The sequence below is a fragment of the Pseudophryne corroboree genome, chromosome 5 (assembly GCF_028390025.1).
Source record: "Pseudophryne corroboree isolate aPseCor3 chromosome 5, aPseCor3.hap2, whole genome shotgun sequence".
In the NCBI taxonomy this organism is placed as follows: Eukaryota; Metazoa; Chordata; class Amphibia; order Anura; family Myobatrachidae; genus Pseudophryne; species Pseudophryne corroboree.
In genome coordinates, this window is record NC_086448.1 from 354,752,318 (window position 1) to 354,824,406 (window position 72,089).

The window sequence follows — 72,089 nt, forward strand, 5'->3', positions numbered from 1 at the left end:
CAAGTCAAGCGGAACGCGACCTGTCAACATCTCCTCCTTCACATTCTCCCGCAACTGGGGGTGCGAGGAAAAGGCTCAGAATTCCGAGCCCACCCGCTGGCGGTGATGCAGGGCAGTCTGGAGCGACTGCTGATGCTGACATCTGGTCCGGACTGAAGGACCTGACAACGATTACGGACATGTCGTCTACTGTCACTGCATATGATTCTCTCAACATTGATAGAATGGTGGAGGATTATATGAGTGACCGCATCCAAGTAGGCACGTCACACAGTCCGTACTTATACTGGCAGGAAAAAGAGGCAATTTGGAGGCCCTTGCACAAACTGGCTTTATTCTACCTAAGTTGCCCTCCCACAAGTGTGTACTCCGAAAGAGTGTTTAGTGCCGCCGCTCACCTTGTCAGCAATCGGCGTACGAGGTTACATCCAGAAAATGTGGAGAAGATGATGTTCATTAAAATGAATTATAATCAATTCCTCCGCGGAGACATTGACCAGCAGCAATTGCCTCCACAAAGTACACAGGGAGCTGAGATGGTGGATTCCAGTGGGGACGAATTGATAATCTGTGAGGAGGGGGATGTACACGGTGATATATCGGAGGGTGAAGATGAGGTGGACATCTTGCCTCTGTAGAGCCAGTTTGTGCAAGGAGAGATTAATTGCTTCTTTTTTGGGGGGGGTCCAAACCAACCCGTCATATCAGTCACAGTCGTGTGGCAGACCCTGTCACTGAAATGATGGGTTGGTTAAAGTGTGCATGTCCTGTTTTGTTTATACAACATAAGGGTGGGTGGGAGGGCCCAAGGATAATTCCATCTTGCACCTCTTTTTTCTTTTCTTTTTCTTTGCATCATGTGCTGATTGGGGAGGGTTTTTTGGAAGGGACATCCTGCGTGACACTGCAGTGCCACTCCTAGATGGGCCCGGTGTTTGTGTCGGCCACTAGGGTCGCTTATCTTTCTCACACAGTCAGCTACCTCATTGCGCCTCTTTTTTTCTTTGCGTCATGTGCTGTTTGGGGAGGGTTTTTTGGAAGGGACATCCTGCGTGACACTGCAGTGCCACTCCTAGATGGGCCCGGTGTTTGTGTCGGCCACTAGGGTCGCTTATCTTACTCACACAGCGACCTCGGTGCAAATTTTAGGACTAAAAATAATATTGTGAGGTGTGATGTGTTCAGAATAGGCTGAAAATGAGTGTAAATTATGTTTTTTGAGGTTAATAATACTTTGGGATCAAAATTACCCCCAAATTCTATGATTTAAGCTGTTTTTTAGGGTTTTTTGAAAAAAACACCCGAATCCAAAACACACCCGAATCCGACAAAAAAAATTCGGTGAGGTTTTGCCAAAACGCGGTCGAACCCAAAACACGGCCGCGGAACCGAACCCAAAACCAAAACACAAAACCCGAAAAATTTCAGGCGCTCATCTCTAATTGATATATTACTGGCATATAATTCCACACATCAAAAAATGGAGAACAAAAATGTGGAGGGTAAAATCGGGAAAGATCAAGATCCACTTCCACCTCGTGCTGAAGCTGCTGCCACTAGTCATGGCCGAAACGATTAAATGCCATCAACGTCGTCTGCCAAGGCCGATGCCCAATGTCATAGTAGAGAGAATGTAAAATCCAAAAAACAAAAGTTCAGTAAAATGACCCAAAAATCAAAATTAAAAGCGTCTCATGAGAAGCGTAAACTTGCCAATATGCCATTTACGACACAGAGTGGCAAGGAACGGCTGAGGCCCTGTCCTATGTTCATGGCTAGTGGTTCAGCTTCACATGAGGATGGAAGCACTCATCCTTCTGCTAGAAAAATGAAAAGACTTAAGCTGGCAAAAGCACAGCAAAGAACTGTACGTTCTTCGAAAGCACAAATCCCCAAGGAGAGTCCAATTGTGTCGGTTGCGATGCCTGACCTTCCCAACACTGGACGGGAAGAGGTGGCACCTTCCACCATTTGCACGCCCCCTGTAAGTGCTGGAAGGAGCACCTGCAGTCCAGTTCCTGATAGTCAAATTGAAGATGTCACTGTTGAAGTACACCAGGATGAGGATATGGGTGTTGCTGGCGCTGAGGAGGAAATTGACAAGGAGGATTCTGATGGTGAGGTGAATTGTTTAAGTCAGGCACCCGGGGAGACACCTGTAGTCCGTGGGACGAATATGGCCATTGACATGCCTGGTAAAATTACAAAAAAAAAATCACCTCTTCGGTGTGGAATTATTTCAACAGAAATGCGGACAACAGGTGTCAAGCCATGTGTTGCCTTTGTCAAGCTGTAATAAGTAGGGGTAAGGACGTTAACCACCTAGGAACATCCTGCCTTATACGTCACCTGGAGTGCATTCATCAGAAGTCATTGACAAGTACAAAAACTTTGGGTGACAGCGGAGGCAGTCCACTGACAACCAAATCCCTTCCTCTTGTATCCAAGCTCCTGCAAACCATACCACCAACTCCCTCAGTGTCAATTTCCTCCTTAGACAGGAACGCCAATAGTCCTGCAGGCCATGTCACTTGCATGTCTGATGAGTCCTTTCCTAACTGGGATTCCTCTGATGGATCCTTGAGTGTAACGCCTACTGCTGCTGGTGCTGCTGTTGTTGCTGCTGGGAGTCAATCGTCATCCCAGAGGGGAAGTCAAAAGACCAATTGTACTACTTCCATTAAGCAATTGACTGTCCAACAGTCCTTTGCGAGGAAGATGATATATCACAGCAGTCATCCTGCTGCAAAGTGGATAACTCAGGTCTTGGCAGTTGCGGTGGTGTTAAACGTGTGTCTGGTATCCACCATTAATTCACAGGGAATTAGAGAATTGCTTGAGGTACTGTGTCCCCGGTACCAAATACCATCTAAGTTCCATTTCTCTAGGCGGCGATACAGAGAATATACACAGACGTCAGAAAAAGAGTCACCAGTGTCCTAAAAAATGCAGTTGTACCCAATGTCCTCTTAACCACGGACATGTGGACAAGTGGAGCAGGGCAGACTCAGGACTATATGACTGTAACAGCCCACTGGGTAGATGTATTGCCTCCCGCAGCAAGAACAGCAGCGGCAGCACCAGTCGCAGCATCTCGCAAACAGCAACTCGTTCCTAGGCAGGCTACGCTTTGTATCACCGCTTTCCATAAGAGGCACACAGCTGACAGCCTCTTAAGGAAACCGAGGAACATCATCGCAGAATGGCTTACCCCAACTGGACTCTCCTGGGGATTTGTGACATCGGACAATGCCACCAATATTGTGCGTGCATTACATCTGGGAAAATTCCAGCACATCCCATGTTTTGCACATACATTGAATTTGGTGGTGCAGAATTTTTTTAAAAACGACAGGGGCGTGCAAGAGATGCTGTCGGTGGCCCGAAATATTGCAGGCCACTTTCGGCATTCAGTCACCGTGTGCCGAAGACTGGAGCACCAGCAAACACTCCTGAACCTGCCCCGCCATCAGCTGAAGCAAGAGGTGGTAACAAGGTGGAATTCAACCCTCTATATGCTTCAGAGGATGGAGGAGCAGTGAAAGTCCATTCAAGCCTATACATCTGCCTACGATATAGGCAAAGGAGAGGGAATGCACCTGACTCAAGCACAGTGGAGAATGATTCTGCTAGGCATGTGGGACTTGTGGATGGAGCCCTTAATTCGCTTAACCAGGATTCACGGGTGGTCAATCTGTTGAAATCAGAGCACTGCATTTTGGCCACCGTGCTCGATCCTAGGTTTAAAGCCTACATTGTACCTCTCTTTCCGGCAGACACAAGTCTGCAGACGTGCAAAGACCTGCTGGTGAGACACTTGTCAAGTCAAGCGGAACGTGACCCATCAACATCTCCTCCTTCACATTCTCCCGCAACTGGGGCTGCGAGGAAAAGGCTTAGAATTCCGAGCCCACCTGCTGGCGGTGATGCAGGGCATTCTGGAGCGAGTGCTGACATCTGGTCCATACTGAAGGACCCGCCAACGATTACTGACATGTCATCTACTGTCACTGCTTATGATTCTGTCACCATTGAAAGAATGGTGGAGGATTATATGAGTGACCGCATCCAAGTAGGCACGTCAGACAGTCCGTACGTATACTGGCAGGAAAAAGAGGCAATTTGGAGGCCCTTGCACAAACTGGCTTTATTTTACCTAAGTTGCCCCCCCTCCAGTGTGTACTCCGAAAGAGTGTTTAGTGCAGCCGCTCACCTTGTCAGCAATCGGCGTACAAGGTTACTTCCAGGAAATGTGAAGAAGATGATGTTCATCAAAATGAATTATAATCAATTCCTCCGTGGAGACATTCACCAGCAATTGCCTCCAGAAAGTACACAGGGACAGTGGGGACGAATTAATAATCTGTGAGGAGGGGGATGTACACAGTGAAAGGGCTGAGGAATCGGACGATGAGGAGGAGGTGGACATCTTGCCTCGTTAGAGCCAGTTTGTGCAAGGAGAGATTGATTGCTTCTTTTTTTGGTGTGGGCCCAAACTAACCAGTCATTTCAGCCACAGTCGTTTGTCAGACCCTGTCACTGAAATGATGGGTTTGTTAAAGTGTGCATGTCCTGTTTATACAACTTAAGGGTGGGTGGGAGGGCCCAAGGACCCCCAAATTCTATGATGTAAGCTGTTTTTGAGGGGTTTTTTTTAAAAAAAACACCCGAATCCAAAACACACCCAAATCCGACAAAAAAATTTCAGGGAGGTTTTGCCAAAACACATCCGAATCCAAAACAAGGCCACGGAACCGAATCCAAAACCAAAACACAAAACCTGAAAAATGTCCGGTGCACATCTCTAGTTGAGACAGCCGTTTACGATTAATGTTGCGACAGCAGATGTCAATGATGAGTACCTCGACGAAATCATAGAACTTCAGCAGAGCCAGGTTCAACAGCAACTCTTCAGAACAACAATGCTCTCAACGTTTTGGTGTCACCAAATCGTACCGTACCCTCCTATTGCTAAGAAAGCTCTTGAGCTACTCATACCATTTGTTACAACGTACAGTATCTTTGCAAGCAATCCTTTTCGAGGATGGTATACATAAAAACGAAGAAAAGGAACAGACTGTGTTGCGAAAATGATATGAGAGTGGCAATTGTCAAGGTAAAGCCGCGCATTTCTGAACTTGTCTCTAAAAGGCAACAGCAAAAGTCACATTGATTTGCAGTAAATATTCATTGAGTTATGTTTTTGTGTGACATTCATGTTTTGTTGGTTTTGTTCTTTGAACACAGTGATTTTATGTGCAACTGATGCATCGTTCATTTTGTGCACTATTAAAATATATATCTCTATGTTTTGAATTTGAAAAAATAATAATATATTTTTCAAACTATGAAGAGTTCAGTGCACGTATGAAACTTACAGGGTTCAGTACCTCCAACAAGGTTAAGAACCACTGTCCTAGACACTGAAGAGTTTTGTATGATGCTGACTTCTGATCCAAGTCAATCTCTGGAACTCTAGGACATGCGGTTAGGCTACTTGGGTTCCAGAAGTTCCTTGATGGATGGTGACAGAAGAGACCAGAGAGACTGATGTGAAGAAACTGTACTATAGTTAAGACCTGTTGCACCTTTCATGAAGCCCCTCTAGCAGTAGTACATACAGATGTGTGTGGTCCAATGGAATAAAAAATGATAAGCTGGTACAGATACTTACTAATATGTAATGACTTCACAAGAATGACAGAAGTTTACTTCATTAAAGCAAAAAGCAAAGTAATAGATAAGATTGCAGATTACAAAAGATCAGATTACTGTGAGATCTTCTCTCCAGTAATACAATACCTTACATTACCTTTAGTCATTGTGATATCTGTCATGTATGACATATTGCCCTCATTCAGGTGTGGTTGTAGGTACTATCGCTGCTGCTTCCTTGGCAGCGATACCACTAATATGGTAATGCAGCATCATGCCTACTGCTGCACTACTGATTTGAACTGCATCTAAGGATGCAATATCAGATATCCTCCAGGACTATAGGACAGCTTGTGGCTCCCCATGGAGACGTGCAAGCAGTCTGTCGCAGAAGCCAGGTACACTCTGTGCAATGACAGAGATCCATGGCCTCTTCCCTCCCCTAAACGGTGGCGACACACACAAGAAGATTGGGCAAAAAGACCTGTAAATTGCTTAATGCAAGTGGCAATTTTTCAGAAGGCAAGTTCCACTAACACCCCTATGTCTTTTCAGTGAGTATATGCACAAGTAAATTATTTACAAAATTTCAATGCATTATTGGTTGAAAACGTTAATTTAGCTACAATAGTTACAAAATATTTTTCATGTTTGGAAATGAAAAATAGCATAACTAAAAGCAGATTTCCCAGCACTGATATGACCCAAATGGCAATTTTTCAGCAAGGGAATTTCTCAGCAAGAAAATTAAACAATCTCCAAAAGGGTTTACGAAAATAAATTATACAACAAAATGTAAAACATTTGTTTCTAAAAAAATAAAGGCAAGTTAACAAATATGTAAGTTTATGAGTTTATTCTAAAGTTCATTATTTGATTGGTTTTTCACAACATTCTATGTGAATATGTTTTTGCTTTAGATAAAATAGATAATTTATTACTAAGCTCTAAAACACATTTGCAGCCAAGTCTAACTAGCTTGCATCTCCAGGGGTCTTGCTATATTTACTGTGCTCAACATGTACTTGCACTCACTCAATACTCTTCTCCAGGCAATACTGTAAGTTGCTGCCAGTTCAAGTAATGAACCCTAGGGAGGGTGTGACTGTGTGAGGTATGTCATTTACACTGTAAGTTCGAATGAGTAGGAACTGATGTGTTTTATTATTAAATATTGTCTGTACGGCACAGTATAATATGACTCTATATTCATGAATTATAATATATGTATTGCTCTGATCTTTTTTGTTTTATCTATTTGACTGTAAGAGCAGTAGCACTACAGTAGCACAGTAGCACTACAATCCCCTTACTCTTTTTTAACTACAGTAGTCTTAGTTCTCTTTGCTGACATTTAGGTTACTAAAATATTAGCAGGTCGGCCTGTGCATCTAATACAGTAGCTGTAGTGCAGTGTTCAGTCTTATGTTCCCAAAGCGGCAGTCCAATTCAATTCCTGCAAACAACATGAAATCTATGGTGTCTATTGCACCCACAAAGTTTTTCCATCACTGATTAAATTTCAAAGTAAAAGGTGGTACCATTGTGATTTTTGTAAAAATGTACAAAGCCTGGGAGCACCGAGAGGCAGGGCCGTAACTAGGTGTGTGCCAGCGGTGCCTGGCACACAGTGCATATGTACTGTGGGCACTGTACCGCTGGCAACACCCGTAGTTCTACACCACAGTGTGTGTCCGCAGTAGTACCCAAACTGTGTTACAGTGCAACCGTGGGCAGCAATGCCGGATCCCACCCCTCACCACCACGTGCACTGCAGAAACCCACACAACACCACACCCCCACGGTGTTTACAGTGCTGTGGGCAGTCATGCCCGACACTCCCGCCCTAACAGCAGGTGTAGTACAGTGCAGCCTGCCCAGCAAGCGACCACCCCCTCCCCCTGACAGGAGGTTACAGTGAGCCGCGGGCAATGCTGCCCGATCCCCCCTTCCCGCTGCTGCCAGTGCCACCGCCGGTGTTTAAAGTGATCCACGGGCAATACTGCCTGCGCCGTGCCCAGAGCCGGCCCTAACCAATATGATGCCCTAGGCAAGATTTTGGCTGGTGCCCCCTAGCACCGCCGCTAGTTCTGCAGGAGATGCCTGGCATGAGTCAGCTGGCAGCTCTGCTAACGTTGGGTGCCTTTTGTTTATGAAAATGCATCTTATTTGCATTACTATGTGGTTAGGATACACAAGCAGCTTCTGCTGATTAAAATAATATGCAGCATGCCTATATTCTGTGTGAGACTGCGGCTGTATCTGCATACGAAATGCTACATTACAGTGATTTCCAGGAATACACTGCAACGTAGCATTTTGTATGCAGATACAGCAGCAGTCACAAACAGAATATAGGCATGCCGCATATCATTTTAATCAGCAGAAGCTGCTGGTGCCCCTAAGCATACCAAATGCCCTAGGCATTTGCCTAGTTTGCCTATGCCTAAGGCCGGCTCTGTCCGTGCCCCACTATTTAGTGAGCTGCAGGCAGTGCTGCCCGATCCCACCTTCCCGCTGCTGCCGCCGCTGGAGGTTATAGTGAGCCACGGGCACGGCTGCTTAATCCCCCCACTGCTGCTGCCGCGCCACAGCGGCCAATTCTGCTTGACCCGCCCCCCCTGTTTAGTGAGCTGTGGGCAATGCTGCCAGATCCCCACTCCACCATACACTGAGCTGTGAGCATTCATGTCCTCCACACCCTCCCTGTGCAGGTTACAGTGAACTGTAGGCTATAATGCCTGACTACCCCCCTCAGATTTCTGTGCTGTCCCGCAAAGCCCCCCAGATACACTGAGCAGCGGGCATTCATGTCCTCCAAAATCTCCCCATGGAGGTTACAGTGAGCCATGGACTGTAATGCTAGATCACCCCCCCCCCCCCCCCTCAGATTTACAGTGCAGCCTGACAACCCCCCCAGGATACACTGAGCCGCAGGCATTCATGTCCTCCACCAGGGCCATAACTAGGTGTGGCCGGATGGTACTTAGCGCACAGCACATTTGTGCTGTGGGCGCACCATCCTCCCCAACTGACCACTGCCAGCTGCAGCGCTGCCTCCTATAAAATACTGTATAATAGTAATGTTGTGCCTGACTCCTCTGCCAGATGCACAGATGCTGATCATGTACATTATAGCCAGCAGCGCTGCTCGGTCTCCCTCTGTGCTGCTCCCTACTTCTCCACCCTGCTCCTCAGCTCATGCAGCAGCACACCTTTCCTTACAGCCCAGGCCGGAGATGCACCACCTCCCGGAAGGGAGCCGCGCAGGGGATGCCGTAATGTGTAAAAGGGGACTCTACATGCTGTAATGTGTAAAAGGGTACTCTTCCTTCCATACTGTGCAAAAGGGGACTCTACCTGCTGTAATGTGTAAAAGGGGCTCTACCTGCTGTACTGTGTAAAATAGGGCTCTACCTGCCGTACTGTGTAAAAGGAGACTCTACCTGCTGTAATGTGTAAAAGGGAGCTCTGTCTGTTGTAATGTGTAAAACGGAACTCTGCCTGCCATAATGTGTAAAAGGGAGCTCTGTGGCCACGCCCCTTCTCCACGAAACTACACCCTGTTTTGTAAATGGGGGGTTGCTGATGCTGTTTCTTGCACACAGCACTAAAATGTCTAGTTACGGCACTGCGAGAGGCATGGTTTTTCAGGCAATTGCTCTATTTGCCCTCCTATGTGCCCAAACAAATAACAATGATGGTTGATTTTGCAAAAATGCTATGAGCACAGTGAAGCAGAATTTGTACAAGTTTAGGCCCTACACATGGGTATTAAAAAATATTTCAACAATAATTTTACTTTGTTCTTGCTTCTAACAGAAGTTATAAAATGCAATCTCAAAGCCTCCCTGCAGTAGCCTACTGTTTACTGTACATACAGTACTGGGTAGTCCCATAGAAATACTATATATTGTACCAAGTGTTAATTCTTCAAAACTCCGAAGACAACATAAAAGTTTGAGGAAAACACTGTCAATGTGTGTGTACAGATTAAGGGGGGTAATTCCAAGTTGATCGCAGCAGGAAATTTTTTAGCAGTTGGGCAAAACCATGTGCACTGCAGGGGAGGCAGATATAACATGTGCAGAGAGAGTTAGATTTGGGTGGGTTATTTTGTTTCTGTGCAGGGTAAATACTGGCTGCTTTATTTTTACACTGCAATTTAGATTGCAGATTGAACTCACCACACACAAATCTAACTCTCTCTGCACATGTTATATCTTCCCCGACCTGCACTGCACATGGTTTTGCCCAACTGCTAAAAAATTTCCTGCTGCGATCAACTTGGAATTACCCCCAATGTTTTTTGTTTTTATTTTGAGTATCTGCTTGTGTTTAACAAGCTTAAAGAATGTTCAATGATAGAATGATTTCAGTAGCTATGTGTATAGGGGGTCATTCCGAGTTGAGCGCACGCTGACGATTTTCACAGCGCAGCGATCAGGTTACTACTGCGCATGCGTATGCACTGCAATGTGCACGCGCTTCATACGAGTACAAACAATATTGTTGCTGTGCAATGCTTCTAGCAATGATTCCATTCACAACGCCGTTCGCAAGGAGATTGACAGGAAGAGGTCGTTTATGGGTGTCAACTTTCTGGGAGTGTTTGGGAAAACGCAAGCGTGTCCAGGCGTTTGCAGGGCGGGTGTCTGACATCAATTCCTGTACCGAACAGGCTGAAGTGATTGCAAGGGCTGAGTAAGTTCAGACCTACTCTGAAACTGCAAAAAACATTTTCGTCCCGCTCGGCTGTACATGCAATCGCACACTTGCATATCGAAAATACACTCCCCCGTGGGCGGCAACTATGTGTTTGCACGGCTGCAAAAAGTAGCTAGCGAGCGATCAACTCGGAATGAGGGTCATGAGCTCTAGGATCTATTTTGGGTACAGATGACAAATATATTCTTTCAAAGCCAGTCAGCTACCTTTGATCAGCTGTACTCATTATACACAATAGCTGCAATTATGTATCCACTTAATTCATTGCTTAACTTCTGAACATCTCCATATATGTAATGTTTCTCTGAACTTGATCATCATTTACAATTAGGCATATCTGTATTGGCCATAAGGATTTTTTTAATTTCTATTTGTCTTTTATTTTTATTTTTATCCTTAATCTTGGATTGAACAGTTGTGCCTGACCTATTAATTGCCAAACATAACATTGGACCTGGTAGCTGGTTCCTCTCCAGGGAGTCATATTATTTCATGTGCATTCAGATTAGCCTATTTTTTCTCTCTCTAGGCCTGATGTTGCTCCTGCTTCTACAATTCACAGGTGACTGCAGGTGATCACTAGGGGTCCCACATGCACTTAGTGCCAAAACAGGGGATTATTGCTCCCTTAGCCAGACCTATGCCCCAACCCCACACATGTCACAATGATGAGGAAGAAAGGACCAGGAAGCTTAGTGCTGAGCAAATCTTAAGGACACCGTCCAAATTGACTCTCAGGTGGCTCTACAGGTTGTAGGATGAAGAACTTCAGGTGTGGGGAGCTCGTGTGTGCCTAGAGAGATATTTATACAGCTTACAATGGCAGCAGGCTGTACTGGGATACTTCAGCTAAATAGCCCCTGAAAAACCTAGTGCCTAGCCATTTCATGGATTGGGGATAATGTATATTCACAATTGATCACATTCATAGTGTGGTATATTGGTCACTAGGATACTTTTTGTCAGGTATTTTGGTCTCTCAGATACTTTCTGTGCTGTACTTTATGGTGATTAGTGTGCTCTGCATTGCATGGAGGTAACTAGGATTATCTTTGTGTTTCATTGTAATCAGTAAGGTGCTCTCAGTATTGTATGGCAGTAAACTGTATACTCTCTGTGTCTCTTTAATTATCAGACTGAAGTCTAGTGGCAGAGTGTCCCAAAAAGAATATAAGTTGAGAGCAAATTAAAGCAATTGTGACTCTCAACTGCTCAGAAGGCTACAGGATAGCGGGACTAGAGTAAAGGAAGCTGATAGACACCTGACGCATGAGGTTAGATACAGTTCATACAGTATATCAGGAGTAGAAATCCAACAATCTATGGGTTTATTAATAGCAAGTTGAAAAGACCTATGGGGGTCGTCCCAAGTTGATCGCACGCTGCTGATTGTCGCAGCGCAGCGATCAGGTTAAAAAATGGCAAAACTGCGCATACGTATACACCGCAATGTGCATGCGCGTCGTACGGGTACAAACAGCATTGTTGCTGTGCAATGCTTCTAGCGACGATTCCATTCGCACAGACGATCGCAAGGAGATTGTCAGGAAGAGGGCGATTATGGGTGTCAACTGACCTTTTTCTGGGAGTGGTAGGAAAAACGCAGGCGTGACCAGGCGTTTGCAGGACGGGTATATGACGTCAATTCCGGGACCTCCATCGCTAGGATCATCGCACAGGGTAAGTAACTTCAGGGCTGGTCTTGTTTTGCACAAAATGTTTTTGTACCGCTCGGCTGCACATGCGATCGCACACTTGCAAAGGGAAAATACACTCCCCATGGGCGGCGACTATGCGTTTGCACGGCTGCAAAAAGTAGCTAGTGAGCGATCAACTCGGAATGAGGGCCAAAGTCTGGTAACAGCCAGGTAGAAAATGGCAAAGGCAATAATTATTGCTGGGAAAATTCCAACCTCTGGAAACAGCTACAGTATGCGAAGAGAGAGTGCACAGGTAATAATCAGGCCTAAGGGCAAATCCAATTCTTGAATCAGGTATCCAAAGTAGAAAGCACTAGTGTCTGAGACACTAGAGTCAGGAAGCGAGGTGTGTGCAAAAATATATAATCATCTAACACCTGTTGTTATGTAAAACATCCTTAAATAGGCTGGAGGGGAAGACCCTTGCATGATAGTCTGTTCAGCCCCTGCTATGCAAGCACCCAAACCTCTGACTCTTGTGTTCCAGCAGCAAAAGTCATCAATGCTTCTGCTCACTTTATTCCAAATTACTCATACGGTTGTGTGTAGCTCCTGAACCACTGGAACCAGTTTTGAACTGCTGCATAAAGGGCCCACCAAGAAAAGGCAATGTAAAAGCCTGTGCTTAGGGTTGTTGCAAACCTCCCTACACTTGGCTAACCATTAGAGAGAGCCTGTTCTGGGTCCCTTTCTAAATATATCTATAGTTATTACTACTAGTGCATGCATGATAATGAAAAGATTAATAACAGCAATGCACTATAGAAAATACACCCTAGTCCTCTTTAGTATAATGTAACATATGTATAATGTATAATTCAAGTGCACAGTCTACAAAATGATCCCCAGAGGATGGTGTGGGCCCTCAGGCAGTGGAGTCCTTCAGGGTTTCTCCTGTACCCCTGTGGGTCAGTCCGACCCTGGCTGGATCCTTTCCTAGAATATTGCAAAGTTGAAATGACTGAGGGTTGTAGGCATAATTGGTAAAGAATGGAAGGTAGAAAGTTGACAAATGTATAGTAAATTGCTAAAACTATCACATTGACAGAGACAATAGCAGATTTACTGCTATGCAACCAAAGTGCTGCTGTTACTGGCGACGGCTGGGGAAACCAATCCCAAGATACGGCAAAATGTAAACAACCATGAAAATACACATTAAAGTGACAAACACAGTTATAAAAAAAAACTCAAGTTCACCTCACATAGTTGAAATGATTAGCAGCTACTGTATATTGAAAGAATATCCCTGTATATTCATATATCGTCAGAGTTTTCTGTGTGGTTTAGCAGTAGACAGGCATACAGAGTTAATAAAGCTTTTTCTGAATTCTGCGTCCCTTCATTTGCTGGTGCATAGAATGTGGGGTTATGCCAGTCCTTGGAAAATATTTTTTTTTACCAAAGGTCTTTGGAACCTTCCGTTTCTGCTTTTGGCTGTTAGGCCTCATGGCTTAGAACAGCCAAAGAGAAAATGACTTGTTTTGCAATGTCTCTGGTATGAGGGATACAGGTAAAGTGTTGCAGTAAGGATGTAACTGTATGGTAACAGTGATGGTTGGTTGTCAAATTAGTAGAGATGTGCGGCTGGCACTTTTTGTGTTTTGTGTTTTGGCTTGGTTTTGCCAAAACCACCCTTTCGTGTTTTGGTTTTGGATCTGGATGATTTTTTAAAAATCATAAAAACAGTTAAACTCACAGAATTTGGGGGTAATTTTGCTCCTATGGTATTATTAACCTCAATAACATTCATTTCCACTCATTTCCAGTCTATTCTAAACACCTCACACCTAACAATATTGTTTTTAGGCCTAAAAGTTGCACTGAGGTGGCTGTATGACTAGACTAAGCTAAGCGACACAAGTGTGCGACACAAACACCTGGCCCATCTAGGAGTGGCACTGCAGTTGCAGACAAGATGTCACTATTCAAAAACTAGTCCCCAAACAGCAAATGATGCAAAGAAGAAAAAGAGATGCCATTAGGTAGCTGGATGGCCAAACTAAGCGACACAAGTGTGCGGCACAAACACCTGGCCCATCTAGGAGTGGCACTGCAGTTGCAGACAAGATGGCACTATTCAAATACTAGTCCCCAAACAGCAAATGATGCAAAGAAGAAAAAGAGATGCCATTAGGTTGCTGGATGGCCAAGCTAAGCGACGCAAGTGTGAGGCACAAACACCTGGCCCATCTTGGAGTGGCACTGCAGTTACAAACAGGATGGAACTTAAAAAAATTAGTCCCCAAACAGCACATGATGCAAAGAAGAAAAAGAGGTGCAATGAGGTAGCTGTATGACTAAACTAAGCGACACAAGTGTGCGGCACAAACACCTGGCCCATCTAGAAGTGGCATACAGGATGGCAGATTTATAAAATAGGCCCCAAACAGCACATGATGCAAAGAAGAAAAAGAGGTGCAATGAGGTAGCTGGATGACCAAGCTAAGTGACACAAGTGTGCGGCACAAACACCTGGCCCATCTAGGAGTGGCACTGCAGTTACAGACAGGATGGCACTTAAAAAACTAGTCCCCAAACAGCACATGATGCAAAGAAGAAAAAGAGGTGCAAGATGGAATTGTACATGGGCCCTCCCACCCACCCTTATGTTGTAAAAACAGGGCATGCACACTTTAACAAACAAATCATTTCAGCGACAGGGTCTGCCACACGACTGTGGCTAAAAAGACTGGTTTGTTTGAGCCCCCACCAAAAAAGAAGCAATCAATCTCTCATTGCACAAACTGGCTCTACAAGATGTCGACCTCATCCTCATCCTCCAATTCCTCACCCCTTTCACTGTGTACATCCTCCTCCTCACAGAGTATTAATTCGTCCCCACTGGAATCCACCATCACAGGTTCCTGTGTACTTTCTGGAGGCAATTGCTGGTAAAGGTCTTCCCAGAGGAATTTATAATTCATTTTGATGAACATCATCTTCTCCACATTTAGTGGATGTAACCTCCTACGCTGATTGCTTACAAGGTTTCCGGCTGCAATAACCACTTTTTCGGAGTACACCCTGGAGGAGGGGCAACTTAGGTAAAATAAAGCCAGTTTGTGCAAGGTCATCCAAATTGCCTCTTTTTCCTGCCAGTATACATACGGACTGTCTGACATGCTTACTTGGATGCTGTCACTCATATAATCCACCACCATTCTTTGAATGGTGACAGAATCATATGCAGTGACAGTAGACGACATGTCAGTAATCGTTGGCAGGTCCTTCAGTCCAGACCAGATGTCTGCTTTCGCTCCTGACTGCCCTGCATCACCGCCAGCGGGTGGGCTAGGAAATATTATCCTTTTCCTTGCAGCCCCAGTGGCGGGAGAAATTGAAGGATGAGTTGTTGAGGGTCACATTTCCGCTTGAGTTGACAATTTACTAACCAGCAGGCCTTTGCACCTCTGCACACTTGTATCTGCTGGAAAGAGAGATACAACGTAGGCTTTAAACCTAGGATCGAGCACGGTGGCCAAAATGTAGTGCTCTGATTTCAAAATATTGACCACCCTTGAATCCTGGCAATGCGAATGATGGGCTCCATCCACTATTCCCACATACTTTGCGGAATCGCTCCATCTTAGCTCCTCCTTCAATTTCTACAGCTGCTTCTGCAAAAGCCTGATGAGGGAAATGACCTGACGCAAGCTGGCAGTGTCTTGAGTCAGGTGCATTACCCCTCCTTTGCCTATATCGTAGGTGGATGTATAGGCTTGAATGGCCTTTTGCTGCTCCTCCATCCTCTGAAGCATATAGAGTGTTGAATTCCACCTTGTTACCACCTCTTGCTTCAGTTGATGGCGGGGCAGGTTCAGGAGTGTTTGCTGGCGCTCCAGTCTTTGGCACGCAGTGGTAAAATGCCAAAAGTGGCCCGCAATTGTTCAGGCCACTAACAGCATTTCCTGCACACCCCTGTCATTTTTCAAAAAATTCTGCACCACCAAATTGAGTGTATGTGCAAAACATGGGACATGCTTGAATTTGCCCAGATGTAATGCACGCACAATATTGGTGGCGTTGTCCGATATCACAAATCCCCAGGAGAGTCCAATCGGGGTAAGACATTCTGTGATGATGTTGCTCAATTTCCGTAAGAGGTTGTCAGCTGTGTGCCTCTTAAGGAAAGTGGTGATACATAGTGTAGCCTGGCTAGGAACGAGTTGGCATTTGCAAGATGCTGCTACTGGTGCCGCTGCTGTTGTTGCTGCGGGAGGCCATACATCTACCTAGTGGGCTGTTACAGTCATATTTTCCTTAGTCTGACCTGTTCCACTTTTCCACATGTCCGTGGTTAAGTGGACACTGGATACAACCGCATTTTGTAGGACATTGGTGACTCTTTTTCTGATGTCTGTGTACATTCTCGGTATCACCTGCCTAGAGAAGTGGAACCTAGATGGGATTTGATACCGGGGACACAGTACCTCAAACAATTCTCTAAGTCCCACTGAACTAATGGAGGATACTGGATGCACGTCTAACACCAACATAGCTGTCAAGGCCTCAGTTATCCGCTTTGCAAAAGGATGCCTGCTGTCATAGTTCATCTTCCTTACAAAGGACTTTTGGACAGTCAATTGCTTACTGGAAGTAGTACAAGTGGTCTTCCGACTTCCCCTCTGGGATGACGATCGACTCCCAGCAGCAATAATAGCGGCGGCAGCAACATCGGGCGTACCACTCAAGGATCCTATGGAGGAATCCTGGTTAGGAGAGGACTTCTCAGTCTTGACAGTGACATAGCCTGCAAGACTACTGATGTTCCTGACTGAGGAGGAAGTTGACGTTGAGGTAGTTGGTGGTGAGGCTTGCAGGAGCTTGGGTACAGGAGGAAGAAGGGATTTAGGTGTCTGTGGACTGCTTACACTCTTACCCAAAGTTTCACAACTTGACACTGACTTCTGATGAATGCGCAGCAGGTGATGTATAAGGGAGGGTGTTCCAAGGTGGTTAACATCCCTACCCCTACTTATTACAGATTGACAGAGGCAACAGATGGCTTGACACCTGATGTCCGGATTTGTGGAGAAATAATTCCACACCGAAGAGGTGGCTTTTTTGGTAGTTTGCCCAGGTATCACAATGGGCTTCTTCATCCCACGGACAACAGGCGTCTTCCCCGGTGCCCGACTTAAACAAACCACATCACCATCAGAATCCTCATCGTCAACTTCCTCCTCAGCGCCAGCAACACCCATATCCTCATCCTGGTGTACTTCAACAGTGACATCTTCAATTTGAATATCAGGAACTGGACTGTGGGTGCTCCTTCCAGCACTTGCAGGGGGCGTGCAAATGGTAGAAGGAGACACCTCTTCCCGTCCAGTGTTGGGAAGGCCAGGCATCACAACCGCCGACACACTTGGACTCTCCTTGGGGATTTGTGATACCATCTCAGAATGCACAATTCTTTTCTGTGCTCTTTCCAGCTTAACTCTTTTAATTTCTCTAGCGGGAGGATGAGGGCTTCCATCGTCATGTGAAGCTGAACCACTCGCCATGACATAGACGATGAAATGCCATCAACGTTGTCTGCCAAGGCCGATGCCCAATGTGATAGTAGAGGGCATGTAAATTCCAAAAAGTCAAAGTTCAGTAAAAAGAACCCAAAAAAAAAAGGAAATTTAAATCATCTGAGGAGAAACGTAAACTTGCCAATATGCCATTTATGACACGGAGTGGCAAGGAACGGCTGAGGCCCTGGCCTATCTTCATCAGCAGCAGCTTCAGCACTAGGAGGAAGTGGTTCTTCTTGATCTTTCCCTATTTTATCCTCAAAATTTTTGTTCTCCATTATTTTTTGGGAGTTATATAAGACAATATGCGGCACAGGAATGACTGGAATGACTGATGGACAGGACACTACCACTGGTATGATGCAGCACAAAACAACAACACTGTAAGGGACTTGTGGTTATTGTTATTATTATTATATGGCAGCAGTGGACATATAGCAGCAGCGTATATCGTCACTTGAATGACTGATGGACAGGACACTACCACTGTTCTGATGCAGCACAACACAACAACACTGTAAGGGACTTGTGGTTGTTGTTATAATTATTATACGGCACATATAGCAGCGGTGTATATCTTCACTTGAATGACTGACGGACAGGACACTACCACTGGTCTGATGCAGCACAACACAACACCACTTTATACAGCTACACTGGATATATGGCAGCAGAGGACACCAACACTGTGACTGGCTTGACTCATGCAGCACAATACACTGACTACACTGGACAGCACAAAACAGCACCACTTTATACAGCTACACTGGATATATGGCAGCAGAGGACACCAACACTGTGACTGGCTGGATTCATGCAGCCCAATACACTGACTACACTGGACAGCACAACACAGCACAAGACTCGCCACCCCACTGTCCCGCCCCCACACAGACACTGAACACTGAGGACACGTCCTCTCAATACACTCTCTGAGACTGGATTGAAAATGGTCGTGACGCCCGGCTCCTTATATGGAATCCAAATCCCACGAGAATCCGACAGTGGGATGATGACGTTTTGTCGCGTTCGGGTTTCCAAGTCAGGCGGGAAAACCCGAGCCGGGCTTGGAACTGAACTCGGAAGTCAAAGTTCGGTAGGGTTTGGTTCTCTGAGAACCGAACCCGCTCATCTCTACAAATTAGTAACAGTTATGCAATAAGGCATTCCATATATGTATGGAAATTGAATGTTTAATACAGAAAGAATATACAAATCACGTCAAGGCGCTTCTACAGTGGCAATATAATTTCAACAAAATCTCTAAAAACCACAAACTCATTAAAATATTGATACTATAGTTACATTCCTGTAATAAACTTGTCAGCTTGCGTGTAATGGCATCTTTCCTCTATTCTTCTCCTCACAGTGGTTCTCCTCTCAGTATCCAATAGTGGTTTTCATGCAAGAAAAAGGATTGCCAATATCTCATGCAATACATCTTTTAATCTTTGTACATTAAAATTCCAATTTATGAATCATATAAAACATACATAAAATTCCAACTTTATAAATAACACACTTCGGGCAGAGAAAAATCCGGACTTAGTGTGAATAAGATAATTACCAAATCATTTGAGAACATTAGTTCTCAAATAGATGTTTACGCAGTCAGATGGCCACCCGGGAGGCACAGTCATGCAAAAGGCAATCAGGTCACCCACACGCCGCAATGGAAGTCTCTGCACCAGACCATTTCTCTAGATGGAGAGACTCTCTTAGAATCAATAGAGACATCCAATTCCCCTGTTTCTTCTCGTAGTTTCTTTTCTTTCTTATCTCTAATAAATTTCCTCATTTTTCTGTCCACCAGGACTTTCTTATTCTTTTTGATGTTAGCTTCAATTCTTAATTCAAACTCTTTATAATCAGTGAGATCGGAAAATGGGACTATTAGGTTTTTGTATTTCATAATCTCTATGTCAAGGTCTTCTAATTCTCTACCCCGTTCTTCTATAATTAGATTCATAAGGGCATAGGAACAGTTGCTTTTATTTCTGTCCCACTCCTCTTTAAAGACCTCAGATGCACTATCAAAAGAGGCTTTTTTATTGATCTGTAAGCCCCTGGGAATGATTTGGCTGGAGACGTACTTTTCTAAAGTGACAGTCTCCCACCATATCTTATTTTCTTTAATGAGAGTATTTTCTCATTTACGCATGATATTTTCCATACTCTTATCTAACATCTCTACATGTTCCCCGTCATCTTTAAAGAGATTTTCTAGCATCGACTTCCTATGGTCTCTGTATTTAAACATATTGATGCAACACTCTAAATTAACCCAAAAAGGGGAAAAGGAAAACCAGAACTTACAAGAAGATTTAGGGTTTGTTCCAAGTGCGCAACCAATACTAGAGCTGCCTACACAGATTTGTACAATAATAGGGTGTCCCCACACCCACAATGGAACATATAATACAGAAAGAATATACAAATCACGTCAAGGCGCTTCTACAGTGGCAATATAATTTCAACAAAATCTCTAAAAACCAAAAACTCATTAAAATATTGATACTATAGTTACATTCCTGTAATAAACTTGTCAGCTTGCGTGTAATGGCATCTTTCCTCTATTGTTCTCCTTACAGTGGTTCTCCTCTCAGTATCCAATAGTGGTTTTCATGCAAGAAAAAGGATTGCCAATATCTCATGCAATACGTCTTATAATCTTTGTACATTAAAATTCCAATTTATGAATCATATAAAACATACATAAAATTCCAACTTTATAAATAACACACTTCGGGCAGAGAAAAATCCGGACTTAGTGTGAATAAGATAATTACCAAATCATTTGAGAACATTAGTTCTCAAATAGATGCTTACGCAGTCAGATGGCCACCCGGGAGACACAGTCCTGCAAAAGGCAATCAGGTCACCCACACGCCGCAACGAATCTTATTCACACTAAGTCCGGATTTTTCTTTGCCCGAAGTGTGCTATTTATAAAGTTGGAATTTTATGTATGTTTTATATGATTCATAAATTGGAATTTTAATGTACAAAGATTAAAAGAAGTATTGGCAATCCGTTTTCTTGCATGAAAACCACTATTGGATACTGCGAGGAGAACCACTGTGAGGAGAAGAATAGAGGAAATATGCCATTACACGCAAGCTGACAAGTTTATTACAGGAATGTAACTATAGTATCAATATTTTAATGAGTTTGTGATTTTTAGAGATTTTGTTGAAGTTATATTGCCACTGTAGAAGCGCCTTGACGTGATTTGTATATTCTTTCTGTATTATATGTTCCATTGTGGGTGTGGGGACACCCTATTATTGTACAAATCTGTGTAGGCAGCTCTAGTATTGGTTGCGCACTTGGAACGAACCATAAATCTTCTTGTAAAGTTCTGGTTTTCCTTTTCCCCTTTTTGGGTTCATTTAGAGTGTTGCATCAATATGTTTAAATACAGAGACCATAGGAAGTCGATGCTAGAAAATCTCTTTAAAGATGACGGGGAACATGTAGAGATGTTAGATGAGAGTTTTTAAAATATCATGCGTAAATTAGAAAATACTCTCATTAAAGAAAATACAATATGGTAGGAGACTGTCACTTTAGAAAAGTACGTCTCCAGCCAAATCATTCCCAGGGGCTTACAGATCAATAAAAAAGCCTCTTTTGATAGTGCATCTGAGGTCTTTAAAGAGGAGTGGGACAGAATTATAAGCAACTGTTCCTATGCCCTTATGAATCTAATCATAGAAGAACGGAGGAGAGAATTAGAAGACCTTGACATAGAGATTATGAAATACAAAAACCTAATAGTCCCATTTTCCGATCTCACTGATTATAAAGAGTTTGAATTAAGAATTTAAGCTAACATCAAAAAGAATGAGAAAGTCCTGGTGGACAGAAAAATGAGGAAATTTATTAGAGATAAGAAAGAAAAGAAACTACGAGAAGAAACAGGGGAATTGGATGTCTCTATTGATTCTCAGAGAGTCTCTCCATCTAGAGAAATGGTCTGGTGCAGAGACTTCCATTGCGGCGTGTGGGTGACCTGATTGCCTTTTGCATGACTGTGCCTCCCGGGTGGCCATCTGACTGCGTAAACATCTATTTGAGAACTAATGTTCTCAAATGATTTGGTAATTATCTTATTCACACTAAGTCTGGATTTTTCTCTGCCCGAAGTGTGTTATTTATAAAGTTGGAATTTTATGTATGTTTTATATGATTCATAAATTGGAATTTTAATGTACAAAGATTAAAAGACGTATTGCATGAGATATTGGCAATCATTTTTTCTTGCATGAAAACCACTATTGGATACTGAGAGGAGAACCACTGTGAGGAGAAGAATAGAGGAAAGATGCCATTACACGCAAGCTGACAAGTTTATTACAGGAATGTAACTATAGTATCAATATTTTAATGAGTTTGTGGCTTTTAGAGATTTTGTTGAAATTATATTGCCACTGTAGCAGCGCCTTGACGTGATTTGTATATTATTTCTGTATTATATGTTCCATTGTGGGTGTGGGGACACCATATTATTGTACAAATCTGTGTAGGCAGCTCTAGTATTGGTTGCGCACTTGGAATGAACCCTAAATCTTCTTGTAAAGTTCAGGAAATTGAATGTTGTTTACTGATTTGTGTGACTTGGCTTGTCTCTACCTACTGTACATCAATTTACTCACACACTTTTTCCCAGGGCCACTTTAAATCCTTAATCTCTCTCTGCCACTAGGGTTGCCTCTGTTGGACAATGTATACTATTACTGTATGTAGGAAATACACTTGGGTGCAAGGTTTTCACCACAATAAAACTCTGCGCTCATCACACCCAATTTTGGATTACCGTGGGTATGCGCACTCCTGATACCTGTGGTATCCAATTTAATGAAAATGTTGCAGGGTTTTCAGCTCTGATACTTAACCCTTCGGTGGTCTCCTCTCCATCTTCTGACTGGGGATGTGGGTGCTGGGAGTCTTTGGGGGCTGCTGGGAGCTGTGGTTCTTCCAGCTGCTGCTTATAGTGGGGATAACAGTCACGGGGGGTTCAAACACACAGACACAGACACACTTTTAACACTCACCATCGCTGCAGAAGCTTGGATCCGGATGCTGGAATAGACACCACTTCAGAAGGCAAGTAATTACAGACTGATTAAGCCTATTGGAAACTTCCAATTGCATAATCAGTCCTCAGGAAGGGGCGCTGCAAGGGTGACATAGCAAGTCATGCAGATTTTTCCTAAAAATAATGAATTTAGGGAAAATCAGTCTTGGAGATGTGTGAAAAAAGACGAAGTGATTTTGAAATTGAATAGCAAAATCCAGAGCCAGGGATTTTTTTATTTCGATCAGCCGCACTTTGAATTTGAAATTGAATAACCCTATGTGTGCTAACTGTGAGTTAAATACATTAATTGTAATATACAGTAAATATTTACAGTAGTAAAATCCAGGGTACTGTACATTCAGACGCATTGGTGTTCTTTGTGTGTCTAAGCAAGACAGCATCTGTACTAAAGCTTTGGGCACTTTTAAATCTGTGTGCAATTTCTTCTTGTTAAGAAGCAATCAGACTTCACAAAACTTTCATTAGAAATAACCGAATGGCTCATTTATCTTAGTCCACAAGTCTAAACCACATGTCAAAATGCAGCAACATCAGTTGACAATAAATTATTTTCATTATCATCACAGTTTAACCTAAATGTCTAATAGCTACATCATGCAAATTATGTCATTGTAATTCATTTTATATTATATTAAGGTATTCAGTAATTTATATTATTCTTAATAATAATAATAATAATAATAATAACAACAACAAAGCACTAGTGTATACTGTAGTGATGCACATTGAGGACATACAAAACAGTGCACTACAGTACTTAACTTGACATAGGGCCTAATTCAGACTTGATCATAGCAGCAAACTTGTTAGCAGATAGGATAAACCATGGGGGTTATTCAGACCCGATCGCTGCTGTGCGTTTTCACCGCAATGCGCAGGCGTGAGGCCCCAGCCAGTGACGGAGAGCGCCGGACTGCGACAGGATGGACAACGAAGGCCATCGCAAGAAGATTGACAGGAGGAGGACGTTTGTGGGAGTCAACTGACCGTTTCCAGGGAGTCTCCGTGAAAACGCAGGTGTGTACAGGCATTTGAAGGGAGGGTTCCTGACGTCAGCTTCGGTCCAGATCGTCGCAGAGCAAGAGTAAGTCCTGAGCTGTGCAGAGATTGCACAAACTTTTGTTTGTGCAGCTCTCTGCACAAGCGATCACCCCCCTGCACAGCGACTACCCCCTCCCCCTGTTGGTGGTGACTAACTGGTCGCAGCAGTGCAAAAAATGCACCCTATTGATCAGGTCTGAATTAGGCCCCATGGGGTAATTCTGAGTTGATCGCAGCAGGATTTTTGTTAGCAGTTGGGCAAAACCATGTGCACTGCAGGGGAGGCAGATATAACATGTGCAGAGAGAGTTAGATTTGGGTGGGTTATTTTGTTTCTGTGCAGGGTAAATACTGGCTGCTTTGTTTTTACACTGCAATTTAGATTTCAGATTGAACACACCACACCCAAATTTAACTCTCTCTGCACATGTTATATCTGCCTCCCCTGCAGTGCACATGGTTTTGCCCAACTGCTAACAAAAATCCTACTGCGATCAACTTGGAATTACCCCCCATGTGCGTTGCAGAGAAGGCAGATGTAACATGTGCAGAGAGAGTTAGATTTGGCTGGGTTATTTTGTTTCTGTGCAGGGTAAATACTGGCTGTTTTATTTTTACACTGCAATTTAGATTTCAGCTTGAACACATAACACCCAAATCTAACTTTCTCTGCACATGTTATATCTGCCTCCCCTGCAGTGCACATGGGGGGGTCATTCCGAGTTGATCACTCGCTAGCAACTTTTTGCAGTGCTGTGATCAGATAGTCGCCACCTATGGGGGAGTGTATTTTAGCTTTGCAAGTTTGCGAACGCTTTTGCAGCTGACGGCACAAAATAGTTTTTTGCAGTTTTGCAGTTTCTGAGTAGCTCTGGACTTACTTCAGTCTTTTTCGTCCCGGAATTGACGTCAGACACCCGCCCTACAAATGCTTGGACTCGCCTACGTTTTTCCAAACACTCCCAGAAAATGGTCAGTTGACACCCACAAACGTCCTCTTTCTGTCAATCACCTTGCGATTGCCTGTGCGAATGGATTCTTCGTTAAAGCCATCACCCAGCACCGATCCTCTTTGTACCCGTATGATGCGCCTGTGCAATGCGGTGCATACGCATGCGCAGTTTTGCTGATATTTAACCTGATCGCATCGCTGCAAAAAGTTGCTAGTGACCGATCAACTCGGAATGACCCCCATGGGTTTGCCCATCTGCTAACAAATTTGCTGCTACGATCAGGTCTGAATTAGGCCCATAAATGGAATGAAGGCTTTGCGCTCAAGAATTTATAATAATAATTATTGTTTTAATATATTTTTATATAGCGACAACACAACAATCTAGAGGAATTGAGCATTGTTCTTAAATAGAGGGTTTCAACAAGCAAAATGGAAAACAAGAAAAGGCAAAATGTAAAAATCTCAAAAGCATAAATGAAATAATGCCAAAACAATTAAACATAATCTGTACACAAAGAATAAACAAAGAAAAAAATAAACATAAAGTGTAATGCAGTAAATTTAAAGGCATAATAAAGGTATGTACAAGTGGTTTAAATGGGAATAGGCAAGAAAATACAAGACAGGCTCTCCTCGGAATATTAATGCTAGTTACTCACCTTAACAATTTTACTCACGATCTGACCATGTTTTGATTTTCTCAGTGTGAAACAATCTTCAGAACATCTGAATTCTAGTGTATACACTAGTGATTAAATGTTCCAAACTGGATGATTATCTGCACTTATTTATAACAAAATGTATATTTTTAAATGGAATCTGGTCAGACAGATGATCGGAAATTCATATACACTCTAAAATGATATTTGCTCTTGGTTTCAACAACTGTTGCAAAGCAGATCAACGTTATTCAATCAACTGCTTTTGGAATGATAATCAAACCTAGATACATACGAGAGATGAGCGGATTAGTTTTCTCAAATTGCAAACTTAGGGGATGCAAGAGTTTCCGAGTCAGATTGTATCTTCCTTGCAAACTCAGATCCCAGAATAAGGCAAAACTTAATGTTCCCAGAATCAGTTATGGTGTTTTTTAGATTTTCCCTGAGAAAAGTCCCTCACTTGTGAATAGGTGCCATTTCATATTAAAAAACTGTGTGTTGTGCTACAAAATAAAGTTAAAACAGTTTGAAAAGGCTCTTCTTTGTTTGTTAAAGTGAACCTGCTCTTTTCTTATTTTTCCTGTTTAAAAAAAACTGCTTTCTAATTCAATGAAAAATATTGTTTGTTAAACAGTGCATGTCCTTTTTAATATACAACATAAGGGTGGATGGGAGGGCCCAAGGACAATTGAACCATGGACCTCTTTTCTTTTTATTATGAGCTGTATTTTTGGGTGGCCATTGTTTATTGTATTCTGTCTCTCACAAGGCTATTTCAATCTCTTGTATGGTTCTGGCTCCTAAGTCCTGTGATTTGCTGCATAGTAAAGTTTGCAATTGCATTAGAATTTTGAAATCAAACCTCACATTAGGACTCTAGTTTTTTAAAAAATTGTTCCACATCTATCTTTTATTTTTTAATCAGTAAGAAATAATAAGAATTAAACACTCAATCAATAAATAAATCAATGCTTCACCTTCATTCCACTACATCCCTACACTTGAGGGTGGTTTTGCCACAACTGAAAAACTAAAACAAAACACTGGGTGGATTGTCAAAATCAAAACCAATACACAAGGGTCGAGTTGGTTCTTTAGAAATCCGAATCCACCTGAATTTTGCAGATCGGTATCCCATTTCTAATCTCGTGAAGTTCGAGTTTTGGATTGCAAAAATTACATGATTTTCACTAGAGATGAGCGGGTTCGGTTCGTCGAGATCCGAACCCCCCCGAACTTCACCTATTTAACACGGGTCCGAGGCAGCCTCGGATCTTCCCACCTTGCTCGGTTAACCCGAACGCGGACGAACGTCATCATTCCGCTGTCGGATTCTCGCGAGATTCGTATTCTACATAAAGAGCCGCGTGTCACCGCCATTTTCACTCGTGCATTGGAGATTGAACGGAGAGGACGTGGCTGCGTTCTCTCCCTGAAAAGCTCCGTATCTGTGCTCAGTGTGCTGCAAATATCTGTGCTCAGTGTGCTGCAAATATCTGTGCTCATTGTGCTGCAAATATCTACGTTCTCAGCCTGAAAATGCTCCATATCTGTGCTCAGTGTGCTGCAAATATCTGTGCTCAGTGTGCTGTATTGTGGGGACCACCAGTATATAATTATAGTAGTACAGTACAGTAGCCATTGCTGTATCTTGCAGCTCTGTGTCAAGTATACTATCCATATCTGTGCAGCATTATTGTGAGCAGTATATAGTAGGACAGTGCAGCATTTTGGTGACCAGCAGTATACATATAGTACAGTACAGTAGGCCATTGCTGTATCTTGCAGCTCTGTGTCAAGTATACTATCCATATCTGTGCTGCATTATTATGAGCAGCATATAGTAAGACAGTGCAGCATTTTGGTGACCAGCAGTAAAAATATAGTACAGTACAGTAGGCCATTTCTGTATCTTGCAGCTCTGTGTCAAGTATACTATCCATATCTGTGCTGCATTATTGTGAGCAGTATATAGTAGGACAGTGCAGCATTTTGGTGACCAGCAGTATACATATTGTACAGTACAGTAGACCATTGCTGTATCTTGTAGCTCTGTGTCAAGTATACTATCCATATCTGTGCTGCATTATTGTGAGCAGTATACAGTAGGACAGTGCAACACTTTGGTGACCAGCAGTATACATATAGTACAGTACATTAGGCCATTGCTGTATATTGCATCTCTGTGTCAAGTATACTATCCATATCTGTGCTGCATTATTGTGAGCAGTATATAGTAGGACAGTGCAGCATTTTGGTGACCAGCAGTATACATATTGTACAGTACAGTAGACCATTGCTGTATCTTGTAGCTCTGTGTCAAGTATACTATCCATATCTGTGCTGCATTATTGTGAGCAGTATACAGTAGGACAGTGCAACACTTTGGTGACCAGCAGTATACATATAGTACAGTACAGTAGGCCATTGCTGTATATTGCATCTCTGTGTCACGTATACTATCCATATCTGTGCTGCATTATTGTGAGCAGTATATAGGACAGTGCAGCATTTTGGTGACCAGCAGTATACATACAGTACAGAACAGTAGGCCATTGCTGTATCTTGCAGCTCTGTGTCAAGTATACTATCCATATCTGTGCTGCATTATTGTGAGAAGTATATAGTAGGACAGTGCAGCATTTTGGTGACCAGCAGTATACATATAGTACAGTACAGTAGGCCATTGCTGTAGCTTGCAGCTCTGTGTCAAGTATACTATCCATATCTGTCCTGCATTATTGTGAGCAGTATATAGTAGGACAGTGCAGCATTTTGGGGACCAGCAGTATACATATAGTACAGTACAGTAGACCATTGCTGTAGCTTGCAGCTCTGTGTCAAGTATACTATCCATATCTGTGCTGCATTATTGTGAGCAGTATACAGTAGGACAGTGCAACACTTTGTTGACCAGCAGTATACATATAGTACAGTACAGTAGGCCATTGCTGTATATTGCAGCTCTGTGTCATGTATACTATCCATATCTGTGCTGCATTATTGTGAGCAGTATATAGTAGGACAGTGCAGCATTTTGGTGACCAGCAGTATACATATAGTACAGAACAGTAGGCCATTGCTGTATCATGCAGCTCTGTGTCAAGTATACTATCCCTATCTGTGCTGCATTATTGTGAGAAGTATATAGTAGGACAGTGCAGCATTTTGGTGACCAGCAGTATACATAGAGTACAGTACAGTAGGCCATTGCAGTATCTTGCAGCTCTGTGTCAAGTATACTATTCATATATGTGCAGCATTACTTTGAGCAGTATATAGTAGGACAGTGCAGCATTTTGGTGACCAGCAGTATACATATTGTACAGTACAGTAGGCCATTACTGTAGCTTGCAGCTCTGTGTCAAGTATACTATCCATATCTGTGCTGCATTATTGTGAGCAGTATATAGTAGGACAGTGCAGCATTTTGGGGACCAGCAGTATACATATAGTACAGTACAGTAGGCCATAGCTGTATCTTGCAGCTATGTGTCAAGTATACTATCCATATCTGTGCTGTATTATTGTGAGCAGTATATAGTAGGACAGTGCAACATTTTGGTGACCAGCAGTATACATATTGTACAGTACAGTAGACCATTGCTGTAGCTTGCAGCTCTGTGTCAAGTATACTATCCATATCTGTGCTGCATTATTGTGAGCAGTATACAGAAGGACAGTGCAACACTTTGGTGACCAGCAGTATACATATAGTACAGTACAGTAGCCATTGCTGTATCTTGCAGCACTGTGTCAAGTATACTATCCATATCTGTGCTGCGTTATTGTGAGAAGTATATAGTAGGACAGTGCAGCATTTTGGTGACCAGCAGTATACATATTTTACAGTACAGTAGGCCATTGCTGTATCTTGCAGCTCTGTGTCAAGTATACTATCCATATCTGTGCTGCATTATTGTGAGCAGTATATAGTAAAACAGTGCAGCATTTTGGTGACCAGCAGTATACATATAGTACAGTACAGTAGGCCATTGCAGTATCTTGCAGCTCTGTATCAAGTATACTATTCATATCTGTGCAGCATTACTTTGAGCAGTATATAGTAGGACAGTGCAGCATTTTGGTGACCAGCAGTATACATATAGTACAGTACAGTAGGCCATTGCTGTATCTTGCAGCTCTGTATCAAGTATACTATCCTTATCTGTGCTGCATTATTGTGAGCAGTATATAGTAGGACAGTGAAGCATTTTGGTGACCAGCAGTATACATATAGTACAGTACAGTAGGCCATTGCTGTATCTTGCAGCTCTGTGTCAAGTATACTATGCATGTCTGTGCTGCATTATTGTGAGCAGTATATAGTAGAACAGTGCAGCATTTTGGTGACCAGCAGTACACATTTAGTACAGTACAGTAGGCCATTGCTGTATCTTGCAGCTCTGTGTCAAGTATACTATCCATATCTGTGCTGCATTATTGTGAGCAGTATATAGTAGGACCGTGCAGCATTTTGGTGACCAGCAGTATACATATACAGTAGTACAGTACAGTAGGCCATTGCTGTATCTTGCAGCACCATATCACTTCAAGTATCCATATTTGTGCTGCATTTTTGCGAGCAGTATATAGTAGGACAGTGCAGCATTTTGGTGACCAGCAGTAGAAGTACAGAAAGTACAGTAGGCCATTGCTATTGATATATTACTGACATATAATTCCACACATTAAAAAATGGAGAACAGAAATGTGGAGGGTAAAATAGGGAAAGATCAAGATCCACTTCCACCTTGTGCTGAAGCTGCTGCCACTAGTCATGGCCGAGACAATGAAATGCCATCAACATCGTCTGTCAAGGCCAATGCTCAATGTCATAATAGAGAGCATGTAAAATCCAAAAAACAAAAGTTTAGTAAGATTACCCAAAAATCTAAATTAAAAGCAACTGAGGAGAAGCGTAAACTTGCCAATATGCCATTTACGACACGGAGTGGCAAGAAATGGCTGAGGCCCAGGCCTATGTTCATGGCTAGTGGTTCAGCTTCGCATGAGGATGGAAGCACTAATCCTCCTGCTAGAAAAATGAAAAGACTTAAGCTGGCAAAAGCACAGCAAAGAACTGTGTGTTCTTCTAAATCACAAATCCCCAAGGAGAGTCCAATTGTGTCGTTTGCGATGCCTGACCTTCCCAACACTGGACGGGAAGAGGTGGCGCCTTCCACCATTTGCATGCCCCCTGCAAGTGCTGGAAGGAGCACCCACAGTCCAGTTCCTGATAGTCAAATTGAAGATGTCACTGTTGAAGTACACCAGGATGGGGATATGGGTGTGTAAAAAGAGATACAAACTAGCGCTACTACTGTTTTTAAATATTAAAACAATAAAAAATGTTCTGTAAATGTTTGACTAAGCTGTTCTGCGAGCTGATCCAACGGAATCTTCATCCCGATTCAACGTAATCAGAAAGACACTCACTTTCAAATTCAGTCTTGCATTCCCATAAAGGTATCTTTTGTATTGATAGCAGAATAAAAGATGTTTTTTTCAAAATAGCAGACAATAGGAATCACACTTACATTAAAATTTAGTCTCGAGTGCGCTGAAAGGTTTCTTTTTCCATCTCCCACACGTTGTAGACAGGAGACCGACAGACCAATGTAGTTAAAACCACACAATGATTTATTTAATGAGACTTAACAAACATGGATTCTGCAACAAAGAACGTCCCACAGTAGATGGATGTCCGTCACAGCATGGATACTTCTAAAGCTGCTGCCACTAGTCATGGACGAGACGATGAAATGCCATCAACGTCGTCTGCCAAGGCCGATGCCCAATGTCATAGTAGAGAGCATGTAAAATCCAAAAAACAAAAGTTCAGTAAAATGACCCAAAAATCAAAATTAAAATCATCTGAGGAGAAGCGTAAACTTGCCAATATGCCATTTACGACACAGAGTGGCAAGGAACGGCTGAGGCCCTCTCCTATGTTCCTCATGACTAGTGGGTCAGCTTCACATGAGGATGGAAACACTCATCCTCCTGCTAGAAAACTTAAAAGACTTAAGATGGCAAAAGCACAGCAAAGGATTCTGATGGTGAGGTGGTTTGTTTAAGTCAGGCACCCGGGGAGACACCTGTTGTCCATGGGATGAATATGACCATTGACATGCCTGGTCAAATTACAAAAAAAATCACCTCTTTGGTGTGGAATTATTTTAACAGAAATGCGGACAACAGGTGTCAAGCCATGTGTTGCCTTTGTCAAGCTGTAATAAGTAGGGGTAAGGATGTTAACCACCTAGGAACATCCTACCTTATACGTCATCTACAGCACATTCATCAGAAGTCATTGACAAGTTCAAAAACTTTGGGTGACAGCAGAAGCAGTCCACTGACAACTAAATCCCTTCCTCTTGTACCCAAGCTCCTGCAAACCACACCACCAACTCCCTCAGTGTCAATTTCCTCCTTAGACAGGAAAGCCAATAGTCCTGCAGGCCATGTTACTGGTAAGTCTGACGAGTCCTCTCCTGCCTGGGATTCCTCCGATGGATCCTTGAGTGTAAAACCTACTGCTCCTGGCTCTGCTGTTGTTGCTGCTGGGAGTCAATCATCATCCCAGAGGGAAAGTCGGAAGACAACTTGTACTACTTCCAGTAAGCAATTGACTGTCCAACAGTCCTTTGCGAGGAAGATGAAATATGGCAGCAGTCATACTGTTGCAAAGCAGATAACTCAGGCATTGGCAGCTGTGATGGTGTTAGACATATGTCCGGTATCCACCGTTAGTTCACAGGCAATTAGAGAATTTCTTGAGGTAGTGTGTCCCCGGTATCAAATACCATCTAGGTTCCACTTCTCTAGGCAGGTGATACCAAAAATGTACACAGACGTCAGAAAAAGACTCACCAGTGTCCTAAAAAATGCAGTTGTACCCAATGTCCACTTAACCACGGACATGTGGACAAGTGGAGCAGGGCAGACTCAGGACTATATGACTATGACAGCCCACTGGGTAGATGTATTGCCTCCCGCAGCAAGAACAGCAGTGGCGGCACCAGTAGCAGCATCTCGCAAACGCCAACTCGTTCCTAGGCAGGCTACGCTTTGTATCACTGCTTTCCATAAGAGGCACACAGCTGACAACCTTTTACGGAAACTGAGGAACATCATCGCAGAATGGCTTACCCCAATTGGACTCACCTGGGGATTTGTGACATTGGACAACGCCACCAATATTGTGCGCGCATTACATGTGGGCAAATTCCAGCACGTCCCATGTTTTGCACATACATTGAATTTGGTGGTGCAGAATTATTTAAAAAATGACAGGGGCATGCAAGAGATGCTGTTGGTGGCCCGAAGAATTGCTTGCCACTTTCAGCATTCAGCCACCGCGTGCCAAAGACTGGAGCACCAGCAAACACTCCTGAACCTGTCCCGCCATCATCTGAAGCAAGAGGTGGTAACAAGATGGAATTCAACCCTCTATATGCTTCAGAGGATGGAGGAGCAGCAAAAGGCCATTCAAGCCAATACATCTGCCTTCGATATAGGCAAAGGAGGGGGAATGCACCTGACTCAAGCGCAGTGGAGAATGATTTCAACGTTGTGCAAGGTTCTGCAACCCTTTGAACTTGCCATACTTGAAGTTAGTTCAGACATTACCAGCCTGAGTCAGATCATTCCCCTCATCAGGCTTTTGCAGAAGCAGCTGGAAAGATTGAAGGAGGAGTTAAAATGGAGCGTTTCTGCTAGGCATGTGGTACTTGTGGATGAAGCCCTTCATTTGCTTAACCAAGATTCACGGGTGGTCAATCTGTTGAAATCAGAGCACTACATTTCGGCCACCGTGCTTGATCCTAGGTTTAAAGCCTATGTTGTATATCTCTTTCCGGCAGACACAAGTCTGCAGAGGTTCAAAGACCTGCTGGTGAGACACTTGTCAAGTCAAGCGGAACTTGATCCGTCAACAGCTCCTTCTTCACATTCTCCCGCAACTGGGGTTGCAAGGAAAAGGCTTAGAATTCCAAGCCCACCCGCAGGGCAGTCTGGAGCAATTGCTGACATCTGGTCCGGACTGAAGGACCTGCCAACGATTACTGACATGTCATCTACTGTCACTGCATACGATTCTGTCACCATTGAAAGAATGGTGGAGGATTATATGAGTGACAGCATCCAAGTAGGCACATCAGACAGCCCATACGTATACTGGCAGGAAAAAGAGGCAATTTGGAGGCCCTTGCACAAACTGGCTTTATTTTACCTAAGTTGCCCCCCCTCCAGTGTGTACTCCGAAAGAGTGTTTAGTGCAGCCGGTCACCTTGTCAGCGATCACCGTACGAGGTTACGTCCACAAAATGTGGAGAAGATGATGTTCATCAAAATGAATTATAATAATTTCCTCCGTGGAGACATTCACAAGCAATTGCCTCCAGAAAGTACACAGGGACCTGAGATGGTGGAATCCAGTGGGGACGAATTAATACTCTGTGAGGAGGGGGATGTACACAGTGAAAGGGGTGATGAATCTGACGATGAGGAGGAGGTGGACATCTTGCCTCTGTAGAGCCAGTTTGTGCAAGGAGAGATTGATTGATTCTTTTTTGGTGGGGGCCCAAACCAACCAGTCATTTCAGCCACAGTCGTGTGGCAGACCCTGTCGCTGAAATGATGGGTTTGTTAAAGTGTGCATGTCCTGTTTATACAACATAATGTTGGGTGGGAGGGCCCAAGGACAATTCCATCTTGCACCTCTTTTTTTCTTTAATTTATCTTTGCATCATGTGCTGTTTGGGGACTATTTTTTAAATCTGCCATCCTGTCTGACACTGCAGTGCCACTCCTAGATGGGCCAGGTGTTTGTGCCGGCCACTTGGGTCGCTTAGCTTAGTCATCCAGCGACCTTGGTGCAAATTTTAGGACTAAAAATAATATTGTGGGGTGCGAGGTGTTCAGAATAGACTGGAAATGAGTGTAAATTATGGTTATTGAGGTTAATAATACTATGGGATCAAAATTACCCCCAAATTCTATGATTTAAGCTGTTTTTTAGGGTTTTTTGAAAAAAACACCCGAATCCAAAACACACCCGAATCCGACAAAAAAAATTTGGTGAGGTTTGCCAAAACGCGTCCGAACCCAAAACACGGCCACGAAACCGAACCCAAAACCAAAACACAAAACCCGAAAAATTTCAGGTGCACATCACTAATATATATACATATAATAGAAATCCAGTGGTCTTAGTTACATACAGTTTACAATAAGGCAGATTGGCCCAATCACAGATGTGTCCCGCTACAGCCTTGCTGTGTATAGCAGCGCGCTGTAGTGGGACCGCGATGCTGCCGGCTCCCATTATACTCAATGCAGATGGGCGCATACATACGCAGCTCCCATTGAAGTGAATGGCATAGCAGGACGTACACATAGCTTACGGCCCACTATGCTGCAAATAACTTGCTTCAATACATACGCATCACAGCAAGACTGTATGAGGAAACATCTGCATTGCTTAGTGTGTACCTACTCTAACTTGCTATCTTATGGGCTAACAGTGCCTACAATTTATTAAGAAAAAGCAGAATGATACAGACGACACAAGGAAGGTGCACTGAGAGAAGAGGGCAGAAAAGTACCTGCGTCACCCAGCAGTGGAGGACTCTAATAAGCATGGCAGAAATAACTGTCCTGGGGTCACTGTGCACTGAATCCTGGCTTTCTCTTATCAGGAGTAGTGGTGTTGGTTCCCGGGCGGCTATGGCTATGTGGCAGGCGGGTGTCAGTCTGTTGCTGCCATGCACTGACCTCAGCCATTTGAACTGGCCCACAGGGGTACAGAGGAAACCCCGGTGATCCCCAATGCCTAGAGGCCCACCTTGAATTATGTGTACTTGAATTATACGTTGTACGTATGTTACCTTATACTGCAAAGGACTATGGAGCATTCTCTACAGTGCATTGCTTGTATTAATCTTGTACATTATCCTGCATGTACTAGCAATATTTACTATATATACTTTATGTTTATCAAGGGGCCCAGACCATACACTCTCTAATGATTAGGCAAACCTTTGTGGCAATTGGCCACACCCCTAAGAAAGGGCCCCTATCACTGCATTCCCTGGTGGGCCCTTCATGCCTAAGTACGACCATGGGGGCGAATGCAGTATCTAGTCAGCGGGGTTTCCGTGTGTATGTGTACATGTTTGAGTATATATATATATATATATATATATATATACACTGCTCAAAAAAATAAAGGGAACACTAAAATAACACATCCTAGATCTGAATGAATGAAATATTCTTATTAAATACTTTGTTCTTTACATAGTTGAATGTGCTGACAACAAAATCACACAAAAATTATCAATGGAAATCAAATTTATTAACCCATGGAGGTCTGGATTTGGAGTCACCCTCAAAAACACACTACAGGTTGATCCAACTTTGATGTAATGTCCTTAAAACAAGTCAAAATGAGGCCCACTAGTGTGTATGGCCTCCAGATAGACAAGATTGGACTGAACTGGATAGTTTACACTTCCCAATTTACAGCAAAAGATGTATTTACAGCTAATCTTCCTCATCTTGGAATTAGTTCCTTATAATAAACCTAGTTTGTAATAAATAGTGCAATATGCAGGCCACTAGGATCATAGAGAGCTTTTGCGTAAAGAAGCACATAGGCCTCTATAGGTTATGCTATTTATAGGTTATACAGTCTAAATGTCTAAGTACACATATAAATATATTAGGGAAAAGTTTAATCAGCAGTCAATTAACCTACCAGTATGTTCTTGGAGTGTGGGAGGAAACTAGAATACCCAGTGGAAATTTATGCAAACTTGATGAAAAATATAAACTCAGTTGGGCCATTCCAGGAAATAAAACTAATGACCCCAGTGCTATGAGGCAAGCCTTAATCTCTGCCAAATTGACTTTATTAAATTGAGTGTGTACTTTTATAATAATATCCAGAAAATATACCTGAAAAACTGTTTTTTCCATAGAAATGCATGATTGAGGTGCAGAACTAGTAAATGAAAGAAACAAAAATCAGGACCATATTAAGGGTCACTTGGCCATGAGACTGCAAATGATCAAGGTCCTATTAAAAGAAGTGGAGGGGCTCTGACCTGTGCCATGTGGGTGTGACTAGTGACATTTGGGCATATACACACCTTCACTTTAAGCCATAATGTCTTCCTTAATGTGTAAAAGTAGAAAAAGCATCAATTTGTGAGAAAAAAGAAATACAACTTTAATACTTGTGATTTATGGCTGACAGTGTAGTCAGATGGATGATGAATTATCTGGTAGACAGTGGATCACTCTCTGGTCTGCCTCCATTCCCAGCACTAGAGGCAGCTTCACTGCTCTAGTGTATTCCCTCCTAGTGTCAGCTCACTGCAGGAGGTGCTTAGCTTCCTCACAGTCTGAGCGAGTTCTTCCTAGGAGAGACAACTGCACTGACATGCAGCTTCTGCTCTCCTCAGTGTGTGACCATGTCTACCCTGCAGCCGCACCCTGTGTGTATGCAGCTGCATCCTGTGTGTACTAAATCGCTGTGTCACCGCACAAATAAAAGTGCAGCTGATTAATGAAGGAGTAATTTTATTAAATATAGAGAAGAATGTACAGTACAGGAAACAGCGTGAACTTTACAAAGCTAAAAGGTTCAGAGAATTACACAACATGGAAATTCAACATGGAGATGCAGCTTAAGCGGGAAAAGTTGTGGAAAGTCACAATTGAGCCAGGAGCAAACCCAAACCCAGTTGAAGTGGATAGAGCCATCAGGACAAAAGGCTTGGCCATGGAACAATACCTCTACTCCATTATCAGCAGGAAAGTGTCAGCCAAAGACATGTGGGCAGCTCTGCAAATGGGGTACGAGGACAAATGTCTGTTGAGAAGAATACACTTGAGGCATATGCTGTTTGGGACAAAGTTAAGTGCCTGTAAAGACATGAATGATTATATTGATAAAATACTGTCAATAGCTCAGCAGTTGGCATCTGTGGGGGCTGAGGTGGACGACGAGGAAGTGGCAATGTTACAAAATCTGATACCAGAATTAGATTTCCTGGTAGTAGCTTTGGAGTCTAACGATACCAAGCTGACAATAGAAATTGTAAGAGCCAAGCTGCTGCAGTTTCAAGAATGTAATCCTGTCGAGACACAGGCTGAGGGTTCTGCCTTATTTACAAAAGGTAATAAGTCAAAAAAGCTCAAGTTCAAGTGTTTTATATGTCACAAGGTGGGGCACAAGGCCTTAGATTGCAGACTGAGAAATTTCAGGGGTATGCAGAAGAAGCATGACAAACCAAATGAGTCAGCAATGAATGTAGCAGATAGTCACAAGAAGGATTGCTGGCACATGGACTCAGGGGCCACTAGGCATTTCAGTTGTAATCAGGAATGGTTCAATTCACTTGCAGCATGTGAACCTATTACAGTAAAAGGGACTGGAGACCTTACTGATTCAAAATTTGGGACAATCACAGTGCATCTACGAATTAAAGTTGGAACAGTTATTATGGACATCCAAGATTTCATGCCAGATTTGGAAAGCAATCTCATTGCTATAAGCGTCCTGCAGAAAAAGGGATACAGAGTCCAGTTTGCAAAGAACAAATGTATGGTGCATAATGAGAAAGGGACTGTAATTGCTTCAGCAACCTGATGCAACCAACTGTATGTCCTGGACACCGAGTGGTGTTCTGTAATGGCGGCCTCTGGTTCAAACCAGTTGATGGAGCTGTGGCACAGCCGCCTAGGTCATCTGGGATATGACAAAGTCCAAAAACTACTCAATGGAATGGTAACTGGATTCACTGTGAGTAATACTGAGTGACCTGTGTGTGAGAGTTGTATAAAAGCAAAGCAGACTTGCACTCCATTCCCTAAGTCTACTAGTAAAGCGGAAATACCACTAGCCCTAGTGCATACTGATATATGTGGTCTGATGGAGATGGAATCAATAAGTTGCTACAGGTATTTTTTAACATTTATAGATGATGCCACAAGGATGACACATATGTATTTCATGATATCTAAAAGTGAAGTTATCAATAAAATTGTGGAATATAAGAACCTGGTGGAGACTCAGACGGGTATAAAACTAAAAGTCTTGAGATCCGACAATGGCAGGGAGTACGACAACAGAGTTTTAGTACAGTTCCTGAAAAAATATGGCCTACAGCATCAACTAACAATAGCTCACACACCAGAACAAAACAGTGTGAGTGTGCAAATCGTACAATTGTTGAGAGAGCACGGACCATGTTGAGTGATGCAGGCCTGGAGAAAAGCTTTTGGGAAGAAGAAGTGTCTACTGCAGTATGTCTTAAAAACCATGCACCCACAGTAGCTGTAAAAGGTAAAACGCCACTGGAGTCATTGGCCAAGAAAAAAACAGCAGTCACTCATCTCCGTGTCTTCGGCTGTAAAGCTTATGCACATATACTTAAGGAGAAAAGACAGAAATTAAATCCAAAGTCAGTGGAATGTATTATGCTAGGATATTGTGAAGGAAGCAAAGGAAAAAGGCTTTGGGACATTACATACAAAAAACGTCTTTTAAAATTTAGAGATGCAGTGTTCCATGAGACAGCACCAAATACTAGAACAGTGGAACAAGAATCACAGCAACAATATGTATCACTGGATGTGCAGGCAGCAGAAAGCATGTCTGAACCTGAAAGACTTAATGCGGTTACCCAATCAGGAAACAGAAGTTACATGAGGAGCAATAAAGGTGTTCCATCCAAAAGATAGAGTGAGGAATATGCAAATATTCAAAATATACATGAAGAAAAATCAAGTAGTGACTGGAAAGAATGGAAGTCAGCAATAGATACAAAGCTGTCAGCTCTGGATGATAACAGTACATAGACTGTAGTTGACAGGCCGAATAACCGTAAGACAATTAAGAACAAGTGGGTCTTTTGCAGAAAGATGATTGCAGACAGGATTATTGCTTATTATAAAGCCTGTCTTGTTGCTAAAGGATAAACACAAAAATCCAGGATCGACTATGGAGAGATCTTTTCACCTGTCTCAAGGTACAGCACCTTGAGGTTAGTTATTGCCATTGTTACACTTCATGATTTATTGTTATACCAGTTAGACTTTGATTCTGCATTCCTAAATGGAGAGTTCATTCAGGAGATTTATATGGAACCACCTGAACATTATGACAAGAGTATGTTTCAAGAGGAAAAATGTTGCCTCTTAAATAAATCTTTGTAGGCCTAAAGCAAAGTGGTCGTTGTTGGTATGTAAAGCTGGATGCTGTGCTACTCAAGATGAACTTTGTTAGGTCAGAGACTGATCACTAATTATATCACAAAGCCATAGAAGAAAAGCAGTTCATCATAGTTGTGTATGTGGATGATCTATTGCTATCAGGTCAAGAGGGGCACATTACTGATGTAAAACAACAGCTGAAACAACAATTCAAGCTAAAGGATTTAGGCCATGCAAATCATTTGTTAGGCATGAAGATTGTACAAAACCTGAAAGATGGGACTGTTACAATTGATCAACAGACAGCATATTGAAGCAATACTTTGCAAATATGGAATGTCTGATGCAAAACCAGTGAGCACTCCTATTGACAAAAGCATAAAGATGGTAAAGGCGATGTCATCAACCAGCCAGTAGGAAATAGAGGAAATGAGAGGTTCCTTATCAAAATGCTGTTAGTAGCTTAATGTATGACAGTATTGGGACTCACCTCGACATCACACATGCAGTGAGCCAGGCAAGCCAGTTTGCAATTAACTCTGGGAGGCAACACTGGATTGCAGCCAAAATAATCTTAAAGTACCTAAATGGTACAAGTTCATTAACGTTGATGTTTACAAAGTCAAAAGGTATGACTTTGAAAGTTTTCTGTGATGCCTACTGGGGATCAGATGAAGACGACCATCATTCCTACATGGAATACTTGTTAGTTTTGGCAGGTGCAGCCGTTAGCTGGGCGAGCAGAAAGCAACCCACTACTGTTGCCCTATCCACCACTGAGGTGGAGTACATGGCACTTACAGAAACTGCAAAGAAGCATTATGGATGAAGGAGACTTTATGTGAGCTTAACCTTCTTTACCACAGAGAGACTATCAACATTGCATGTGATAACAAGGGAGCAATTGATTTGTCTTCCAGCATCAAGCATTATGGATGGTTCAAACACATTGCCATTAGACATCACTTTATCCGTGAGTTAGTGGAAAACATGTCTGTCAATGTGGATTACATAGCCAGCGAGAGCAATGCTGCTGGTATGTTGACAAAGGGTCTGTCATCACACTTGCTGAATATATTCATTGCAAAATGTGGACTGGAATATCATGCTTTATTAATGTGCTTCCTCACAGTCTGAGCGAGTTCTTCCTGGGAGAGACAACTGCATTGGCGTGCAGCTTCTGCTCTCCTCAGTGTGTGACCTTGTCTACCCTGCAGCTGCACCACATTCAGCCACATTCCGTGTGCACTAAATTGCTGTGTCACCGCTGTACTGCTACACATGTATACTGTGAGTTTCTGCTGCTGCAGAACATCTTCTATATACTACAAACTGTTATCTCTGTTATATGATTAAACCAATCAACCTGGTTAAGAGCCGTTGTGTGGACTAGCATCCCTATCCAACACCGCAACACTCTGCCAACATTATCATCATGATGTCAATGATAATGGGCTTATTTTATGTGTAGGACTGGGGCTGAAGTTTCATCTATTTTCCAGGTTTATCTGGCCCTGATTAAAAAGTTCCACAAACATTTAAAGTTTGTGGAACTTTAAATGGGATGGCACTTAAAATTAAGGCTCATGTCATTTTTACATACTTAAAATAATCTCGCACACCTACAAAAAAAGTATTTTCTGCACTGCTCAACAAAATGAAATGCATTGGTGCAGCTACTCCATACTTCACCCAACTGGAATGCTTTCCTTTCATCTGTCTCTGCAAATTGTTTTATTTAAACAAAGACAATGATCTCTCTTAATAAACCTAATCACTGCTAGAAAAACTAATGTGCATTTTCTGTAATTGAGTCGGACAACAGTTTCAAAGCTGCTTTTGAAATATGAAGCAGCTGTTTTGTTTAATAAATGACCACCATTGAACACTGTTTTATAAAATTTTGGATTGTGTTATAGCAGCAAATCTGGATTATTCTTTGTAAAACAGCATTTCATGGAATAAACAGTTTTACAAAGAGGGAAACAATTATTACAAGTCATTATAAAAGATGACACTACTACTAACATCAATTGACTTTCACTCTGATTTTAATGTCATCATTTAACTACAAACACCTCACCTTTCCTGTGCAATTAAAAGGGTTGCATTTATGCTACTGGGTGATTTAAGATAGACATCATGGGCTGTATGTAATGCTGCCCGAGTTCAGCGGCCAATCAGGAAGCTGTCTGAAATTGGAAATTTTTTTTAAAGGGGCAATCACTTACTAGGCATAGGTTTGCCTTGTGATTGCCCCTTTAAAAAATACCTGTGTTCAGCCAGCATCCCACACGGCCACTAAACTTGGAAGATATTACATACCGCCCCCATTTTTAGTTCTAAGTTAGGGATGAGCGGGTTCGGTTCCCTGAGAATCGAACCCACCCAAACTTGGGGATCCGAGCCCAGATCCAAGTCAGGCTCGGTTTTTCGCACCTAACTCAGATCTGAAAACAAGGCAAAAAGTCACCATGCCGCTGTCAGATCTTAGGTTTTGGAATCTACATATAGTTCCGGTGATCAGCGCCATCTTTACTCTGGACTTGGAGAGTGCACAGTAAGGACGTGTTCCTTCTGTGCTGTGTGCTGTTAGGGAAGGCAATAAATTTGGAAATGTGCCCCCAAAACACATTGGAAAAAGTAATTGAGTCTATTTTTGGTGGATGGACACAATCATGGAGAATATACCGCCATACCTAACTGCTTGCCAGACCCTTCTACTGTTGTATCTGGATATTGCACACCTACTCCCATCTCCATAGCTGACTCTCCAGCAGTTCTATCTTGATTTGGCGATGACAAACTGACAAGCAGGCACACACACTCCTGCGTCATGAGTTTCTCTCTTGTTGGCTAAAAGATGCACAATCATTTGCATACGCTTTGCCTCAGGGACACACACGCACATAAACACACAAATGCACACAGACACGCATGCAGGCACGCAAGCACGCACAAGTACACATGCATATATGCATGCACACACCCACAAGATGACTGACAGCCTTCCTTGCTCCATGCTTTTGTTTGTACGATGCAGTCAAATCAATCAGACAGTGTGACATTCTTTATTGGAAGGTTCTCTGGCTGCGCCGAACCTTCCACATGGGAATTCTTGTGGAAACTGGATTATTTAAATAGACAGCAAAAAGCTCCTGCCAATACGTCAGTAGGGATTTAGGTCGGAGGCCTGTTCTATGATCCATGTTCTATGATGCGTGTTCTGTGATGTCACTGTCTGCTTGGCCTGGGGTGTATAGCCATGCAGTTCCTTGCTGACAGCCACTTGAGGGAGGCAGAAATCAGGAGATTCAGCGTATCAGAATCTTTCCAGCTTTTCCAGAAAACGCACACACCTTCTGCAGTCGATATGGACCCAAACCAATGCCCAAAGACGAAGGTCGAAAAAGCCAAACTACGGGATTACGGTGAGTCATGAATTTAGGAATTAATTTAGCAGAAGGAAATTTAGTTAGTTTGCTTGTACTTCGAATTCAAGACTAAGGCCTAAGTAGGCATCACATCCTGATGGCCCCAGCAGTTTTAAGGTGTCTTTAGCAATTTGGAAATGTGCCCCCAAAACACATTGGAAAAAGCAATTGGGTCTATTTTTGGTGGACGGACACAATCATGGAAAATATACCGCCATACCTAATTGCTTGCCAGACCCTTCTGCTGTTGTATCTGGATTTTGCACACCTACTCCTATCTCCATAGCTGACTCTCCAGCTGTTCTATCTGGATTTGGCGGCGGCGATGACTAACTGGCACACACACTCCTGCGTCATGAGTTTCTCTCTTGTTGGCTGGATGATGCACAATCATTTGCATACGCTTTGCCTCGGGGACACACAAACAAACACACAAACGAACGCATGCATGCAGGCACGCAAGCACGCACACATACACATGCACACACGCATGCACACACCCACAAGACGACTGCCGGCCTTCCTGGCTCTGTTCTTTTGTTTATAGCCATGCATTTGCTTGCTGATAGCCACTTAGGAAGACACACACCAGTTGATGCAGTGTATCAGAACATCTTCAGCTTTTCCAGAAAACGCACACACATTCTGCAGTTGATCTGGACCCAAATCAATGGCCAAAAACGAAGGTCGAAAAAGCCAAACTACGGGATTATGGTAAATCATGAATTTAGGAATTAATTTAGCAGAAGGAAACTAAGTTAGTTTGCTTGTACTTCAAATTCAGTACTAAGTCCTAGGTAGGCTTCACATCCTGATGGCCTCCCAGCATTTAAATTTGCATTGGATAGAGGTAGGAAATTAAATTGGGAAAAGAAGTAGGCACATAATGAGACTCCACAGAGCAGTTTTCAGGTGTCTTTATCAATTGTAGCATTTAAAAGAGAAAGCAATTAGGGAATACAATGTTGCGACGATGTAAGGATAATTGCAAAATCCCACTAAATACGTTCGGCAAGGCAATAAATTTGGAAATGTGCTCCCAAAACACATTGGAAAAAGCAATTGAGTTTATTTGTGGTGGACGGAGACAATCAAGAAGAATGTACCGCCATACCTAACTGCTTGCCAGACCCTTCTACTGTTGTATATGGATTTTGCACACCTACTCCCATCTCCATTGCTGACTCACCAGCTGTTCTATCTGGATTTGGCAGCAGCGGCGACGAATAACTGACAAGCAGGCACACACACTCCTGCGTCATGAGTTTCTCTCTTGTTGGCTGGATGATGCGCAATCATTTGCATACGCTTTGCCTCAGGGACACACACACACAAACACACAAATGCATGCACACACGCATGCAGGCATGCAAGTACGCACATGTACACATGCACACACACATGCACACACCCACAAGATGACTGCCGGCCTTCCTTGCTCCATGCTTTTGTTTGTATGATGCAGTCAAATCAATCAGGCAGTGTGACATTCTTTATTGTTAGGTTCTCTGGCTGCGCCGAACCTTCCACATGGGAATTCTTGCGGAAACTGGATTATTTAAATAGACAGCAAACAGCTCCTGTCACTACATCAGCAGGGATTTAGGTCGGAGGCCTGTTCTATGATCCATGTTCTATGATGCGTGTTCTGTGATGTCACAATCTGTTTGGCCTGGGGTGTATAGCCATGCATTTGCTTGCTGACAGCCACTTGAGGGAGACAGACACCAGGAGATGCAGCTTATCGGAATTTTTCCCGCTTTTCCAGAAAACGCACACACTTTCTGCAGTCGATCTGGACCCAAACCAATGCCCAAAAACGAAGGTCGAAAAAGCCAAACTACGGCATTACGGTGAATCATGAATTCAGTGGCGTAACTAGAATTTTTTCTCCCCCAAGCCAAAAAATTCTTAGGCGCCCCCCCCCCCCCCCCCTTCATGCTCCATAATTGGGAGCAAGAAAGGGATAAATATTTGCGCGCCTTCGCAAAAAAAGGGGCGTGGTTTTGTTGGAGTGGGCGTGGTTTCGCATAAAGGGGCATGGCATTGCAGGAAAAGACTACCTTATACCCCAGTTTTGCAACCTGCACGCCCATACGTTGGCCACCACAGGAAAGAAAAATAATCCTGATTCATGCCCCTTACATTATTTGTCATTTTTCCTCCTTATAGTAATGCCCAGTATACATTATGCCACATACTGCAATGGCCCTTAGACATTATGCCGCACACAATAATGCACGACACAATATGCACACACTGTAATGCCCCCGACACATTATGCCACACACCGTAATGTCTGTGACACATTATGCCACACACCGTAATGCCTGTGACACATTATGACAGGAATTGCAATGCCCGTTATACATTATGCTACACACTGCAATGCCCCTGATACATTATAGCACATACAATGTCTGTGACACATTATGACACACACCGCAATGTCCGTGATACATTATGCCACACACTGCAATGCCCGATACATTATAGCACATACAATGCCTGTGACACATTATGCCACACACTGCAATGACCTTGAGACATTATACCACAATGCCCGTGATATAGTATACCATACACCGTAATGCCTGTGACACATACCACAATGCCCTGCCCGTTATACCCTATGCCACACATCGCAATGCCCGTTATGTATTATGCCACACTGCAATGACCCTGAGACATTATACCACATACCACAATGCCCGTGATATAGTATACCACACACCGTAATGCCTGACACATTATGACACATACCGCAATGTCCGTGATACATTATGCCACACACTGCAATGACCCTGAGACATTATACCACATATCACAATGCCCGCGATATAGTATACCATACACCGTAATGCCTGTGACACATTATGACACACACCGCAATGTCCGTGCTACATTATGCCACACACCGTAATGCCCATTACACATTAAGTCCTACAGTAAGGCTTCTAATTACTTTTCAATTACCTGCTCGTTGTCAGGGGTTTCATGCACTGGGTGTCATGCTCGTTGCCAGGGGTTTCATGCTCTTGGTTCCATGCACGGTGCCAGGGGTTTTCATGCTCAGGGTGTCATACTCGTTGCCAGGGGTTTCATGCACTGGGTGTCATGCTCGTTGCCAGGTGTTTCATGCACTGGGTGTCATGCTCGTTGCCAGGTGTTTCATGCACTGGGTGTCATGCTCGTTGCTAGGAGGTAGTCCTTGTTGCTAGGGCTGTGCTCCCAGTGCCACATATGTCCCCAGTGCCAGATATTCCCCCACGGTGCCAGGTACTTACATGCCCCAGTGCCAAATATAGTCATCCCCCCCATGTGCCAGGTACACATATACCCCCCCAGTGCCACATATGCCCCCAGTGCCAGATATTCCCCCCCAGTGCCAGATATGCCCCCAGTGCCATATATTCCCCCCCAGTGCCAAATATGCCCCCAGTGCCAGATATTCCCCCCCAGTGCCAGATATTCCCCCCGTGCCATATATGCCCCCAGTGCCAGATATTCCCCCCCAGTGCCAGATATTCCCCCCGTGCCATATATGCCCCCAGTGCCAGATATCCCCCCCAGTGCCATATATGCCCCCAGTGCCAGATATTCCCCCCAGTGCCATATATGCCCCCAGTGCCAGATATTCCCCCCCAGTGCCATATATGTCCCAGATATCCCCCCCCAGTGCCAGATATTCCCCCCAGTGCCAGATATTCCCCCCAGTGCCATATATGCCCAAGTGCCAGATATCCCCCCCCCCAGTGCCATATATGCCCCAGTGCCAGATATTCCCCCCCAGTGCCATATATGCCCCCCGTGCCATATATGCCCCCAGTGCCAGATATCCCCCCCAGTGCCATATATGCCCCCAGTGCCAGATATTCCCCCCCAGTGCCATATATGCCCCAGTGCCAGATATCCCCCCCCCCAGTGCCAGATATTCCCCCAGTGCCAGATATTCCCCCCCAGTGCCAGATATGCCCCCAGTGCCAGATATTCCCCCCAGTGCCAGAAATGCCCCAGTGCCAGATATTCCTCCCTCTCCCCCCCCCCCGCCATATATGCCCCCAGTGCCAGATATTTACCCCCCCCCCCCCCGCCGTCGCTTTTTGGAGGGACACAGAGGGCACAGCTCGCCTCTCCTGTGTCCCTCCTGCTGCATCATCTCCGGCGGCCGCGGGTCTATTAGGGGGAAGTGCCGGTTCGTGAGCCAATCAGAGCTCACGGACGGCACTTCCCCCTATTAGACCCGTGGCCGCCGGAGATGATGCAGCAGGAGGGACACAGGGAGGCGCGCTGTGTGCCCTCTGTGTCCCTCCAACAAGCGGCGGAGGGAAGGAGACTGCAGACTGACATGCGGACGCTCGTCCGCATGTCAGTCTGCTGTAAATCAGTGGCGCCCCCGCAGCCCCTCGCCCCCAAGCCACCGCGAGGACTGCGGGGGCAGTAGTTACGCCACTGCATGAATTTGAGAATTATTTTAGCAGAAGGAAATTAAGTTAGTTTGCTTGTACTTCGAATTCTGTACTAAGGCCTGGGTAGGTTTCACATCCTGATGGCCCCCCAGCATTTAAATTTGCATTGGAGAGTGCACAGTTAGGACGTGTTTCTCCTGTGCTGTGTGCTGTTAGGGAAGGAGCAAGTAGGGAGAGCGCAAAGCGTGGCAGGAGAGAGCAAAGGGGGGCAGGAGAGAGCAGAGGGGGCAGGAGAGAGCAGAGGGGTTATTTTGCAGGAGAGTTGAGTTGGGTGTGCCCTGATCATCTCCAAGCATGGTATAGATGCCGTGTGCTTCTTTGCTCTTTGGGTGATCAAAGGATCTCCCAACTGCCCCCCCCAACCGCCAGTGGTGCCGAACAGGTGGGAGGAGGGTACCAAATACCCGGGCCCAGGTCTGATGAGTAGCCGAGTGAGGGCCGGTGAGGACCCTAGGCCTGCACCCCATTACCTGGAAGCACCAACTGCAGTTCATCACAGCCCAGGTGGGGCTAAAAATAAAAAAAAATCAGTATATTTTTCTAAGTCTGCATGGCCACGCCTCCTGTCATTAGTCCATGCCCCCTTAAAAGTACTTGGGCCCGGTCAGGATCTCTACTGCTCTGCCGACCGCTGGACACTGCGACCCGCGGGTGGGACAGTGGGACAGTGTCCAAATAGCTGGATTGTACTGCTGCCCAAAAACTTTGAAAACAAGTACCGTATATACTTGAGTATAAGTCGACCCGAATATAAGCCGAGGCACCTAATTTTACCACAAAAACCTGGGAAAACTTATTGACTCGAGTATAAGCCTAGGGTGGGAAATGCAGCTCTGCCCGTACACAGCCCTCACACTGCCAGATATGCCCCCACAGTGCCAGATATGCCCTCACACTGCCAGATATGCCCCCCACAGTGCCAGATATGCCCTCACATTGCCAGATATGCCCTCACAGTGCCAGATATGCCCCCACAGTGCCAGATATGCCCCCTCAGTGCCAGATATGCCCTCACAGTGCCAGATATGCCCCCTCAGTGCCAGATATGCCCTCATAGTGCCAGATATGCCCCCTCAGTGCCAGATATGCCCTCATAGTGCCAGATATGCCCCCTCATAGTGCCAGATATGCCCCCTCAGTGCCAGATATGCCCTCATAGTGCCAGATATGTCCCCTCATAGTGCCAGATATGCCCCCTCAGTGCCAGATATGGCCTCATAGTGCCAGATATGCCCCCTCAGCGCCAGATATGTGCCCCCCCAAGTGCCAAATATGGTCCCCCAGTGCCAGTTACTTACCTTCTGCCGCTCCTGCGCTGTCTGTGAAGGAGGGACACGGAGGGCACCGCGCGCACCTCTCCTGTGTCCCTCCTGCGTCTCCGGCAGCCGCGGTGGGTCTGTTAAATGAAGTGCCAGTTCGTGAGCCAATCAGAGCTCACGAACGGGTACTTCCTTTAATAGACCCGCCGCTGCCGCCGGAGACGCAGGAGGGACACAGGAGAGGCGCGCACTGTGCCCTCCGTGTCCCTCCTTCCCACTGCACTGCACTGCCACTGACATGACTCGAGTATAAGCCGAGGGGGCTTTTTCAGCACAAAAACAAGTGCTGAAAAAGTCGGCTTATACTCGAGTATGGGGGTAATTCTGAGTTGATCGCAGCAGGAACTTTGTTAGCAGTTGGGCAAAACCATGTGCACTGCAGGGGAGGCAGATATAACATGTACAGAGAGAGTTAGATTTGGGTGGGGGGTGTTCAAACTGAAATCTAAATTGCAGTGTAAAAATAAAGCAGCCAGTATTTACCCTGCACAGAAACAAAATAACCCACCCAAATCTAACTCTCTCTGCACAAGTTATATCTGCCTCCCCTGCAGTGCACATGGTTTTGCCCAACTGCTAACAAAGTTCTTGCTGCGATCAACTCAGAATTACCCCCTATATACGGTATCTCAAGCAATTAAATTCTTGTTTTATGCTACAATATAATCCTTGTAGACCAGTGATGTGATATATCGCAAACATACTGGTTCCATGTATCTCTTGGCACAACAAAAAATATTAATAACACACCATCTGCTAATGCAATAATTAAGGCATGTTATGACCAGTGTTGGTTCAAGAATCAGCAGATGTCTGAGTACCAGACTTTATGTTATCACAGCTTTTGCTTCTAAGAAACTATGCTGCAGATTTTGTTTTGTCTACCCCATTGACATTTTCTAGTATGACAAATAAAGACAAATGAAGATGAAACAAAAACTTGCAGAAGAGTATACCAAAATCCTATATAGATGTTATTTTTCTCCAGACACTTAACTGAACTTTGAATCCAACTAAAAAACGCTTGTGAAATTATCTACTGTAAACAAGTTTACCATATGCATTTATTTAATTTAGACACATTTTGCAGATAATGTTTTAAAATGCACATGGGGTTTATAAGTATACATTGTTATGAAAGGAATTGAGGAGATAATAAAAAATCCTTTCTGAGTGCAGTTTAGACATTTAAATATGCCTACTTTTGCATCCAAACACAAAGTTGAGATCTACAGTACATCCCGGGATAAAATTTAAAAAGTGTTCTTTTTTTCTCCAAAGATTATTTTTGCACCACTTTTGCTATCTCTTGTGTATGTTTGTGGGGTTTTTTTTTCAAGTATTTGACCTGCCCTATTCCTCTAATTAGGTACATTTTGCACCTTCCATTTACACTTCTGAAGTGAGAGCATTTCTAGGTACTATTCAAGGAGACACACTAACACTTTCAGGATTTTCAAGTAAGATATTTGCTAGAAAAAGGGGACAGTCCCCAAAACGTAATAACTGTGTTTTTTTTTTTTTTTAGTTAAGTTTTTGTTTATCCATACACTAATAATGAAGCAAAAAACCTAGGTAACATTAATAATAGTCAAGCCTACCTTTTATCATCTTCATCACAGGCAGGGGCATTTTATCAGAGGAGGGGGCCGTGTGCAGACTCCGGGTGGGCCCCTTCCTCTTTATGTCGCAGTAGACTCTGGCATTATGCCACAGTCTACTGCGCATGCTCAGGTCTCTGGAAAAAACGGCACCCACCATGTTTTGGAGACTAAGGGGTATAGTCAATAACTGTCGGAAGCTGCCATCTTGTCGTAAAGATGGTAGCTTCCAACAAATTTCGGTCAGAAGGGGTTCCAACGTATTAAAAAAATGTATTTTTTCCCCGACATGTCGGGAATTCCTGACTTGTCGGAAAACACGTGGATCGGCGGAATAGCCGTCGATCCGCGTGCTTCTGTCGGAAATGGAGCCAAATCCGACAGGTTTTGGCTCCCTTTCCTACAAACTCAATCCGACTTGAAAACAAGTCGGATTGAGATGAGGAGACAGGGAGCGGGATGCGGCGGGCTATGGGGATGAGAGGAACAGTGCCTGCCCGTCCCCCGGCCAGGCACCTCTCTCCGTGCAGTGCCTCCCCCGCCGCAGACATCACTCTCCTCGGGCGCTGGCAGCTCCCCCTGCCGCCATCTAGCTCCTGCCGCCGTCACCTCACACCCGCCACCGTCATCTGTCGCAGGCCGCTGCTGTCTGCTCTCCCTGCCGCCGCTGTCAGCGCACCCGGCAGCTGACAGCAGCAGCAGAAAAGCACCCCGGATTTGGCCAGCCATTGAATAGGGGTTGTCGGATCCATTCCGACAAATGCATGTCAGAATGGATCCGACTTTTATTGAATATACCCCTAAATCTGTACTGCACATGCGAGGCTGAAGGACTCTTCAAGTATACTGCTTTTACCGGTGTTAGTTTACTATATAATATCTCATTAAATACAGGACATTCCTTTATGGGACTCTGGATAAGGCTGCATTAATTTGGACCACACTACTAGCTGGGAGACATAGGAATGGCCAAGGTGAATCAGAGGAGACAGCCACTATTGCATATTTAACTGCTAATGCTGCAAAAACCTCCTGGCTAGTAATTAAAACATACATGGGTAACATTACCTTTTATATATTAACACTGAGAATAAATACTATTGAACTAACCAACCAACTAGGATTTGCAACCCGTGTGCACCATTATAGAAACACCAAGGATCGCACAATATATAACCTGAGAGTGTGCAAACTATTGATTTTAGCACAAAGTCCCCCTATGATTACCTCACATATGTACTGTATACTGTATGCCATATGTTTTGAGACATTTTTGTATGGACTGTGAATGGGTGAATTTCTGCTATTCTACCAAGTGTCCCTCAGAGATAGTGTATGTTTGCACATTAGCCTATGACTTGACTACCCCTATCAGTCAGGAAATTGGGTATATATATATATATACCAAACAAGTACCTTTATCCTGCACTTAACCAATCAGCTGCAACTCTTGGAAGAACCCCTGTTAGCAGGATACCGATATACTACAGAGAGAGGAGGCGACGCTGAGATGCGCTGACATGCTGACGGAAATAGGAAGCCGGAGGCTTCAAACTGGAAGTACCGGGAGCGGGCCGGCCATAGGAGGATGGAGCAAAGTGCGGGGGACAGCAGGTGTTGTAAGCCTGAGCAGCAAAGCTCCCTCCCTCTGCAACAACTGCAGGGGACAGGACGGGGGTGCCGGGAGCCAGAGGCACAATAACTGCAGTGGACGTAGGTGCTGGAAGCAGGAGACTGAGCAGCTGCAGGGAGACTGAGCAGCAACAGGGAATCCTGAGCATTAGGGACTGCAGGACAGCTGACCCATCATTAAGAGGAGAAGGGAGGAGTTACAGGGGTGCTGCAGGAGAGGGCCCCCCACAGAGAATTATTAGATTACCAACTTTATTATATTACTATCTTTAAATTATTGTATATTGTATAGTATATAAGTGTTTTTCTTCTTTTCTCTCTCCCCCTGTCCTTGATTTGAATTACCAATTACTGTTCTGTAATTGTACTGTCGTGATCATTGTTTTTCTTCACAGCTAGGCAATAGTACTGTATTGTTTGTATTGTTGTGTCAAAGGTAATAGGGAGTTAGCATTTTTTGAAAAAATAGGTGGGGCCGTGATTGAGGATCTCACTCAGTGCATGTCGTGCATGATGTATATGCACCTGGAGCAACCGCCCCAGTGTGAATACATCTGCGCGAGCGGCTGCCCTGGAAACCCAGGTAACTGATCTACAGCAAACCGTTACACGTCTGAGGGATACTCACAATCTCGAGCAATGCTTAGATAGAACAGTGGAGATGTTGCAGGGGGGGTCACCGGTAGATGAGGATGACCAGGCAGCCAGCTGGGTCACAGAAGGAAGAAAAAGAGGGGGAGGCACGACATCTCTGACCTACCAAACCCCATCAAATTTGCCCGATTGGTCAAAGATTTGGTAGATGGTAGTGAGGAAATGACGGTGCCGGAGGAGACTGTTCCCTCTAGCAACCAGAGGAGCAGTCCCTCTGGTGCAAATGGGATAAAAGATAGCAAGGTACCTAGTCAGATTGTGGTGGTAGGGGATTCTATTATCAAGAAGACAGATAGGGTAATCTGCAACCAGGACCATGATCGCCGTCCAATCTATTGTCTCCCAGGTGCTCGGGTAAGACACATTGCGAACCGGGTAGAAAGATAGTTGGGAATGACCCGGCAGTCTTGGTGCATGTTGGCACCAGCGACAAAGTTAGTGGAAGGTGGGATGTCCATAAGAAAGATTATAGGGAATTAGGCAAGAATCTTAAGACAAGGACATCTAAGGTAATATTCTCCAAAATATTACCGGTGCCACGCGCTAGCCCAGAGAGGCAGTGGGAGATTAAGGGGGTTAATGTGTGGCTTAGAGACTGGTGTAGGAAAGTGAGGTTTGTGTTCCTGGAACACTAGATGGACTTCTCAGTAAGCCACCATCTTTTATGTCATGATGGATTGCACCTGAATGAGGAGGGGGCAGCAGTGCTGGGGGAAAGGATGGTTAGAAGGTTGGAGGAGATTTTAAACTAGGTGCCTGGGGGGAGAGTTTAGTTAGTAATAACGGGTCATACAATGAGAATTGTAAGGATGGTGGTAGTGAACCAAATGGGGGTGGAGAAGAGGGGAGGGAAAGAGCAGCCTGCAAGTCCAGTAACATGGGTACTAATAAGGATATTACCAAGGGTATTGCCAAAACACTGACTAATGACGATTATGGGTCATCGTTACTGCATACAGAAAATGATGTCCCTAGTGCAAGGGGTAATTTTTATCTTATTTTTATGTATGTGAACACTAGAAGCCTAACAGGTTGTGAAGATACCGGGTTCCAAATCACCCAGGCATGGTGGTAGATGAAAAACCAACAGTGGTTTATTGAACAGAATGGGTTATAAACAGATCAGCACACTTCTGTAATCCAATTCCACATGACAATTCCCACCACAAACTCCTGACAGAACATTACTTAGTCTGGGAGCAGGGAATCTCACCTAGAAACACAGAGTCCCAGATAAATCCAATATAATGGGTCCCCAAGCAGATCCCTTGCAGAACATTACTTCTTAACCTAGGGTCAAAGAATCTCTTTTCAGCTCTCTGGGTAGCTCTACTTATACCTCCAGAAGCTTCATATTGCAGGAGAGTGTGTGACTTCTTTGTCTTAGGATCTTACTACATTTGAATACAATACATATTCTAATCAAGGTGATTACATCAGCCAGAGAGACACCCTGTCTGGTCAGCTCACTTTAGGACAATAGAGAGTAAACAAGAAGGGACAATAGCACCTTATGTGACTCACCCTATGAATGTCCACTGTGGTGTTAATAAACAATAGGAAACTAGGTCTATCATGAATACATTATCTAAAGGGTAACAGATAACATAACACAATTGCATACACAATATTAACAATATTAAGGTTGATTTAAACACAGTATGGGGTGAGCAGCAATGGACATGTTATGGAAAATGAACAAACAGACGAATTGAATGTATACGAATATGGGTATAAAAAGTACATATTTGACATGGGAAATGAGGCATAGCTATATTAATTGTCACAGACCTCCTTTCCTTACATTCCGCTCCCACTTTTTAGACCCAATGTCCCGACAAGTTGTAGGTACAGTCGTCAATGTCTAAGCGAGGCTGTTGGGGCAATTCAGTAAGTCCTTTCTTAGGTTTGGTAAGAGGGTAATCAGCAGTACACAGTTCCTAAGTTCTCAAGCAGGATCCCAAGTCTGTTGGATCCCCAAATCAACAGTTCCTGTATCCACGGTGCCCTCATGTATTGATTGGGATTTCCTCGGTCCGTAAAGTGTCAATGTTCTGCTGAAAGCTGCTTAAAGTACCATTAGCAGCCAACATTGCAGAATGGGTGGGAGATTTTTCCGGATTGTCCGATTGGACTTCCAGTGCTGAGCCTACAGTTTTGGTCAATCATTCTTTCCTCTGTGGAAAGTTGCCATCCCCTACACCAGTAACTATCCCTCTTTCGCCTATACCAGCTAGGTGCTGTCATTCTATCACTAGATGTGTTGGTGGCCATCTGTCTCTTCTGCCACCATCTTCCTGCCATCCCTCCCTTACTAGCTGAGTCAACCTCCCCAGCCTGCTCCCTTCTCCAGGACTGCCATCTGCAGGGATACTGTGGTCTATTCTCACTAGTTGGGCTCACTGACAGGACTGGCAAGCAGACATTTACTTTTCTTTCCCTCCGTTGTCTACCAATCTACTGTGGCTTTCCAGCTTCTACATAGTCATGTCCTTTCCTCTGCTAACAGGCTACACACCCAGTTATGTAGAGTTTGCATCCCTGTCAGGTAGGTCAGGTTCAATAGTACTCATTGCCAAAAGTTCAGGGGCTGAGGTGGCCAATTCATCCAAGACACCCAGTGCTTTGTGTGAAGTGTTGGAGGTTCCTGCTTTGATAGCACAGGCCTGGCTGTGAGTGACAGCTCCCACAAAGTAACTAGCCAACCCTTGGCCTAAGTGGTTACCTAAAATCACAGAAGTTGGTAATCCCTCCAGCAAGCCCATATTCACCTCTCCTGAACCCTGGCCTGATCCAAATGAACTCGAGCCATGGGTATAACCATCATCTGGCCTCCTGCCATCAAAATTTTGATTTTGCGGATTTTTAGCCATTGATCTGGTGGAACTAAAATGGACCGAACCAGGGTAAAAGTGGTGCCTGACTCCCAGATGCCCTGTACGTTCTGGCCATTCACTCTGACAGGCTGTAGGTGACAATCCATATTTGCTGGGGTAGCTTTCCCGAGTACCACCACTACCTCTACCTCATAAACTGTTTCCTCCACCTCTGGCGCATAAGGATAGTAGTACCCCTCCCCACCTTCAACAAATGTCTCCTGACATACTGCCACTCAGGGCATGGCTGGTCTCGCTCCCAACAATGGCCTTCTTCCTTGTGGGCAATCTCGCTGTATGTGCCCTAGCTGTTGGCAAATGTAACACCTTCTGGAGTTAGATAGCCTTGGACTGCGAGGTCTGGGTGCACTAGGGTGTGTGGCTGGGGTATGGGGTGACATTGGGCTTGATATAGCCAAGGGTGTATCTCGATCAGGTGGGGGCATTCGGACAGGCACCCATTCTCCTATGCAAGTCCCCCTGGGGACGGTAAGCAAGAAAATCATCTGCCAGTGCTGCTGCTTCTGGGTCTACGGGGTTTCTGTCCACCACCCACTCTCGGACTTCTGGAGCCATTTTTTGTCATTAGTTGCTCCAATATGAAGAGATTTTTAATGTTCTTTGCAGTTGTGGCTTTCTTCCCTTCTAGCCACTGATCCCAGTTCCTTTGCAATAAACTACTAAATTCTGTGTACGAAGAATCTCCATTTTTTGTCATGGATCGTAATTTAGTGCGGTACAAACTGATAAAGTGGCAGGAGTAGGCGATGTAATAGTGATAGGGGATTTCAACTATCCGGAGATAAAAAGATAATGCAAAAAATACTGGGTGCTGACACTAATACTGTGATGTTAAAATTAAAATTCACTGATTTGGGTCTGCTGCTTCACCAAGAGGCCACTGCCAACCTCACTAAAATTCCAAAAAGATATATACACACAATAAATGAAGTGCTGTCCAAATCAATTTAAAAAACACAAAACATTTATTAGACAATACATATCAAACATATATCACACGGCCGGTATATTCCTAATCTATATCACTTAAAAGAATATGATCACATATAGCCACTCCGGAGTTGATAAGCTTAATGAAGATGTTAGTAGCAATTATGCATGGCCATAACAAAGGCTTAAGATCATTCAAAAAGTTAAAAGCATGAAGTTTCATTAAGCTTGCAAAGAATCGAAAAGTTCATAGCACGGAACTTGTTAGTGTAAAGCGTATTAGTGCAGGAATCCCTTTGCTTCAATACATCCACTGCAAGAGCTTTTAACAAGATGACAGTATAATTAACAGTCCAGCGTGGCCACGCTTAATTACCAGCAACTCTACGTGTCTACAGACCCGGATAATGATTGTGCAGGGTGACATCTCACTCCTTCTATTCCGTACCGGTCCTCATGCTTGCGGTGCTGTTGGAAGAAAGCAATTGATCCCAGCAGAGGATAGCACTCAACTAACACGTTTCTCCGCCTATGTGTGACTCGGCGGCTTTCTCAGAGAAAATAAATGAATGATAGTGTCCTACACAGCTCTGAATTTAACAGACAACAGGCGCCACCTCCTCTTTCCTATTTCCATGGATCGCGCATGCGCAATCTGGGGGTAATTCCAAGTTGATCGCAGCAGGAATTTTGTTAGCAGTTTGGCAAAACCATGTGCACTGCAGGGGAGGCAGATATAACATGTGCAGAGAGAGTTAGATCAACTTGGAATTACCCCCACTGTGCGTGCATTCCATCATTGATTTCAATGGTTGTCATGGCTTCATTTCCTGTTTATATCTGCCATCGTTAATATCAATTTATGTTTCCCCGCTTATGGAAATCTCCTTTATGTGGCATCTCTCCACTACTGGGAATCAATTTTATATGTATTATTTATAAAACAACATAAATAAATAAACTATACATCCATATAACTCATATTATAAAATCCATATATCTCATATTATAAAACAGACATAATTAAACTATACTATACTATATATCCCTCATCACAGTAATTTCCTACACCACTGATATGATCCACCTCATATTAATTAGTATTAGAACAATAGTTACAAAATCAAAATATATATAGATAAAATGCTCAATAAGTGATCCATTTTCCTGGACAAATATAAGAGAGAAAAACATATAATATAATGCACCACATGTATAAAGAAAAAAATATTTGTAAAAAACTCTCATATGTACCAGCATAATGAGAGATCGATCTAAACCAATTCATTATCAATTAACTAATCAATTAATTCCTATATCATCGACATTAAAATACTATATATATATATATATATTTAGATTTATATTTGCACTTAATTCAAATAGTATCCAATAAATCTATTATACTATTCGATTTACTTTATCCTTTATAAATCTATCAATTCATTTATTCCGCCATTCATTTGATCCTTATGGCTTAGTTGTTTAAATCATATATTATTTAATTAGAAATAATTTTAAATGGATTTGGACAGCGCTTCATTTATTGTGTGTATATATCTGGAGATAAACGATTCATGTGATACTGCTAGGGGTAATATGTTCTTAAACACACTAAATGATAACTACTTACTTCAACTAATCAAGGAACCAACTAGGTACAATGCAATCTTAGACCTGATATTAACAAACAATGGGGATTTGATATCAAATATTACAGTAGGGGAGCCCATAGGAAACAGCTACCACAATATGGTCACACTCAATATCAGATTTCATAAGCAATCCTACATAGGTTCAACTAGGACTCTGAACTTTAGCAAAACCAACCTTGACATGATGAGGGAAGATTTATGGGACACTGAATGGGAAATTTTGTTTCAAGGAAAAAATACTATGGAGAAATGGGAGGTGTTAAAATTGTTGCTCGATGAGAATACTCGTAAATTTAGACAAAAGACTAAGAATTCAAAACCAATGTGGCTTAACAAAAATATTGAGGAACTAATGGGCAAAAAAAGGCGAGCATTCAAAAAACACAAATCAGACGTGAAAGAGGAGTCATTCCAGCACTATACGGTTTGCAACAAAATATACAAAAAAGAAATAAGATCGGCTAAAGTAGAAACTGAAAAGCTAGTAGCAAAGGATAGTAAATCAAACCCCAAAATTAACTTTAAATATATCAACAGCAAATGATTAAAGAAGGAGAGTACAGGCCGTTTAAAGGACAGACTGGGAGTCTTAATCAAAAACAATAACGACATAGCGGATAAATGAAACAATTTTTTCTCATTGGTATTTACAATAGAGGACCAGATGCCGGAATTAACACCCAACCTCAATAATGATAATGTCCCACTGCTAAGTGCTTTTTTAAATGAGGAGGAAGTCTGTGATCGATTGAAAAAAAATGAAGATTAATAAATCACCTGGTCCCGACGGTAATCATCCAAGTGTTCTCATGGAGCTACACTCTGAACTACCAACACCTCTATTTTTAATCTTTAATGATTCACTTACATCAGACATGGTTCCCAAAGACTGGTGTATAGCGGAAGTAGTGCCGATTTTCAAAAAGGGAAGTAAAGCTGAACCAGGCAATTATAGACCAGTTAGTCTTACATATATAGTGGGGAAAGTACAAGAAAGCATTCTAAGGGATAGTATACAGAAGTTCCTTGAAGCCAAAAAGGTTATTATTAGGAACTAACATGGATTTGTGAAGGATAGATCATGTCAAACAAACTTACTAGGCTTTTACGAAACAGTTAGTGTGAACCTTGGTCAGGGTAAGGTGGTGGATGTACTGTAATCTTTTTAGACTTTGCTAAAGCTTTCGACACAGTACCACACATGAGACTTATCTATAAGTAACAAGAACTGGGGCTAGGGAGCACAATATGCACTTGGGTTAGTAATTGGTTAGATAATAAGGAGCAGTGCATTGTGGTAAATGGAACTTTTTCAAATTGGACTGAAGTACTAAGTGGTGTACTACAAGGGTCTGTACTTGGACCGCTATTGTTCAGCATTTTCATTAACAATCTAGCAGAAGGTCTAGAGAGCATGGTGTCAATTTTTGCAGACTATACGAAACTATGTAAGGTTATAAACTCCGGAGGGAGATGCTGTGTCTCTCCAGAACGACTTAGTTAAACTGGAATCATGGGTAGCAAAATGGTGAATGAGTTTCAATACAGACAAGTGCAAGGTAATGCACCTTGGTAGCAAGAACAAAAATAACACCTACATACTAAATGGGGTGATTTTAGGGGACTCCATTCTGGAAAAAGACTTAGTTGTTCACATAGATAACAAACTTAGATGCAGTACCCCATGTAGGATAGCAGCAAAAAAGGCAAACAATGTACTAGCATGCATAAGGAGGGGTATTGATGCAAGGGATGAGAGTGTTATACTCCCACTATATAAATCACTAGTGAGGCCCCATCTGGGATACTGCACACAATTTTGCGCACCATACTACAAAAGGATATCCTGGAACTAGAAAAGGTTCAGAGGCAAGAGACCAAACTCGTTAAGGGGATGGAGACGCTGGAATACCAGGAAAGGCTTGCAAGGCTTGACATGTTTACATTGGAAAAAAGGAGACTAAGAGGGGACATGATCAACATTTATAAATATTTAAGGGAACAATACTCAGAGCTTGCGGGGGATCTGTTTTTGGTAAGATCAACACAGATGACATGTGGACACCCACTTAGGTTAGAGGAGAGGAGATTCCGCACTCAGAGGTAAAAAGGTTTTTTCACAGTAAGGAGAATATGAGTTTGGAATTTCCTGCATGAGAGAGTAGTATTGGGGACTTGGTCAATACGTTTAAGAATGGGCTAGATAAATTCCTAATGGATAAGGATATAAAGGGTTATGGTGCATAGATCAGGCACTATAGTTATAATAAAATGAGGGGAAAAACACAACGCAATGGCCAACTTTATCAGCATGTAAAATTAGTCCTGAAAATAATACAGTGTAGGAGAACACAAACAGGTTGAACTTGATGGACAAATTGTCTTTTTTCAAACTCAGAAACTATGCAACTATGTAACAAAAAAAAATTCAAGAGTGCGCTAATATACTGTATAATGAAATGGGATTATATGCTATTCACACTTGAATGTCCATATGTGGAACACATTGATTGAAAACAGGTGGAAATTTTGTTATATGTAAAGTTTTTCTTAAACTGTCGATCTAGATCAATGATTTGTAATGAGATAATCCTGTAAATTTACCCCATCACCAGAAAAATCACCTAAAAATGTCCAAATGGCCATTCATTAAAAGACACCAGATATTTATTTTCAATATAAAAGATAAATGCAATTATTTTTTTTAAACCAAAAATGGTTAACATACATAAATGAAATCAGTGGGAGACTACCATTAAAAGAGAGATGTTGCAGAAGCCTTCCTCCACTTTATTCAGAGGAGGGATCCTCATAGAATTGGACAATGGAGTCTAAATTTATAAAAAAAAAACCCTATGCATTTCATCCTGAGGACTTCTTCAGGGTTACAGATGGAGCCCTCCTCATATAGCCTTTTAATAGGATTAACTGAGCCAGGGCAGTCGGACTTAATCCCATGCTGTAATGATTTAATCCCCTGCTGTATTGTTATCTCTGTGTTGCACTGCAGCAGAGAACAATCGAAGAAAAGGCTTATGCTAATAAGCCTTGATGCGCCTAGGTGCAGCAGAGAAGTCTAGATGAGCAAGGCTCCATCTGTAGGTATCTTCAATGGGTGAATAAAATAAATAATTAACACATAGCTCAATTTACAGTGAGAAAAGTCAGTACATACCAAGGTATATCTAAAAAGTATGTATAGGATCATTTCTAGCCAATATACAGTAGTTTTGTCAGATAAATTAGATTCTTATCTCCAAGATTATACATGGAATGAGGCCTCCATGGACCCTATATGGCCTATTAAGGGAAAATGTCAGTTGTAGGAATAATTGATAAGGGGATACAAGCGCAGTGGCATAACTACTGCCCCCGCAGCCCTCGCGGTGGCTTGGGGGTGAGGGGCTGCAGGGGCGCCACTGATTTAGCGCAGATTGACATGCGGACGAGCGTCCGCATATCAATCTGCAGTCTCCTTCCCTCCGCTGCTGTAAGGAGGGACACGGAGGGCACAGTGCGCGCCTCTCCCGTGTCCCTCCTGGGTCTCCAGCGGCTCTAATAAAGGAAGTGCCGTTCGTGAGCTCTGATTGGCTCACGAACCGGCACTTCCTTTAACAGACCCGCCAGAAACCCAGGAGGGACACAGGAGAGGCGCGCGCTGTGCCCTCCGTGTCCCTCCATCACAAAGGAGCGGGGGCGGAGAGAGCGGGGGAGCGCGGGAGCGCGGCACTGGGGGAGCATATGTGGCAGGCACTGAGGGGGCATATGTGGCACTGGGGGGGTATATTTAGCACTGGGGCACGTGAGTACCTGGCACTGTGGGGGAATATCTGGCACTGGGGGCATATGTGGCACTGGGGGGGTATATTTGGCACTGGGGGCACGTGAGTACCTGGCACTGTGGCGGAATATCTGGCACTGGGGGCATATGTGGCACCGGGGGGGTATATTTGGTACTGGGGGCACGTGAGTACCTGGCACTGTGGGGGAATATCTGGCACTGGGAGCATATTTGGCACTGGGGGGGTATATGTGTACCTGGCACATGGGGGGGCTATATTTGGCACTGGGGGCATGTGAGTACCTGGCACTGTGGGGGAATACCTGGCACTGGGGGCATATGTGAGACTGGGAGCACGGCCCTAGCAACAAGCACTACCCCCTAGCAACGAGCATGACACCCAGTGCATGAAACCCCTGGCAACGAGCATGACACCCTGAGCATGAAAATTCCTGGCACCGTGCATGGAACCAAGAGCATGAAACCCCTGGCAACGAGCAGGTAATTTAAAAGTAATTAGAAGCCTTACTGTAGAACTTAATGTGTAATGGGCATTACGGTGTGTGGCATAATGTATCACGGGCATTGCGGTGTGTGTCATAATGTGTCACAGGCATTACGGTGTGTGGCATACTATATCACGGGCATTGTGGTATGTGGTATAATGTCTCAGGGGCATTGCAGTGTGGCATAATGTATAACGGGCATTGCGGTGTGTGGCATAGGGTATAACGGGCATTGCGGTATGTGTCATAGGCATTACGGTGTATGGTATACTATATCACGGGCATTGTGATATGTGGTATAATGTCTCAGGGTCATTGCAGTGTGTGGCATAATGTATCACGGACATTGCGGTGTGTGTCATAATGTGTCAGGCATTACGGTGTGTTGTATACTATATCACGGGCATTGTGGTATGTGGTATAATGTCTCAGGATCATTGCGGTGTGTGTCATAATGTGTCAGGCATTACGGTGTGTTGTATACTATATCACGATCATTGTGGTATGTGGTATAATGTCTCAGGGTCATTGCGGTGTGTGTCATAATGTGTCACAGACATTGTATGTGCTATAATGTATCAGGGGCATTGCAGTGTGTAGCATAATGTATAACGGGCATTGCAATTCCTGTCATAATGTGTCACAGGCATTACGGTGTGTGGCATAATGTGTCGGGGGCATTACGGTGTGTGCATATTGTGTCATGTGCATTATTGTGTGTGGCATAATGTCTACGGGCCATTGCAGTATGTGGCATAATGTATACTGGGCATTACTATAAGGAGGAAAAATGACAAATAATGTAAGGGGCATGAATCAGGATTATTTTTCTTTCCTGTGGTGGCTAACGTCTGGGCGTGCAGGTTGCAAAACTGGGGTATAAGGTAGTCTTTTCCTGCAATACTATGCCCCTTTATACGAAGCCACGCCCATTCCAACGAAGCCACACCCCCTTTTGGCGGCATGTTTGTCCCTTTACTAGTGCCAATTATGGGGGATATGGGGGGGGGGACACCGAAGAATTTGTTGGCTTGGGGGAGAAAAATTTCTAGTTACGCCACTGTACAAGCGGGAACAATTTTAGCTTAAACCACAATGAATGAAAAGTACATACTAGGGTATATCTAAAAAGGTACATAAAGGGTAGTGTTTTTCCCCCAAAAAGCCTTGTCTAACAAATGTTTCAATCATCCAATTTATGAAATGAGGTCTCCTTGAACTCTTTATAGTCTAATTGAGAAAGGTGATTGTTTTTAGAACATACATATGGTTTTCTTTTATCAATACACTAGCTGTTCTACCCGTTCTTCGCACAGGAGTTTCTGATTTTCATGGTTGTAAATAGAAGTGAGTGTTAGAAATGTGGTAAATCTATAGAAGTATAAGTTTGAGATGTCTTAATGTAAATAAATATTAAGTCATGGTTCTTGGCATTACCCGAGGAACATCCATAGCAGAAATGGTAAAAAGTGACAAAACCATTTTTGTAGTTTATTCAATTCTACGCACTGGAGCTGCAATCCAAATTTTGATCCGATTGTCCATTTGGGCGTTATCGTTCATGCAACGCAAGCCACGCATCGGTAATGATGTAATTATGTCAACCCCCTTTTCATTCCCTTAGGGGTGGTTTATTAAAATTCTAATTATGTAGCTTTCTTACTGTATTTTCCACCTGCAGAATACTTATGTTAAATTTCATCTTCCTAACATATCGAGAAGTAAGAGAATTAGTGATGTCAGTGAGTGAGTGAGTGAGAGCTTTTACATATTTGCAGTTTATTAAATTCTACACACTGGCGGTGCAATTCAAATTTTGATTTGATTGTTCGTTTGGGCATTATCGTTCCTGCAATGCTCTAATTTTACGCAAATGGTCCTGTCATCTAAGAATTTATATACTTCATGCAGATAGGACTTCCTTTACTGCACAACCACAGCTCCCTCTTTGTCTGCATTTTTAATAATCATAGTTTCATTTTTCTTAAGTTGAACCAATGCTTTTTTTCTGTTGGATTCAAATTGGAGATGTATTTGTTTGTTTGAATCTTTATTTTCCTAACATCATTCTTCACTGAATACAGGCAGATACTTATACATCATACAATACAGGGAGGCGCCCGATTGACTCCAAATTTATTCTGCAGCAGGAAAACGACCCCAAATGGGCATCAGCACAACCCCTTTCATGTGCACACTCCAGCAATTGCTGCCTCATTAAGCCAGTCATAACTATGGGTAGTAGGATCAAAATATCCGTTACCCCATCCTGTAAAGTGCTCCTGTCTCCCCCTCCATATGCAGGCAGAGGGAGCGACCTAGTCCCACTGCCTGTGACTGCATACATGTGGTTTTACTTTACAGATTAGATTTGTTTTTTATGTTTGACAGCACCCAGTGTTTATATGTTCTGGGAGTCTACTGTAGGTCTCTGGAATGTAGAAGTCACTAGAGGTAATCCCATGCTCCTTCAGGCACTTTAAGCTAAAGGATCTAGCATGCCAGAGGAGCAGAGAGTAAGAAAGTTATGCTCATGACACTCCCACGAGATGAAATAGTTCCATGTGTTCACATAGTCACTGCCCAGTTACTGCACAGAAAACCCCATTTTACAGTTAGTATGCTTCATACACAGATGGATCAATCTGTATGTACTAATAAACTGTGTCTGTGTGCAATCATATACCTTATTCGATGCATACAGTATGTAGACACCAATTTATTTCTTTGATGCATGCACAGTAAGCAGTATCTATAATGGGTGCAGGATGTGTGGTACACACAGGATCCTCGTTTTCAGGGGGGCCCACACCACACACACTGCACCCATTTCTTCAGTACTTAAATCTTCCACATCACTGGGAAAATAATGTGGCAGACACTTTCCCAGTGTTTTGTGCATGCGCAGTAGCGTAATCGACAGAAAGATCGCCACTGCACTATTTTCCCAGAGTACTGCGCATGCACAGTAGACTCTAACACAGCACTAGAGTCTACTAGCAGTGCCACTCTGAGACTATACTGACAGCTAGAGAGAGAGGAGGGGTCCTGGAAGGAGACTGCACATGAGCCCCCTCCTCTCTTAATATGCCCCTGCTATCAGGCTATGTATATGTTGTGAGTGACTGCACATTTTTAAGAATATTTTGTATTAACACAGAAAGCAAAAAATGTGTGCAAAAAATAAAACCTGTAAGAGTGTACAAATAGCAAATAGCCAGTGAAATAATGTCCTCACAGGGAAACTTCCTATTAAATTTGGTTTTGCCTTGTAAATGATTGTTGCTTAAAAAAAGGTCAGATTTGCACAAAATTTCCTCACCTTCGGAACTCGGAGGCTATTACATTTAGCTGGATGTATATAATTTCTTAATACTATAGTATTTTATAAACACAAATGAAATGGCTGTCTTGGATTGTGAATGTGTTTATCTCCTCCGTAAATGAATGATTTGCTAGAAAAATATTAATGGTTGGTTATTTTTTATTTTTTATTTTTTTAAACCTACAATTTTCTTTAAGTTATTATAATAAGTCTGTGTTTAGTGCTTAGCACATAATTTTATTTCCTTGCAGTTGCAAATCCTTGGGCTAATTTGTTGTTCAGATAGATTTTGTGCATGGCTAAACAATCAGCGAGCAAAGGATGATTGTACCCTGGAGGTCTGCCTAGCCACATCTTATCAAATTATGTAACTACTGAATGTGCTTGTTGAGGAAGATAGATAGATAGATAGATAGATAGATAGATAGATAGATAGATAGATAGATAGATAGATACAATATCAAGTTACTGTTTCTCGTAAATTAAATTACTTATTTATGTAGCACATTAGCAAGTGGTATGTAACAAATTAAGTAAACATGATCTTGCATGAAATATATCTCATTACTTAGTTATGTTTTTATTACTTATGTGCTAAGCATTGCAATACATGTAAATTATTTATCTATTACTAAGGTGGGCATCTAATTAGCCACAGTAATTTTTGGTTCACCGGGGGCTATCCAATTTGTCCCAATAAACTGCAGTTTATCCCCAATACTGGGACTTAGTGGGGATCATGCTTCACGTTTCCCAGGCACGCTTAGCATAATCTGTGATAAGTGCTCCCTAGACCCGCAAAAATTGGAGTGAAAATACATAGATTTGCAGCTTTTCGCAGGACCCACTGTATGTATTTTTGCATGAAAAAATTAAGTTTTTTCGCGGGACCTAATTGGAGAGGGGTGATCAAAAATGCAAAAAAAACCCATATTTTGCAGCCTCAGCATTATCGCGGGTAATTAGATACCCCCCTAAATGTTCAATTATTTTGTTATGTTCTTTTTTACTTATTTATTTATTTTAGCCAGAACCAGTAATTAATCTAAAATACAAGAAAGTGAAGAAATAACTAAATTGCCTCCTTAAGGGTGTCAATCTCACCAATGACCGTTGTATAAGCAGTGAATCTTAGTTTTAGTTTCATGTATTCTATTAAAATGACTCCTTTCGAATTCATAGGATTATTAGCCATAATCTCCCTAGTTTACACTGATTTTTTGACATGTCTTTAGAGCAGGGCCGGATTAAGGCAGGTGGGGGCCCCGGGTAACAAACATACACACACACACACACACACACACACACACACACACACACACATAAATTGCTGTAAAAGACCCCCCTCCCCAGCGCAAACACACACACATAACATGCTGCAAAATATACTCTCCCATCTCCCTCCACCAGCACGTATATATACACACACCAATTGCTGCCAAAGATACCCCCATGCGGCAAATACACACACACACAACTTACTGCCACAGACACCTCCCTCATGCGCACACACACACTCACTCCCTCACACACTCACCCTGGACGCCATGGAGAAGCATCAGCCTGGCCGGTGACAGCAGCACACGCCGGTGGCTCAGTCAGTGTTTCACGGGATAGTGAAGGGAAATCCCAGAGACACTGACTGAGCCGCCGGCGTGTACTGTTGAGTGTATACGGAGCTCCTCGCCGGCCGCTGGAGACTGCATCAATTTAAAAAGCAGGGGTCTGTGGGGGCCCTGAATGTGTGTGGCCCCAGGTACGGCCGCCCATGTTGCCCCTCCCATAATCTAGCTCTACTTTAGAGTAGCAGAACTCACCTGCCTCCATTTCATGAATACCCATCACAAAATCCTAGTGAGGGACCCATACTGTATCACCATTAAATTCAGATAAGTAAGTACACTACTATAAATAAAGCAGCAGAAAATTGAACTTTTCTTGCAGCTGCTGCATTGTTCTACAAGCAGTTGCTGAATACTGAGAATGGCCACAGCCACCAAGTTTATTGTGTGCTCAAAATATGGAACCTATTGAAATTCACCAACTCATAATGCATGTACAATGTTACATTATATTAAATAACAGAATCCTGAGGAAAGTCTTAGTGGGGTAAGCCATTTTGCTACCACATCCCTGAGTTTTCCCATTAAAATTAACACTGGTATGCCTCTTAGTGAAGACAATGATACAGAGAGTTTCCTGCCTGTGAATGAGCTTATATTGTGCAACTTGTATATTAGATACAACCATGCAGTGGCCTATCACAGTCACATAATCTTTAGTTTGACCAGTACCACTTGTCCAAATATTCACAGGTAGTCAAGTGGATAGTAGGTATAGTGGCATTTTGTAGGAAAATAATAACTTTTGTTTAACGTATGGTACAAGTAAGTGACACCTGCTCTGGTAAGGCAAAACTGAGATGGAAGTTGATAGAATTGACATATGGGGAGACATTCAAGTTGGTGAATGCCGGGATTCCAGTGATCAGGATAACGACGCCTGAATCCCGACACCTGGTGAAATAGCAACGGTCGCAATACCGCCCACTGCCTGGAATCCCCACTCAGGTGGTGGTCCACGCCACCATCCGAGGGGTAATATAACCCTGTGGCAACCGAATGTCACCCCTGGTCCCAAAGCATGGCGACTGCATCGAGCCTGCAAGGGGACACACTGTGCTCGCCGCCAGTATTACAGATGTCAGGATCCCGACATCAGTCTCCTGACTGCCGGAATATCATACTCTATCCGACACGTGACCTCAACTTTCTGTCTAAAACTAGATGCATTGATGGTTAATATTGGATGCATATCTAAAGCTAACAGCCATCATGGTTTTAGTGATCCACTATGCAAAAGGATTGTGGCTGTCATACTTGGTTCTTCTTGCACATGATTGTTTCACAGACAATTGTTGTTTGAATGTAGTACTAGTATTCTTCTTGGTCTCCTTTAAAGATACATCTACCCCCTCCCCCACCCAAGCAATAGCAGCCATAGCACGCATTAATTTTTCTTGTAAATCCTGGATACGGGTCAGTTTGCCTTTGCAAATTAGATGCAGGTCTACCTCTGATCACTAATGAGGTGTTTGATGATGAAGATTTTGGTGGTGGTGATTGCATATGCTGGTATCTATCCATGCTGATGGTATGATCAACATACTCATAAAAAACAGATACATACTTATCCTCCTTCTTACTATTGCACTTCCAAAGTAGCATTCTTGATTTCTATGTCTAAACCATCACCATCCTTACTTTTACTATTACTCATCTGCAAGAGTTAAATTGGGGGGGAACGAGGTGGAACTGAGTTCCACCACCTGTAATGGTAGGGAGAACTAGTTCCACCACCTCCATTTCCCTGCACAGTAATTCCAATCCATAAAATTTGCCCCATTACCTAAATAAATAGATGATGCAGGTGGTGCTAGGGTTAGTGATGAGCTACAACCACCTCCCCCTTCCTCAAGTCCTGGTGGCTCCATGGTTCTCCTCCATTTACAGACCACCCCTCCTGGTACTCACACATGCTGTGTCTCTTGGACAGCATTCATCCTCCCCTCAGGTCCAAGTGGCTTCCTTTTCCTGCACGGTGTATGTGATGTCATGCTGTCACTGCTGCTGAAGTGAAGAGGAGTCATGAAGAGGAGCAGGCTCTATGCATCTTGAAGACAAGATGAGAGGGGGCTGGAGGGACAAGAGAAATGGGGAAGCTGCTGGATGGATACAGGGCATGAAGCTGCTGGAAGGAACATAGGTGGTGAGCTGCTAGAGTGACAGAGGCAGAGATGTGCATAAGGGGCACTTTTTGGGCATTATGTGTTTAAGTGGAACTACTGTGGTCATTATGTGTAAATGAGCACTACTATTGTGGGTATTGTGTGTAGGGGCACTACTAGTGTGGGAATTGTGTATAAGTGGCGCTTCTGTGGGCATTATGTGTATAAGTGGCATTACTGTGGTCATTATGTGTAAGGGGCACTACACCTGTGGTCATTATGTGTAAGGGGTACTACTACTGTGGGAATTATGTATAAGGGGCACTACTGTAGGTACTGTATATAAGGGGCAATACTGTGTTGCATAACATCTATAGAGGGTACCATAGTGTAGTGCAATGTGCATAAAGGGCATTACTGAGTGATGTAACCTGAATTAGGGGCATTACTATACGGTATAATATGAATAAGATTGTGCTACTGTGTTGTGCAATTTGAATTGGGGGTACTATTATGTTACCATGTTGCTTCTTTGTGAGATCAATGTCCTTTATAAAGTATGGGAAGTAGGGCACTAATTTATTGTTTGCAGGGAGCAGAAAACACTGTCACTGACCCTGGCTCCGCCCTGAGGAAGGGGGGGGGTGGCTGGGTAAATGAGTTCCACCACATCTCCAAGACCACTTTAAGCTATACTCATCTGTACATATGCAGAGGGTTCAGAAATGGTAGAAGTACAGGCACCTCTACAATTACAGTGTCAGATTCATAATTATCAAACTCAAGCATACAGTAGCACTCATGGACACAGTTAGACTCTCCTCATGGATTAGTTTAGTTTGTGAACAGACAGTTTGTTCTTCAGCCTCTGTGTTCTTTTTATGCACTGATTTGCCTGCTACAAGTGACACATCGAGACTCAGAGTGAGAAGGTGGTACATGTGAGGTTACAGAATATGCATGACTGTGTTTGGCAGTGGCTTTTGCATTAGGCCTTTTAGCACATGAAAGAGCAGTAGCAGGACCACCATTTGCAGATTAAGGCCATGCTCTGAGCCTTTTATCACTACTGCGTGGAGCTTCTGCGTGGGGCTACTGCGTGGGGCTACTGCGTTGGCAAATTTATGTTTTGACAGTAAATTTTCCCTTCTGCGATTAAGATGTTCTTTAAGATTTTGAAATACTGTTTTGATTTGAGGTGCACTTTCCACCAACTATGCCCTTGACCTCATTTAGCATATGTTGAACTACTATGTCTCTCAGCCCTAACTGGGTTGATCTTGCACTTGTCTTGACTGATCCATGATTGATTTCATTTTTTAACACCAGGACAGGACTAAAGCTACTGTAGTTGAACATAACTGACACCACACCAAGTGAACCTACAATGGCATATAAAGTTTTGCATCGTTCTGAGATCTGAACTTGGCAGTAATGCCAAGTTGGGGCTCATTTCCAATTTCGGGTATGTTGAGATTTCTCCGAACCAAATAAGCACATCTCTACAGTGTTTTTATCTGTCAAAGATCAATGAAAATTGATAACTGTGCATATGTAATATATGATTATATCAATATAGGAATATAATATATATACAATGATTAGAGTACTGTATTCTTCTGATAGTATACATTGGTGATTCCGATGATCTTCTGTCTGAGAGAAACACTTGGCTTGAATAAATTTTATGAGGTTGCTTTGTTTTTATGGTGTTTTTTCTTTACATTTAGTATGCATTAATTTCAATGTCCTGGTTTCTATTTTTTTATTTTTTAATCTGTGTTATTTTTTGTAAGTTTTTTTTATCATGTATGGCATTTCTGTTTACTTTCTATTGTTAGTCCCTTTGTTAAATTTGTTGTTTATTTACTAATGTATATATCAATATGTGTAGGCCCTACACATTAGGCAATTTCACTGAAATATATGAATGATCTTGTTCATTAATAAACGAGATATCGTTAATATCTTTCAGTGTGTAGGCACCAACTATGAATGATGCACGGCCCCGCACTCGTTCATTGTTGATGCTGGGTCGCTTATACATGCAGGCCAATATGGACAATATCGTCCATATTAGCATGCATTGCTATGGGGCCGGGTGACAGGGGGAGTGAAGAAACTTCTCTTCCCTCATCACTCCCCCCGCCGCTGGGTCACCCGTCGGCCGTATTGGCCGTCGGGCACCTCGGCGGCATATCGCCTAATGTGTAGGGCCCATTAGGTCTTGTGATGTATACTTTGTCTTGGTGAACTACAAGAAGAATACCAGCATAGTCTGTCATGGGGAGCTGATACTTAGAGAACCACAAATGCCATATGGCCCTGGCACTATAACCAGCTGGTACCTGTAGTTTGCCAAATAAAGATCAAAAAGATCACACAGATTGATAAAAAAAATGAATTAATGAAGAGAAAATGTTTCGTTTCAGCTTTCTTTAATTGAATACTTACAGTGCTTGGTATAAACTGTCTGAAAAAAACAAGCAAAAAATAAAAACATTACAAAAAAAAACTAAAAAATCAAGCTCCATTGTGTTTGGCTGGTTGAGAAGCGGCC

At 43.2% G+C, this 72,089-nt stretch overlaps 1 protein-coding gene across 1 annotated transcript; it reads left to right on the forward strand.

The window, feature by feature from the left end:
• Window positions 1-40,065: 40,065 nt before the first annotated feature.
• On the forward strand, window positions 40,066-40,428 carry LOC134929600 (uncharacterized). Its single transcript, XM_063925187.1, has one exon. It carries the CDS (start codon window positions 40,066-40,068, stop codon window positions 40,426-40,428), a length of 363 nt encoding a protein of 120 aa, XP_063781257.1.
• The last annotated feature ends 31,661 nt before the right edge of the window (window positions 40,429-72,089 follow it).

Bases quoted from the DNA above. Each gene is read 5' to 3' on its own strand.
- LOC134929600 (XM_063925187.1), top strand. From the start codon at position 40,066: ATGTATGACAGTATTGGGACTCACCTCGACATCACACATGCAGTGAGC.